General features: G+C 32.5%; 2 protein-coding genes and 1 long non-coding RNA gene across 4 annotated transcripts; all 3 read left to right on the top strand.

Annotated features, from left to right (window-relative positions):
• The first annotated feature begins 728 nt into the window (after nt 1-728).
• Nucleotides 729-18,673, top strand: LOC143055949 (uncharacterized). 2 transcript variants are annotated; one of them, XM_076229005.1, is made up of 6 exons: nt 729-952; nt 9,606-10,190; nt 10,800-10,904; nt 14,592-14,885; nt 15,375-15,602; nt 17,421-18,673. In XM_076229005.1, the coding sequence occupies exons 2-6, from the start codon at nt 9,620-9,622 to the stop codon at nt 18,248-18,250; spliced, it is 2,028 nt and encodes a 675-aa protein (XP_076085120.1). In that variant the 5' UTR covers nt 729-952; nt 9,606-9,619; the 3' UTR covers nt 18,251-18,673. The 2 variants fall into 2 exon arrangements, with proteins under 2 accessions (XP_076085120.1, XP_076085121.1); XM_076229006.1 differs by having other exon boundaries at nt 730-952; nt 10,800-10,898; nt 17,421-18,672.
• Nucleotides 18,674-40,222: 21,549 nt separating this feature from the next.
• LOC143056698 (uncharacterized) lies at nt 40,223-41,957 on the top strand. The gene is made up of 3 exons (XR_012972467.1): nt 40,223-41,012; nt 41,584-41,667; nt 41,901-41,957. It is a non-coding gene; the product is annotated as an uncharacterized LOC143056698 (long non-coding RNA).
• A 2,334-nt stretch (nt 41,958-44,291) lies between these two features.
• LOC143055925 (uncharacterized) lies at nt 44,292-52,422 on the top strand. Its single transcript, XM_076228973.1, has 3 exons — nt 44,292-44,763; nt 46,564-46,782; nt 51,804-52,422. The coding sequence occupies exons 1-3, from the start codon at nt 44,349-44,351 to the stop codon at nt 52,412-52,414; spliced, it is 1,245 nt and encodes a 414-aa protein (XP_076085088.1). The 5' UTR covers nt 44,292-44,348; the 3' UTR covers nt 52,415-52,422.
• The last annotated feature ends 8,526 nt before the right edge of the window (nt 52,423-60,948 follow it).

Genomic DNA, 60,948 nt, shown 5'->3' with positions numbered 1-60,948 from the left:
TAAATGAAAATGTACATTAAACATCTGCATTCCTGCATCACATTTTGCTAACTTGATGGAAAATCTGGACCTTTGATTCTCTGTTTTTTACAATCCAAGATGGAGGAAGACACCCATACCACCTTAACCCCATTCAAACGCTCATACAAACCAGGACATGATCTGTTTTCAACATGAGAGTTCATTACTCCTTTGTTGGGATTATGGATGCATAGTATTGTTCCTTATGCATTCATTCAAAATTACATTTAAACTTTAAAATCTTGACGAGTTTTAAATATAATTTTAATTTAGGATTGTCAATGCTGTAAACCAGACTTCAAACTTTAGTTCAAATGTCATTTGCATGGCCTAGAAGTTTTCTATTGAAAAATATAAAGTATCATGTTTAAAATTTTGATTTAAAATACAACACGTTGTTTTAAATATTGGCAATTTAAGATACATAATACAATTATAAATATAGAGGTTTGTCTGAAAGAATCACAAAATATCTTTTTAAAGATCAAATGCGGAATCCATTGTGTTAAAATTGGAGTTAAATTAAATAACAATTCACTAAATGATAAATATGTGATGATAAATGCTTTATTTCGAGTTGTTAAGATATATTTTTACAATTTAACTCCAAACTATAGTGTAAATACAATTTGCATGGTCTGTCAGTTTTCTATTGAAAAACAAATTAGGATCATGTTTAACATTGATTTAAAGAACAACCAAATATGGCACTGTAAGGCACAGAATACAATCATTAATATTGGGGCTTTTCTACATGAATAACAACATATCACTTTTCCGTTCAAAATGCAAAATCAGTGTTGTTAAAAGAGAAATTATATCAAATAACATTTCACTACAATGATTAATATCTGATGGAATTATAATGGACATCCTTAAGCATTCATTTCATAATCTCAGACTCATTTGATTCTGGATAAAGTAGTTTCAGGTAAGCATATAATGTTTTGTTAACATGTTTTATCAATTTGAAAAAAACATGTTTTATCAATCTTAAAATTTTTTTTCTTCAATATCTTGAGATCTCAGACCACGCGGCATTTTGAGAGAGTATTGAGACACCGACGCATCGTATCGGTCATTCAATTTGTGATTTGTGACGTAACATTTTATTTGGTGTTCCTAATAATTCTGGTGGGTCAGCTGTTGTAACCAACTTATATAAAATCTATAAAATAAAAAAAATGTACGATATTACATATAAACCGTAAATGAACGGTAGATGAATTGTGCATTTGAATTAATGCTTTTACAACAAATAGCTATATTAGTAATACAATGTTATAAACGCTTAAAACAATTATAGATTAAAAAAAAAATGCTATTATATCAAAAGATCTATGTCATTTTTTTCGAAGTTCATAATTTCGTCTTCAAACTTGTTTTTGTATTATCATATAATCATTTGTGTAAAATTCTGAATCATTTGTGTGATCCGTGATCATCTTCCTAAATTTGAATCGATAGGCTTTTGATAAGAATGACCAAGATGGAACACGATATGTTTTATAAGTGTATACAAGACATATGCATACTTCAACAAATACAATTCAATTCAAATCTTTATTGCCATAAAACTACATGTATAGTATGTGACAAAACACAACAAAATGAAAATAAGAAAGATCATCAATATACACAATAAAAGTAAATATTTTAAGAGTCCACTGTTCTCAGTTAAATAAACTGTTTTAAAAAGGATCCTACCTTCTTTACCTGAATGTGTGAAATAGAGTTAAGTATATATGTTATTTTACCTATGTCATTTAGATTTTTAAAGTGGATATTCTCATTTATCAAAAAATCAAAATAAACGCTCATATCAAAATATTTATAAAGCCAAACAAGTACAAAGTTGAATAGCATTGAGGATCCAAAATAACTTATAATGAACAAAATAAATCATCCATTTTTGTCGTATTTAATTCAGAATCAAGCAGTTTCATGCAAGTATATGTAGTTTGATAAACGTTGTCATTCTTAGTTTTATATATCTTAAAAACTTGGTTTTAATATCTTTCAAACGTAACGTTCAAGAAAAGACAATCACACGATTTTACTAAATGTGTGTACTCAATCAATTGATTTGATCGTACCTGTTCTTATGTCAGTCTAAAAACCTCCTGCTGCATCCATCTTTACTATTAAAGCTAAGGCAATAATTCTGGCCCTTCAGTGTGTTGCTTCTTCTGAAAAATCAAAGTTTATCATATGTCTTGATTCGCTATCATGTCTTCAAGCAATACAAAATATCAAAAAATAAAACCCCGTTAATTCTAACAATCCTTTAGTACGTAATGAGAAATTCATTTTTGTTATTTATAAAAGAAATTAGAATATATTACACAACTCCATTGAATTAACAAAACAAATGCAAGTTGTTTTTGAGTAATGATTTGATGTAACATTTTGAAAAGACTTTACTTTTTATCACTTGAACATTCTAAGTTGTTAAGACAGGGCTATGAATCAATCAAATTAAGTTCATCACTCAAGAAATTTTACGGTCGCCATCATGAGCTAATTGGCCTGTATGACAAAAGTATGTCATAAATCATATCTGATATTCTTTCTCAGTCATAATAACCTTCCATCTGTACCGAACTGAACAAAGAAATAACACGACGGGTGATGCATACCGTATACCGTGCAGGAAATGCTTACCTTTCCGTAGCACCTAATTTTACTCCCGGTTTTTAATGGATTTCGTGTTGTTTCTTTATTATTATTTGTAACTGTTGATGTAAATGTCTTTTGGTTTGATGAGTCTTTGTTTACTCCTTGGTTTTGCTTGTTAATGTCCTATATCATCCATTCAGCTTAATGTATAATAATTTCTTCTCCATTATATAGATGGGTAGATGTTTGTTAATTTCGATTTCAAAAGACAAGATATTATTCTATTGATCATTTATATTTATATTCGTGTTAGTCAATGTTTAAAAGGAGTCTTCAGTGTTCTTTTGTATCCTTATAACACACTTCACCCAAAACAAAATACAATTTAGGTTTACAATTAATAATTGATATGGGTATTTATTGAGTTGGTGACATCACTTGTATTCTTCTCTTTCTCGATCATGTGATCTTAATTTCCTCAGGTAGAGTATGTGGGCCTTAAAATTGAAAATGGCGAAAATAGAGAATAATGTAGTTTTATCTTTGACATGTTTGGGATATTATATTCCCTTATCAAATCGAGGTGTACCACACCAAAAGCGATAGATAATTTCAGACAGTAAGTTTTGTTTTAAATAAATGAAAAATATTACACAATTTTGTAAATGTGTTTCTGAGTAAACAAACGGTTTGTGTCTGTTTTGCATGTCAGCTGGAACTGGCATGGCAGTAACTGCTAGTAGTCCCTTGTAAATTTATGTTCATCATTGTCATGTTGCTCAGTTTTTCTGTTACCTATTCCAACATCGGACTCGGATCCTATTAAACTGAGTTTTTTCTGTAAGTTATTTTGTGTGTTAGTTTATGCTACATTGGCTGGTATGCTTTTTTTAAATTTTGGTTCGTATATAAGTTTTTACGTTTTCGTTGAACTAGTATATATTTTTGTTTAGGATCCAGCTGAAGCCCGCATTATCGCAGTGTTGATATGTTTTTTGTTTCTTTGGTCAGGTTGATGTCTTTTTTTACACATTCCTCGTTTCCATTCTCAATTTAATTTTAAATGGTGTCCGCTTCAAATATAAAAAGTAGAAAGAAAATGTAAGAAAGGACAATAAAATAAAACAATAAAATGAAAATGCAAGAAAAGGAATATAAAAAAAGAATAAAAATGTAAGTGAAGGAAGACTATAAAAAAACCAAATTGAAAATGTAAGAGAGCGAGAATCAAATAAATAGAATGAAAATATAAGAAAAGAAAAAAAAAGAGAATGAAAATGTAAGAAAAGTAAAAAAAAGGGATGAAAATGTAAGACAACTAGGATTAAAAAAATAGAATCACAGATGCATATTATATATGTATCATTATGCATATCATACATGCATCATTAGCCATTTCATATATGCATAATGTAAAAACATAACGCAATCTAGATATAACTATGCAACATAACGATGATATGCATTTGAAATGCGTTAACATTAAGATGATTTTGGGTTAAATATAAAGTAAAATAATAAAAAAAAACGGAACTTCGGGGAAAACGTAAAACGGAAAGTCCGTTCTTAAATGGCAAAATTAAAAACTCAAACAAATCAAACGAATGGATAAAGTATAAACAGTTTGAAAATAAGTAAAAGTAAGAACCGAAATTTAAAATGCCACTAATTATAACTCTTTAAATGTTTTCCGTGGAGTCAGTCTATACTTTTACCGTGGCGTCAGCCTATTCATTTACCGTGGTTTCTTTTCTTTAGAAACAACGCATCTGAAATCTGTGTGCATAACCTCATTTTTTGGCTAATTTACAGATTTCTATTCACAATTGGAATTAATTTTGAAACTTGTCCTTTTGTAATTTGTATATGTTTGGGAATCGAGCCCCATCTTGACATATGTTATGTGAGACTGACATCAACACATCAACATGATTAACGAAACCTCTCGGCTACCAATTGATTGCATTTCAGATTTCTATAGATATTTATAAACGAACATATGGTACACATCGGTACGACGGAAACACAGGGCTTGAAACTTTATTTATAAAAAAATATACCATCGTATAGTAGAAGTTGGATAATATTCAGATTTATAATAATTTAAAGACGGAAGTGTTATGTCTGGCGTACTAAATTATAATCCTGGTACCTTTGATAACTATTATGTTATATTTTGTATTTCTTGCAACAATGAACTGCGAAGTTTGTTTTAATAATGCACTATAACATGGTTATTTAAACATAATTACAATAACTTCTTGTTTAGAAAAGGCTTTAATTTTGATGGGTCAGAAACACCATAGTTAGTTTAAATAGAAACACACTGAATAAACTTTGATTCATGAAAAAATAAACCTTGCAACCTCCGTCACAAAAAAACCCACCAAATATAATTACTAGAAATAAACAAAAAACTGCTGAAAAAACCTGTTTTGAATACTCTGTTTACAACAACGTCCTTATACATGTCTGTTAACAATTGAGTTCTATCTTATTGTAACATGTGCAACTTCGCAAAAAAAAAACAACAATTGAAATCACTGAAAATATAAACTAGTTTTATAAAGCGCAAGCCACCCTGTCTAAGACGTTCGTACGCTTGTTTTGAAAGCTTTCAGAGTTATACAAAAACTTTTTTTAAAATAAGGTCTTTTTGTTTGAAAGGGAATAAAGGAAGAAAATTAACTGAAAGAAATGTAAGGAAATGTTATAGCAATTAAATGCAATTCAGGTGTTTATTACAGTCTTGAAACATAATTGAAATCTTGATTGTACTAGTCATTTTACATGTTTTATCTTGCTTAACTTGAAAAATTTGCGGAGTGTGAAAAAATTAAAAAAAACCAACAACGTTTGATTAGGTGAACAGTCCAAGAAACACAGATAAAAAAGATACAAATTTTAGTTTTCCAACACAATCTTCTGACCATTTTAAGGAGCTTTCTAAAACACTTGTATAGAGCTAAACACTATGTCATCAAGCTTCGTTTGATTAAATACCCTTGCCGTTTTAGGGATTACAATGTTACGTACAATCGACACCCTCCACTTTCCTCTAATATAAAATCGTAGATGGAAAGGTACATGCAGATCAAATTTGAACTATCATGCGATGTTACACACATTCAGATCATTGTCTGATAATAAACTAGCCATATCAAAATAAGTCTGATAGTTTCTGATATTCATCGACAAAACACTAAATGTATTTTGGTTCCAAACTAGTAATATCCAATGTTCCCATTATCAGAATTCACAGTATGATATAGCACTTTACAATTGAAGTAGGAAAATTGCACTTCGATTTTGATACATGAATGTGTTTGTGGCTGTTCTGGCCAGCCTATTTGTATAGTTTATTTCTGTATAAAAAATAATGGTAATATTACAAAAGGGTTTTTACATTCTCCAACCGTTTATTTTTATTCAAATACGCCTGTTCTTCAATTGGCAAAGTGTTGAACGCTCATAAACACATTTAACCCCGTCTCATTCGAATCTGGAAATTAAAGCAACAATAGTGTCAATATATTAAAATGCTTTATCTTTTAACTAATGCATTCACATGTTTTACTGTTAGCTTATTTCTATCGCATGCGATGAAAGCAGGACAGAGCGATTCTACTTCCCCTATCTTATATGGCCAACTGTAAGGTTAGTTAAAACATTGTTGTGACGTAATTCTATTGATTTATCCGTTCTTTATTTCAGTGATTGGACAATCATTTATGTGTGAGAAACCATTAGGTTACCATTAGCTTCCAAAATTTTAAGAATGGCCCTCCTCTTATCTAAAACTATTGGACAGCTCAAGGTAGCATAACTGGTTCTTACAGGTAAATGATAGTTTAATCCCTGAAATAACAACTCTTAATTACCCCAATTGTGTTCATAATGTTCACAAATGACAATTATAGAAAGCATTTTACTAAAGTCGCCTTCCAATACAATAATTTCGTCACTCATCAAAACGAGTAAAAAATCACTTTCAAATTGATTTAACACCACCAATACTTAAATCACAGCCATTTTTCTCATGTTTGTTTGGTTGTCCCTTTTAAAACTAATTCAATAGGTTGAGTATGCTCGTTGTAAGTCTTCTTTTTGTTGTTTTTTATGAATTTCATTTTTTTCAAATATGGATCCTCGTCCGTCATTATGTAACAACAATTGACCTCTGGTGTTGCTCCTATTCTTTCTACCATCATTTTAAACGACAATCGAAATAAAAGATCAATAAACTAATGCTTCTAAAATTTAAAAGATCATGCCGCTAAACAAGGGTCATGATCAACCTTATCCCTATCCTGTGTACAAATTGCGATTCTAAAACGTCCTTCATGAAGTAGGGGACTATACTATTTTTTTTTATAATTTTCAGGTTTCGGCGATGATTTACAAGTTGTTGTTTTTAAAGTCTCATATTATTTTTTATTTAAAACATGAATATAATGCAACACTTCGCTTATGAACGACGATGAATATGGGGAGCAGAATAACGGGATACGTGACCGCATTTTATCTGAACATTTTGAATTGTGTCTTTACTTGATAGTTCCGAGTTTTACAAATCATGACCAATATTCATGATATAACTTTAATCTTTATTTTCCTTTCCACATATGCTGTTGTTTAAGTTACACTTCTTACAACTAATATAATTGTTTGATATGTAAAATAATTGAAAATTTAGGTATCTAAATATTGTTACAAATGCAAATATGGCTATGAATTCTAACATGTCTAATGTATAAAATAATCTAAATGTGGGTATGTTGTTATAAAACATTTTAAATATGGGTTTAAAAAAAATACAAACTTTGATTTCAAAATCTTATTAACTAAATGATTAAAACCAATCATACTGTAGACACAATTCATTCTCTATTCATAATATTAAAAATATGATTGTATAAAAATGTGTTTTTTTATATATAGCAAATTATGATGATCTACAAATCATTCATTTAACATAGAAAAATTTGTGTAATGTCATTTGTTGGAATATATATTGAGTATTACACATGGACAGGATGTTCCCCATAAAATTAAAATATTCCACACCCTAGAATACACGCAACTGTTATAAAGAAATTACTAATTTACATGTGAGCAGCCATACAACTTATTAGTTGACCAACCAATTATTGCCACTACAATTTTAAAAATTTGTTAATAGATGAAAATTATGACACTCTTCATTTTTTCTTCATCAACATTATGAAGTTAATTATTTCAACATAACAACAAAAGAAAATAAATCTCAAACAGACATGCATAATATAGATCTAAACATTTTTTTTCTTTTCAAGAAAGGAGTAATCACAAAATATTTTAGATAAAAAAAGTTTAGATAGAAAAATTATAAAATTCAATACTCAAATTTGAATGAATAATGTTTTTGTGTTGTTCTAAAAAAAAAATACAAAGGTTTTTGAATCAAGATGATTTGTATTATTTCACCTACACAAAAGCCCCTCCCCCTCTTTTTAATGCCACACAAAACCAAAAGATGAATTGTTGGGTCCAAAAGAGACACATGATCACTATTTCTAACTGTCTACACGACACCTTTTTTAGTTAAGCAAATTTAACTGGCAGTTTTGCGAATGGCAAGAATATAAATGCTGTTTGTCAGTTACTTCGACTATCTTTCAAGTGAAAACAATAAATTGAACGTTTGATAAAAATAAATAAAAACCAAATAACATTATTCAGGGTATTCCAACTTAGGTGCACCAATAGGGCCAGATTTATCCTTGATTCTTCAAAGTTAAGTTTAGCCCTTATAAAAAGGAGTGTGTAACAGCAATATAATGTCATCAACAGTGCAGAAAAAAATGTCTGTACACATTTCATGCGAAATTTCTTCTGTTGAGATAGTGTCAAGACATATTTAAGAATGTCAAGAATATGTCAATATAGATCAAGACATATTTAAGACCTTCAAAAATTGGTCGAGACTAATTCAGACTCTTATCAGATGATACAGGAAGTGTTAAGACAATGTTCATACTGTCCAGACACTTGTCAAGAAAAATCAAGAGATTTATTAGACAATCTAATACTATGTCAAGAGTTTAAAAAAATTATTCAGACAAATTAAGAATGACGAGTAAAAAATCATGCAAATTCAGACAAAAACTGGTCTTTTTAGACTTTTTGACTTTTGTAGTGAATGCTTAACCATTTGATTAGTCTTATAAAAAATGTCATACTTCAATAATGTTATTAAAATGTGAATGATTCAAACATTTTAATACATGTATGCTTGAGCAATTTCCTCGCAAATGTGTGTAAATGTGGTTAACATAAGTAGCGTTTCGGACTTTAACTTTTTTTTCTTTTTGTTTAGAGATGTTATTGTAATGTTGTATTTGCGATGTGCTTATATTTTTTTAAGATACATTTGATTGAGAAAAGAATGCTTTCAGTGTTATCGTGGAAATGCATACGTTCGTTTGTATATTTGGTAAAAATCTAAGAAAGATCAAAAAGGGGTCATTACACGATTTTTACCATTTTACCAATTTATAGATCTTAACTTGCTCATAATTTGTTCCGTTTAGGCTACCTCCTATGTTTTATAATTTTCAATATGATGGACAATAAACGAAACAAAATTTTAATAACAATCGTCGTTTCTGAGAATCAACTCGTAGAATAAGTTCTTTGACGATTTCTGATTTCTGATATTTCACTTTTTTGTAGATTTTGTCTTGTTGGTCATTTTTGTTATATAACGATTCAACCTGTATGCCATGTATGCTATGTTTTTTAAGATAATGAGGAAAAAATATTAGTGGTTTACAATTGTTGATGTGTAACTCCTTTTCTTATAATGAGTCATCTGACCATTTCCATTTGTAGTTTTCGTCAATCAAACCATTTTGTTCTGACAGTTTTTGAAATATAACTGATTTAATGAATCATGGTTATTGTGTTTACATTTTATTTTACAGATACAACCATAAATATGTCACAACTAGACAAGAACAGATGTGCAAAGTGCAGTATGGTGGTCATGGAAGTATTTCCAATGATAATGCAAGAGTTAATGGCACAAACCGGAACGCAAGCAAAAATCCTCTACAACGCTATTATGATGAATGTTCCTTTCAGAAAAAAACTTAACAAATCTGAGCTTGATATGGTAGATACATTAATGACCGATGAATATACCAAAATTGATGTAAGTCTATCTTACAAAATTATTGTTAATTTTTTCCAACTGTCTATACCGCCACCGTCTAGACAATGGGGGACCAATCCGTTTATAACAGAAATTGGAATAGGTGAAGACATTGAACGCATAAGGCGGGTACGGAATAGCTTTGTTCATAGAGTGAATGCCAACATATCGGAACCTCTGTTTGACGATTTTTTCTTTACCTTTATCGAAGTTGGAAAACGAATAGATGCTTACCTAAATAGACCCCCAAACAATAGATATGCACATACTATCGAGCAATACAAGACGTGTGTACTTGATCCTAAAACTGAGAAGAAACTACTTGATGCTAGAGCAGATATTGAACAATTGAAAGGTATGTTTCTTTTACTCAGCCTTTAGAACAAGCGAATGAATTTGTGTGCTCCCAAAAGTGTATTGACCTAATCAACATATTTGTTTCAGAGCATGACAATATAAGTTATGCGAAAAAAGTAAAATAACAAAAATACAGGACTCCGACGAATATTCAAAACGAAAAGTCCCTAATCCAATGGCAATCAAAATCAAAAGCGCAAGTTCTTCAAAGAAGTTGATAACAACTGTCATATTTCTGACTTGGTACAGGCATTTTCTTAGCTTGTAAGCACTTAAAATAAAGTAATCATATACAATATTGTCAACCTTTAAAGCTTCGTTACTAGCATGATACAAACAAAAGGAAAGAATCAAAATATAAACAAGGGATTTAAATGACGACAAATATTATTTTCAAAATTATGTGACAATTTAAGGTTTAATTGGACTCTTAGATTTTGGTTTCTAAACCATTTTATTAAACTACTAAAAATTGTCTAATACAGAATAGTTTTAGAAGTCAATTCGAATAATGTCTAAGTGAATATATCATGATGGCGATACAATAAGGTTGTATTGATTTAATGAACATTTTAATTGTGTCTATAATCATAATTGCATTTTGTAGAACAGTACAGATTTCATATTGGAAATCCAGAAAAAGAAATACATATTTTTGCAGGAAAATCGACAAATGCAGCAATTGAAAAAATTAGAGCAGAAGAAGGTGAAAGTAAACATGATGTTCTATTGCTCTTAATCCAAATATATATTTAATTTATCTCATTCTTCATACAAGGCAAAAGATAGTTTTTAAATTCGCGTATACGCAAGTAATCATTCAATCATTGAGTTCGAAAACAAGAACTTTATTATCATTTATTCTCAGACCTTTATTTTATATTATTCTAAAAACCGTTTATCAAGAAATATTTCATATGCTTCGTCTTCCTTTTGTGCTTTGCAAAGTGGCATACTAATTACTGCTTTAGGTATGCTATTAAAAAAGAGGGACGAAAGATACCAAAGGGACACTCAAACTCATAAATCGAAAATAAACTGACAACGATACGGCTAAAAATAAATAAGACAAACAGACAAATACTAGTACACATGACGCAACATAGAAAACTAAAGAATAAGCAACACGAACACCACCAAAATATAGGGGTAATCTCAGGTGCTCCGGAAGGGTAAGCAGAACCTGCTCCACACGGGGCACCCGCCGTGTTGCTTAGGTAGCAATACACAGTTAGAAGTTTAGTTTCGCATTATGGCCCCTGTGAATTTTTTAAATATGAAAGTTTTTGTACAATAAAATTGATTTTTAGGTAATTGAAGAATAACATAGCCTTCTTAGTGGGTTTATATGAACATTTAGATTGATTTTAACATGTTTTATAGGCCATTTCAATGATTGACAGTCCGTATTTTCCTATCCGTACCGTTCATAGGTCCATAAATTATTGTAGTGTTTATCAACAAAGATTTTGCGCTCGATCTTTTCAATTCAATTTTATGGAAAAACGAGCAGGAAGACATATGATTTTTTTTGGACCACTTGATAGATATAAACCTATGGATTCAGGAAAGGTATCACTGTAATTCATTGAAATTTTCCTTTAGACCAAATTTTGGAGACTTTTGTGACATGTTCACCCCCCTTTTTTGCTATATTTTGTATCTAAGAAATGCAGATTGTTGCCATGGTTACACCCAAAAGGGATTATATTTCACCCTTATGACCATTAGAAATCAAATCTATGGAAGATTCTCTTTCTACAAGTATATACATGCATAACACACATATAAAGCCTTCTTTGTTAGACAAGAGGGGAAAGGGGGTGTTTAAAAATTATGAGTGTCAATTTTAAGTTTTTTTCCTAACTGTGTATTGCTACCTTATGGCATTTGACAAAGCAAATAATTGCCTTTTTTTCAGACAAACATACCACAAAACTATTGATATTTAGGTTATAGATACAATTCTAATGAAGAAACAACCTTTAGTATGACAATGTATGTTAGTTTTGTTGTTTATTGTCCATAGCAACCAATATAGACATTTTGACACATAGACTTGGTTCCGTTATTAATTGATACTTTATTGGCTACCCCTTGGAAAAGAAGATTGCGCGTTATGTAGAAACCTTAGAAGGGAACGCTTTATATTTTTTCATGCGACTAAATCAAATTTATTATTTTAGCAAGTATAAAGTCACAATTTAGCATGGACTAAGCCCAATTTTTTCCCCGCTGTTATAAATAAATTCAGTATTGACTAAATTTTAACCAAGGCCTTGGTATGGTAATACACAACAAAATTGACATTCTAGAGCTTTAAAATAGCTTTAACTTGTAAAAGTTGTCTACTGTTAAGGTTAATTTAGGTTTTTAAACAAGGAAAGACAGTCTTAGAAGGTATAGTTTTAGAAAATTGACTAAAAAAGGAGAAAATGCACTTTGACATGGCATGTTCCATAAAATCACTTTTTTGTTGCATTTCAGTGTCAACTGCTAACCTTCATAAAATATTTATTTCTGAACCGATTTTAAAAACTAGCAGGCGAAAATGCTCGTTTTAACTAGTAGAAAACAGAAATCCATTTAAAGTGGAATTGGGAAAAAAAATGTTAATCCTTAAGGTAGCAATACACAGTTAGAAGTTTAGTTTCGCATTATGGCCCCTGTGAATTTTTTAAATATGAAAGTTTTTGTACAATAAAATTGATTTTTAGGTAATTGAAGAATAACATAGCCTTCTTAGTGGGTTTATATGAACATTTAGATTGATTTTAACATGTTTTATAGGCCATTTCAATGATTGACAGTCCGTATTTTCCTATCCGTACCGTTCATAGGTCCATAAATTATTGTAGTGTTTATCAACAAAGATTTTGCGCTCGATCTTTTCAATTCAATTTTATGGAAAAACGAGCAGGAAGACATATGATTTTTTTTGGACCACTTGATAGATATAAACCTATGGATTCAGGAAAGGTATCACTGTAATTCATTGAAATTTTCCTTTAGACCAAATTTTGGAGACTTTTGTGACATGTTCACCCCCCTTTTTTGCTATATTTTGTATCTAAGAAATGCAGATTGTTGCCATGGTTACACCCAAAAGGGATTATATTTCACCCTTATGACCATTAGAAATCAAATCTATGGAAGATTCTCTTTCTACAAGTATATACATGCATAACACACATATAAAGCCTTCTTTGTTAGACAAGAGGGGAAAGGGGGTGTTTAAAAATTATGAGTGTCAATTTTAAGTTTTTTTCCTAACTGTGTATTGCTACCTTAAGTGGTAACAAATCCGGTAAATAGTCAAATTCGGTAGGTCAAATTCATGAAAGGGAATACAATTGTAGTTACGACGTAAGGAACATATCCGATATCATTTGTGAAACGATTATTACATAACGGTCATCCAACTCGTGATGGCGTCCGTAAAATTTACGAAGGGATGATTTCAGATTCACCATTTGGAACTCTTGGTTTAATGGCTTCCTTATGAGCAGCAACCCTCTATCAAGAAAGTCATGATAGAAAATGCAAGCACGGGAATATCGTATCAATTGGGATATATATACCCCGTATACAGGTGCTTCTGGAATGTTGCTACTTAAAAATGGAAAGTTCACAATTGGAATGCGGAAATCATCTCTTTTGTCGTAAAATTTTGTTTTCAACCGACCCTCATTGTCAATTTGAATTTTCTATTAAATTGCTAAATTTGGCTTTAACATAACTTAGTGTTGTGTTTCGATAGCATGCTGCAGGTCTAGAGTGACGAATACTAGTTGCATTTACTTAATAATATTTTTTTTCACTTCATTTGATGTTTTGTACGTGTGTAACTGTAGGAAACTTTGCCCTGTTCATGTTGTTTATATCAAACAAAATCGAATTAAGGAAGATTGAGGGTTTAAATGAAAATTGATATGTTTTAATTATTTTAGAAAAGGTTGTTTATATCATGCTTTTTTCAAAAACAGAGTAAAAGTATAGATCTACTGATTTTAATCAAGCTAAGAATTGTGCAAAAAAAGTAAGATTTGGTATAGGTTATACATGAAAAAACCCAACTTAAACTATATGATATAACTTAAAGACAAAATATGAGATGATGGCTCGTATTACTTCTGAAAAAAGAACTACAATTGAGGTCATATGACTCATTTACTTGCTTAAATGCAAAATAATTTCGAACACATTCTTTAATACATTTTACTTCATAAGTTATTTCTCCTTATATGGCAAAGTTTGAAAATAAAATAATTACAAAACATATTTTGTGTTTGTAAAATCAGTCGTAAGAATAAGATACAACACATTGTTTTCTTCATTTAGATGAAAAGAATTGCAAATGAATAAATACAACTCTCAAAATGTGCACATTTTATTAAAGATCTAGAGGAAAGCTACACAAAATTGAAAATAATCGTTCATGAAGTAGACGACAGTGAAGAGGTGGTCAAACTTATAAACTCACTAAAAGAAGACCTTAACAGTGAGAACATCAATTTCAAAGGAGCTGAGAAAGGCAGTATCATACTTTTCATTGATGTTAAAAACAAAGTAGTTCTAGATGACGGCCTATTCCAGAGTGAAGTGAGCACCTTCATCCAAAACCTTTTCAAATTTTGTAATGTGAAATGCTATTTCAATACACAAACATATGCAGTAATTGCAAGTGCAGCAGGTAAATAAGCGTTATTAAGGTGTGCTATTATATATAGACAATTAACTTGTTTACAATGGATAAATCTGTTTACGAATACATTCTGCTGATTTTCAACAACAAGGCAGATAGTCATACGACGTTCAGCGGAATTGTTTTGTTATACCAAGTTTATATTAATACCCGCATTTTGATTTTTCTGTGTTTAATTTGAGATATCGATTAAATTTTAAAAAAAATACTGTCACATCAATTGTTCTTTCGACCACACACCTTTTTTCACAATAAATATTCAATTAAGAAGTATTAAGCAAAGACAACTATTTTCATTTTGTTTAGTCGTGTGATTTAACTTAGCTTTATAGGAATTTCATTTTGAATGATAGATTCACGGTTTTTAAGTGGATTTCAGTATACTTTGGTTTCTGTCCTGTCGACCTATATAAAATTGGTTTCTACAAATAACTATAAAGTTTATGGCTTAATGAATAATGTTTTTCAATGTAACAGAAGAGTTTGAAGAGCCAATCATTTACATGCCGGAAAAAGCCACAGGAACATGCTTGATTGGTGACAAAGGACACGTGGTTGTTAATTTTGAAGTAAAAAATAAGATCTTCTACTCTAATGACAGCTTGAATAGAACCTTAAACGAGGTTTTCAATACCATACTTTTGAAAGGGAATGGAAAAAACTTGCTTGGGAAAACAGATGTATATGCAGAACTCGTTAAATCCGGTAAGTGAAATATTAATGAATATTAAATCATAGTTTAAATAGTCAAAACAACTATTCATTCCAGTCATTAAAAGAAGCAGTTTTGTCATTTTAGCAGAAATAAGAATATCTGGTTTTTTCTTGTGTTTTTGTTTTTCATTTTTTAACCCGGAGCCGTATTTATCATTCCGTATAAGATTTATTCCGTGTTTAAGCCTGTATGGTGATCAGTAGTTGCTCACATCCTTCTGCTGATAGTTATATCCTTGGCTTCCATACCACATCTCCATATTTTCAACTAAAGCGATGGGCAAACCAGGAGTTCGCTTCCGGAGTTAATTAATGTAGTTTGAGGCTGACGGGTAACACTGTGTGTGTCACTAGTGTCATCTGATAAAGTAAAACACGAACGACAATTATACGATTCTAACATTAATTCGTCATCTTTTTAATTATATTTGTCTCAGAACTTACAGATTGATAGTTTACTAAATATCAGTAAGCCTACATCATTATTTATACTCTGAGTGACCATAGAATACATGTCTTTCACTTCAGTATTTTAGAGTTTATTTAATAGTCCACCCTTAAAGTTCATCCACTAGTTTGAAAGGCTTTGAGTTATTTACAGCTACACAATTTGGGTATTGTACCTTTAGACAAAAATCTTTTTTAAAGCAATAGGCTAACTGAGGATCCTCAACACTACAGAATTTCGTATAAGAGTCGTATAATTCATTCACCTTATTTTAAGATGATGTTGGTGCGTACTTATAAATCCCACATATCCACGGGAGACCACTTGCAACAAAGCCACCAAGATCGAGATATTTATATCTGTACCAATGTCTTTCTCCTAGGTTAAGATGATCCCTTGAAAAGCTTGCTGCACGAGAGATCTGATCGTAACCGTAAGACTTTCTGTTCTAAAGTGCACCAAACTATATTTAAATTCTCCCAATACGTTTTGTCATGAAGAATATCAGGAAAAACTACGCGAAGCAATTCTAAATGGTAAGCTCATAAGTGAAGCATTCTTGCTTCCTTGATACATCGAGTGGCAAATGTGTCGTCCATTTTAAACACTGGAACATGTTAAGAATAAAATTAAACGGTCAGTTCTTAAAGTAAGGCACTATACATGCTATATAAGCCTCTTTAGAACATGGTACGTTGATTCTTGTACTATATAGTTGTAACTCATATATGACTGCAATGATGAAATAAAAACAAAAATTCCAATAGAAATCTAGTCTTTTATCCAATATATCGTGTGTGTTTCAATTTGTATTCATTGTCACCTAGTGTCAATAAAAATTTTGCATACTGTTTCACTGTGTGGGATGTACAGGTATTCAGCCAGAGAGTCGGAGACGTTAAATCCGATACCTCGTGTAGAAAGAGTGCCACGCTCTACGTAAGTAAGTGTGTTTAATGTCAATTCATTTCGTTCTTTACATGCAAGAAATATTTGTCACAGGACATTAAGTAACCAACAATCAATAAATCAATCTATCCAATATATCTTGTGTTTTTCTACTTTTATTCATTGTGACTTAGTTTTCCCATTATCTAGTGGTTTTATGTCAGTTTCTTACTTTCTTTCTTTTAATACGTTTGATGAGGTTTTTATTTTCAATTGTTGATCATCGATTTTTTAGTCACTTCAATCGTTTAAAATTGTTCATCAACTCCGTGTGTTTTTAATAAACTACTTACCGTGAATTGAAATCCCAATAATCATTTCATAGTGCAATTAACCAAGAGATATGTTACAACGTTCAATCCATTTTATCAGGTATTTGTTACTTTTTTCTTCTTTTTATATATATATTACAGAAAACACAACAACCACAGAAGACTCATTCACCCAAGCTCAAACACCTGTCAAATACAACCTTCCTATTTCTGTCACTTTGCGTCAACAGTTAAATATAAAAAAGTCAGAGAATGAAAGTCTGTACATTTATAACTGTCTCAAAACAGGCAATACATTAGTGTTTACCGACAATGAGAATGAGCGACTTATTATTTGTAATTCAGACGGTACTAATATACATCACATTCCTCTGTCCGATAAACCATATTATATGACAGTGGTTAGTAGTAACACTGTAGCAGTATCCTGTATACTTGGCAAAACCATACTGATAATAAATATATCTACACGTTCTGTCACCAGTACAATCAACACCAGGGGTGACTGCCGCGGAATATCATATAATGATAATAACCTGTACGTTGTTATTGATAGGAGTATAATACATGTAATGAACCTTCAAGGTAAAGTAAATCGTACTATACCTTTACCTTCGGACGATATCTACGACATTACAATAGACAAAGACAAGTTGGTCTGTATATACGAGAAATCAATATACTGCTGCTCGTTAGATGGAACATTAAATTGGAAGTTTAAAAAGGATGAATTTCAAGATTTAAATCGTGTTACGACAGATAATGAGGGGAATGTGTATGTGACTAATTCTAACACCACAACTGTAGCAGTTGTATCAGATGATGGGAAACAATATAGAGAACTTCTTACTGAATCAGATGGATTGAATGATCCCTGGGGAATTTATTTTGACAAGAAAGAAAATATTATGATTGTTTGTAATGGTGGTGACGGAAAGGTTTTTCTTTTCGACGTGAAAAAGAAATTTTAAAGCAAAATAAACATGAATAATTCTTTCAGATAATGAGTGTATGTGGACGCCGATCTGTTTGTGTATTTAGTCGTTCAAAATAACTTATTTTTATTTTAGTTTTTTTTACTGTCAGTCTAACTCAATTGATTGTCATGATCTGTACAGTTGTATTCCGTATTCAGACTAAAGACAATATTAACACATGTTTTATGTACATGGTTTGTATGATCAACGCTTTGATTTCATGTGTGACAACAAATCAATTTTATATTGAAATTCAGAGAAATGTTACAAAGACGTGGTGGTTTTTGATTCACGTTCACTTACAATTTGATAGTTGGAGAAAAAACAAAATTCAAGTTATATTTCATCATATATTTTTTAAAAACTACATATATTATTCTTTGTCTCAAAATAAATACATATACGGATGTGTAGTTTGTCAATAATATCGGAACACATTAAAAATTACATTGTGTCGTTGGGTATCTTTCTCATAGACTGATACCCTTTTTTCTATCCTTTGTCAATTCATATGCTTCTGTTATCCCAGTAGATTTACATGCACATTTAACAAACATTGTTTATTTGTTCTCATCCTGAATAAAAATGATTAAGTCAGTAGCACACTATCTAAATAATTTATCTAATCGACTATGTAAACATGTGGTATTAAGTCTAATTGCCTATCAAAACGATCAAGTCTTCAAAACTTAGTATTAAGACCTTTCTTTAATTGGTCTGTACTAAAACAAATGCCAACATTAACAACTTTCTTTCTTTTAATACGTTTGATGAGGTTTTTATTTTCAATTGTTGATCATCGATTTTTTAGTCACTTCAATCGTTTAAAATTGTTCATCAACTCCGTGTTTTTTTAATAAACTACTTACCGTGAATTGAAATAAGTCCCCGCCTACTGATCACATATCAAATAAACATGGTCTCAACGCGGTTGCGTTGAAACAATCATATTTTAGAAAGGTATAGGACTCAAGATACGATAACTAAAAAAAGAGTCCGAAAATCTGACAAAAAAATCCAAAATCTAACCTATGTCAATCCTTAAATCGGTTGGAATACACATCCTCTTAAGGAAATGAAACTATAAGTAGATGAGTGTGTGTCTTATGTTAATGCATATTTATCCTTCAAATATTCACATTTTATACAAAATTAGTTCTCAAAAGGTATTTATAACGACTGATTGCAATTGACGTTGAAATATTTCAAATATGGAAAAAAAACATTTGCATTTGAGGCAACGCGTACAAAAATTTAGAATATTTCCCCTAAAATTCAGGATATTCTATGATATACAACCAATCCTGATGTAGAAAAAGTACTGAAATCTTATTGCAGTTTATAATTTGTATTACACTAAAGTAATAATATAATCATTCCACTTCCATAAAAAATGTTTCAGTATTACAATTTTGATTATATTCTTAATCTAAAAAAAAGACTTATCTTTAGGTCTTTAGAATAACTAACATGACTAATTACAAATAAACAACATAATTTTTTTTATCAAAAGAAGAATAATTTTGGTAATTTGAAACAACGCAAATCTTTTCCCTAAAACTCAATTATGATGTACGACAAGTAGTTAAATCTTATAGCGGTTAATAATTTGTATTCAAATAAATTAATAACTGTATGCTTATTCCAAAAACAACACAAGTTTAAGTATTTTACTTCTGATTATATCTAAGTTTATCTTGAGGTCTTTGAATTAACTTATTACAAATGTTATAAAATAGCATCATACTTTTATCAAAAAGAGATTTTTTTTAATTTTAAACAATGTGAACAAAATTTTAGTTTGTTTTCTCTGATGTTATTTTAATTTTATGAAAAACAACCAATCCTTATCTTAATTCTAAAAATAGACTTATATCATGAGGCATACAAATGCAATTGTATTACTTTTTTTATCAGGAGAAGAAATTAATGTAATTCAAAACAATGGCTGAAACAACACAAACACAAACAAAGCTTTAAGCATCTTTACTATTATAATACTTTTACTTTTATCATCTAGTGACCATTGCACTTTAGCGTGACCATGACACTTTAAAGTCCTACATATATTAATATATATATACATATATAAACATTTGTGTACTGCTTAATTTAAAAAAGAGATGTGATATGATTGCCAATGAGACAAGATTTCGGAGTTATAAATAATTATATTTCCGCACCAACATGAATACTAGTACCTAGAATGTTACTACTATTCAGAACGAACTTGTGAAGTATGATCTATATGATTCAGAGACTATGTTTAAATAAGTATAAGTACTCTCAAGTATTTCTATTTGTCTACCATGGTCAATCTCCGTTACAAAGACTCCATTGTAAAAATAGATTAAAGATTAACTAATTTTAGAATTTATGCATGTATGAACAGCCGCCGCGAAAAAAGAACAAGACAGTTTCTAACTAAAAAATATATGTTTAGCTTTTAAATGTTCTCAGAACAACATGGGAAAAAGATGGAAATTACAACCCATTGAACAAATTTCGAGTTTGTATTTCCTTTCGTCCTAAATCTACATGTTTTAAAAATTTCCGTATATATTGATTTAGGCCATTTTAGGTTAATTTAATTTGTTGTCTTGAGCAAAAATAATTTCAATTTATTGACTTCAGACCATCGCAATATCAGATTTTAAGGAAAGTGCATTACATTGTTCATTAATAAACCCGAACGTTGATCATGTGGATACATTAAATCAATTGGAATACAGTTACTTGTAAGTAAATGAAAAACAAAGTATACGAAGAGTCTGCTTTGGTAAATCTTCGTTGTATATACTCCATTGTTAAAATAAATTAAGGAATAACAAATTTAAGAATAAAAACACAATGTACATGTATAAGAAGACTTTAACAAAACAAAATAAGGAAACGGTTTGAAATATCTCAAAATTGCAAACTAAGCTTTCAAATATTCGGAATTGAGTGCTCCTGACCAAGATTGGGGTTTTGGACACATGAAGTGTATAAGTCTTGTTTTGTCAATGACTTGGTACACTAGACATTTTTCAAACCAAAACTATTTTGGGCTGTTTTGTTTATCTTTTATCGAATGATGGTGGTTGGGACAATAAACGTACACTTGTTTTTTTGGTACTTTTAATACTTTATTAATATAAACAATATATGTCCAGTAACCGAAAACAATTAGAAATAAGTTAAGGTTTTCTCTTTTTATTACAAAATTTTATGTTAAACGTATTAATAAGGTATGGTGTGTGGCCTTAACACAATTAATTCGCCGAATCAACTTGATCTGATGTGAATGTGTCAGTTTGTTATTTGCGTTTCTTTCGGCTGATACACACATCATATACAGAGGTAATGACAGTAAGTACTCGTTGTTTCACCTCAATATATTTCTAATTCAATCTGGATTTTTTAGTATTTATAAGCTGTCGTTTTAATCAACAAATCAACATATAATAATCAAATGTGTTAACTGAAAAAACTATGTATACCAAGATTCAAGTTGAACCCAAACATTCCAAAAAGAATGAATTAAGAATTTACATGTACTTATGTATAAATAATAAAACAATTGGTAAATGACCTTTTATGAGCCATTGCAGTCTTATAAGAAGTTTCGAGTATGTTATTGGACAAACAAAAAATACTAAGTATCGTAGCAAAATATCACGGAGTCCGAAAATCTGATAAATAACCCCAAAACCTGACCTAAGTATATCCTTAAATCGATTTGAATACAGATATTTGTGTGGAAATTCAAATAGACAGATAGAAGAAAATGAGTTTGTGTCTTAAGTTAACGCATATTAATCCTTCAAATATTCTTATTCCACAAAAAATAAATTTATAACGACTGATTGTAATTGACTTTGCATTACTTTCTCTATCTCCTGGAATTCAATAGATTTTACAAAAAAAACCAACTAATTCTGATGTACAAATAGAAGTTAAATCTTATAGTGTTTTATAATTTGTATAAAATAAGTTAATAACTGTATTCTTATTCCAAACAACAAAAGTTTAAGTGTTTTACTTCTGAATATATCTAAATTATAAAAAGGGAGATATCTTGAGGCCTTTACATTAACTTATTACAAATGTTATAATTCCAATGGGAACAAACTGTGCCCCTCTACTTGCCGAATTGTTTCTTTATTATTATGAGGCTGACTTCATGCAGGAACTTCTTAGGAAGAAAGATAAGAAGTTAGCAATATCCGTTAACTCTACTTTCCGCTATATAGATGATGTTCTTTCACTAAATAATTCAAAATTTGGTGACTATGTGGAACGCATCTATCCAATCGAGCTAGAGATAAAGGATACTACAGATACAGTTAAGTCGGCCTCATATCTTGACTTACATTTAGAAATTGACAATGAGGGTCGGCTGAAAACAAAACTTTACGACAAAAGAGATGATTTCAGCTTTCCAATTGTGAACTTTCCATTTCTAAGTAGCAACATTCCAGCAGCACCTGCATACGGGGTATATATCTCCCAATAGAACAGATATTCCCGTGCTTGCATTTCCTATCATGATTTTCCTGATAGAGGGTTGCTGCTCACAAGGCAGCTATTAAACCAAGAGTTCCAAATGGTGAAGTTGAAGTCATCCCGTCGTAAATTTTACGGACGCCATCACGAGTTGGTTGACCGTTATGGAATAACCGTTTCACAAATGATATTGGATATGTTCCTTACGTCGTAACTACAATCCCCTTCCCTTTCATGAATGTGACCTACCGAATTAGACTATTTACCGGATTTGTAATCACATGAGCAACACGACGGGTGCCACATGTGGAGCAGGATCTGCTTACCCTTCCGGGGCACCTGAGATCACCCCTAGTTTTTTGGTGGGGTTCGTGTTGTTTATTCTTTAGTTTTCTATGTTGTATCATGTGTACTATTGTTTTTCTGTTTGTCTTTTTCATTTTTAGCCATGGCGTTGTCAGTTTGTTTTAGATTTATGAGTTTGACTGTCTCTTTGGTATCTTTCGTCCCTCTTTTATAAAATAACATCATATATTTATCAAAAGACGAATAGGTTTTGTAATCTTAATTCTAAAAATAGACATATCTTGAGGCATACACATGAAATTGTATTACTTTTTATAAAAAGAAGAAGTTAATGTAATTCAAAACTATAGCTTAAACAATACTCCTAATCAACACAAATAAATCTCTACGCATCTTTATTGTTATAATATATTTACTTTTATCATATAGTGACATGAAACTGCTAAAAAGAGGAGTACTTATTTTGAATAATAACATGTTATCTCTTTTAAAAGAGGGACGAAAGATACCAGAGAGACAGTCAAACTCATAAATCGAAAATATACTGACAATGTCATGGCTTAAGTGGTACATAAACATTCTCAGCATATTATTATTCTGTACTACTTTAATTTTTTAGAGTTCAATAAAAGAATATGAATTAATTTATATGATGCGCGAATAGCTAGTAATGTATATATGTTTAATTTGTGATTCCAACCAAGTGTATTACAAATTACCGAGTAAAGGTGTCTTGATAGAGGTCCGCGTTTATCGAATGTTAACAATGTAGAGCTAGGTTTGCATAATAATTTCAAACATCTACGTATCTCAATGAGCTTAAAATAATTACAGAATATTATAACTTAATGTGTTAACTACATACCATTGTATTGCAAGTTTTAAAAAAAAGCGCATTAGACTGTTAAAAAATAAATAGTGTCCAATTTCGCTTGAAATACTGATTATTATGAGCAAATAAACAAAAAAAAGTAAAAGAATAGTCTGTCTTGTTAATCTTCTGTGCATGTATACCATTGGAGATATAAACTAAGGAAATTATAAAACGTATACATGTACTTACGAGACCTTAGCAGAGCTGCTTCAAAACAGGACAAAACAGAATCAAACTCAAATTTACCAATTTTAAACATTTAGTGCTATGAGTTCACTGATTATACGGATCAGATATTTTTTTTACTGAGGGATGGTGGTTTGACATATACATATATTTCCAAACTTATCGCTGTATTACAAGGAGAAACAATATTCAAAAAAGAAATACCTGAACGTAGAAATTGTCAACCTTATCATAGAGTAAGCCATATTTTATATAAACCCTTCTACAACCAGATATATGCTACGATTGTCTAACGACATGTTAAGTCGTAAGAAAACTTCGACTAGCAGCCTCTAAGGGACCCCCAAAGGCTTCTCAAATATCGAAATGTATTTTCATTCTTAGCTTTGAAATATTTGGGGATAAACATTCATGAAAAAGGAATATCAAAAAGAAAAGGGACACACATATAAAATGTTGCTTATTTTGAGTAGATAGATTCTTAAGACGTTATGAAATTGTAAGACATAAGGAAATATTTGCTTTGATTTTCTTAATAAAGAAGTTAAAGTATAAGAACGACACCAGAGTAGAAAAATCAAGTTTTCTTTTGTTTTCATATCATAATTTGATGTTAGTCTTATCAATGAACTAAATATTGTGATGACTTTTAACACTTGAAACTGGCGAATTCTGGTATGAATTCTTTTCTTTTAAATATAGAAAGAGGCCGGCTAAATGAGGTACGCACATTTACAACGATACCTGAGAAATTTCAACAAAATATTTACTGAAAAGACATGATAATATATATTGTGTACAAGTTAAAGAAAATGATGATGTAAAAGACGTATATTATACATTATATTTCACATGGCCATAAAAGAGGGAGATTTGGCATGCCACAAAACCAGGTTCAACCCACCATTTTTTCCTTTAAAAAGTCCTGTACCAAGCCAGGAATATGGCCATTGTTATATTATAATTCGTTTTTGTGTGTGTTACATTTTAACGTTGTGTATCCGTTGTGTTGTTTGTTTTCTCTTATTTTTTAGTATGAATTCATATCAATATAAGACGTGTCACAGTTCTTTTCTATCCCAAATTCATGTATTTGGTTTTGATGTTATATTTGTTATCCTCATAGGATTTTGTCTAATGCTTAGTCCGTTTCTGTGTGTGTTACATTTTAATGTTGTGTCGTTGTTCTCCTTTTATATTTATGTTTTAGTATGTAACCCCGATTTTGTTTTTGTCCATGGATTTATGAGGTTTGAACAGCGGTATACTACTGTTGCCTTTATTTATATATTGTGTGCAAGTTGAAGAAAATGATAATATAAGAGACATTTGTAACCTATTGCAGTTTTCTTTGTTGCATTGTTGAGGTTTTCGTAACAAATCTCTCTTTAGTTTACTGTACACTATTGATGGCGCTCAATTTTGAAGACAGTACGGTGAACAATAATACCGCAAATGTTTGCGCTAAGTGTTTAATTGGCAGTCATACCAAATCTTCTTATCTTTATATTGACATTATTGGATGATTAAGCTTTAATGAAATAAACCTACCATGTAACCTGTCTCACGTAAAACGTTTAAGTGCGATTAATTTATCAGGTTTCAAAAGAAAAAAAAACCTTTAGATAGTAACACTTGATTACAAGGAAATTAATGTATACAAAAATGGTGCGAGGTTTCAAATGATGATTCAGTAACGTTGTGTTTCAATTTCCTTAATGTTTATTTATATATTTTATTAAGTGTTTTGACACGTTCGATACGTAGTTTTTGTTCTCTATGTGTTAAAACAAAACAAAAGGAGATATGATCTGGACAAGTACTTGTTACCAGGAATTGTTTCTCTCTCTTTTTTCAGCTTCCCCGTCAACTGCTTTCTACAATTAAATGTGTAGTCGGGTATTAACCAACGCATTTGAATGCAGAATGTTAAAAACAAAAAGGTCTGTAGATATATATATTGGCAGAAACAAGTCTTTAACTTTACAAAGCAGTGCTTATTTGCATTGAAATATGTTATCTGTATTCCATTGATCAGATTGCCTTGCAATTCCACAGTCTGTTTCAACATCCGTCATATTGTCAGCACTCAGGTTCATATCCACCAAATCTGCTGTTTTGTAATGTTCGGTCAACACTGACACGATGGACACGGAAACAATAGATAAAATATAATAGAAAATAACAGACGGTAAGATAAAAATAAATGCATTCGAAAATTCGAAAATTGTATAGTTGATTCAATATGTTCGTGTTATTAATTCGTCTTCGAATTAAACCTGATAGATTATGGTTTTAATTGCATAACAGACATCGGGTTTTTACTTGATCTGTCTAATTATTACGTGATTGGGTTGATATAGTATTGAATATATACTGAGTAGGGAATACAGTTACATAACATGTGTAATACGATCAACGGCAACTGTTTATCGGTAATTTGTACATTTTTCCTTTGATGTGTACTCGCTGATAATGTCAGTATCAATGGACTGGCCGAGATATAAAAAAATATTGGGTTAGTACGGAAATGACATGCGTGAATGCAACGCGTAAGGATACACTTTCCCCTTTCATTCACAAAATTGCGCGATTTTTTTTTCGTAGAAACGCACGAGATTTTTGGCGAATGAAACACTTGACATTGTTTGAATCTTTCACAAAGTCAGATTTAGCCTTTTTGAACGTTTGTTGTGAAAATGTGAACAGAAAATGCATGAAAAACCCGATAGACCTAAAAACAAAAAGAGCGTTATATGAAGTACAACTTACATATCATCCATGCTGAGTTTTTATTCATACAATAACAATGCATAGCTTGTTGCTGTTCCAAGAAGTTTTTTTTCTGTTTCTTGAGAAGTATTTGTTTTACCTGTTCAGTCACTTTAAAGTGTCACAATTCATTTTTGAATGCAACACATAAATAGTTACTAAAAAGGTACAGGTATTGCATGAGAGAAGATAGATAAAAATGAAATTTACTCATTTTCGACATTTTTCTTTGTGGACCATCATATACAATTTAAAAAGATGTAGATACAATGAACCGTGATATCCATATGCGGACCTATGATATATTTTAAAAAGGGGGGTAACCGGGTTAAAGTCTGCTTTGACAAGAATTGTAGCCTATAAGGAGTGACTGTTACCCGGGTCGCCTACCCCTCTGTTCGCTTCTGAAATTAAAGGTAATAGTGATAAGCCTTAACCCTGTAATAAAAAGCTAAATAGCCAGCTTTAACCGATCGTGTAGCATGTTTAGTTGTGAAAATGTCGAAACCAAGTAAACAATATGACAGGCGTGTTCCAGTCGTGTCCGCTGGTTGATATAGTCCAGGGTTAATATATGAAAATGAGAAGATGAGATATGATTGCCAATGCAACATATCTCCACATGAGACCAACATGATACAGAAATTAACAACTATAGGTTACTTTTCGGCCTTCAACAATGGGCAAAGTCCAAAATAAAGGCAATAGTAGTATACCGCTGTTCGAAATTCATAAATCGATTGAGAAAAAAACAAATTCGGTTTACAAACTTAAACTGAGGGAAACGCATCAAATATAAGAGGATAACTACGACACAACAGAAACACAAACTGCATAATAAGTTATAACAGGCCCAAATTCCAAATGAAAAACACGGATAACATAAAACATCATCATGTTAATACGAAACAGCGGTATGGGAATCTTATGTTTTAAACATGACATTTCCAGTTTCAAGACATGTCTAGTAATTGGAACAGAGGAACATTAGCTTGGAATTGTAAAATGTCACCTGGCATCTGTAAATATCAAGCTGGAAATGAGAAATGTCAAGTTGTAAATGAAAAATGTTAACTTGGAACTTAGAATTACAAATTTGAAGTGAGAAATGACAACTTGGGATTGAGAATTACCTATCAGAAGTGAGAAATGATAATTTGGAAATGAGAATTACCTATTAGAAGTGAGAAATGACAACTCAGAACTGAAAAATGTCATCTTGGAAATACAAAACGTCTGTCCGATTCTGTCTAAGATTTATAAGTCAAAATACAACAAAATGTTGAACCTTCAAATATATATTTGAATCTGTAGCGTATATCGTTAAGATAGTATGCTTCCTCAATTTTTCAATCTCTATCCACCAAGGTTGAAATGAAGTGGATGTAAGCAATTATATGTAACCGTACGGCCTTCAACATTAAACTATATTGAAAAAAGATACCATATTGAAAAACATATGCAGTTTAGTCGGCTATAAAAGTCACCGACATGATAAACAATGATAAATATGAAACTATTCAATTAAGAAAACTAACGGCCTAAAAATTTACAAAACAATTTACGCAAACATAAAATGACAGATATGAACTAACGACAAAAGCTGAAACATGGACATACAGAATGTTGCAGGGTGAAACATGTTTGTATGAGCGCTCAAACTTCCATCACCACTACCACTACCTAGCCCGGGACAGTGGTGTAACAACATACCAGAAGAAAAATTAAATATCGACTGTTACAGGCTTCACTCAAGAGAACAACAAAAAGCAGAAAAAAACATCAAACAGTCGGGATGAGACAGGGTATTTATCCGACCATCATCAAGAGCAACAGAAAAGACACTAAGTACATTCTGAGTATACTTGCAGTTACTGGCTGGAAGTTAAAAGCCAATACCAATTAATTACAAAATCATGTATCTAAGATTAAATTACACAGATTAATTGACATACCAGGATAGAATATGCTTGACTATTTTTGTGCGACAGTTTAATTTCCATTTTGAATTTTATGAGAATTAAAACCTCATTGGAATTTAGAAAACCGTTTTTACATGTACAATTTAATTGCAATTGATGATTCATATGTCAAATGTAAATAGGACCACAGGTACCTTTCCAATGAGCTTTAACAATAACAGCGAGGAAGATATGATGAAAATCATGAATATTAGAGTACAATATTTCAGACCAACAAACGACGAAGCAATTAGATAACACAATAGCAAATAAATGAAAATCATAAATATTAAAGTACATTATTCTAGACCATCAAACGAAAAAGCAATTATATAACCAATACTGTTTTGTGCCCAAAAGATCAAAACCAGTAAAGCATCCGAAGTACCTGCCATTGGCAATGCTCATTTAATTAATATGCAATATTCAAATAATTTTTAGCTTGTGGTATCCTATATATAACATTAATTTTTTAATTTTTTTCTCAGGATCGGAATTCTTATTTTCAAGCACGAAGTATCAGAGTTACAACAGACAATTGAATAGAAATTAGGACACCGGAGAATCAATCAAGGACATGCATCAAGACTGAAAATTATTGGAAGAAATACAACCTGTACGAAGGTAGGATATTGACGTTCCTTTTGTAGGTCGTATAGGTTATATCTTTGGTTAGCTTGCTTTTTAGCTGAACGGTGAAGTCATAATTAGGAGTAGGTAAATCCTTTAAGAACAGAACAGTCCGACAGATAAACAATCAATCTTTATGTAGGACTAGACTACTCCGATAGGAGGTTAGTATGTCTAGCCTTATAATGACGTCACGGTTAAGCAAACAAGCAAACCAATCAAGGATTCTACCTTTATTGATACATTTATTTTCGGGTATCAACTTTTGTGGATTGATGAAAATTTGTATTTTCGTGGATATTTGAAAAAAGTAAAATCACAAAAATACTGAACTCAGAGGAAAATCAATTCGGAAAGTCCATAATCACATGGCAAAATCAAATAAGAAAACGCATAAAAAACGAATGGACAAGAACTGTCATATTCCTGACTTGGTACATTCATTTTCAAATGTAGAAAATGGGGGATTGAACCTGGTTTTATAGCTAGCTAAACCTCTCACTTGTATGACAGTCGCATCAAATTCCATTATAGTGGTTTTGACAATCCCTGCATACAAAGCCTTTAGAAGTTTGTTATTTGCTGAACATTTGAATTCGTGGTTCATCTATACTTACGAAACTCACGAACATTGGTATTCAAAGAATAATGATGAATCCACAGTAAAAAAAAATTGAAATTGTAGAGAGTCACTTCTGAGCTGATGATTCTAAGTGGTACTGTTGAAACAAATTTTTCTCGAGAGTTTTTAAAAACACTATTACGATTTGATTGACAGTTATTGAAAATCTGTTTCACAATTTACCATTGGCATATTCCATGGATGAAAAGGTGTTAGTGTTAATGTGTTTTCATTTTTTTTGCGTCATGGTGTTGTGTGTCTGAAATTGACTTATAGTTTAAAAGATGATTTTTTTATCAGCCTATCATTGTAATAAATGTAATATAGTGTAATCATTTGTGTAACTTAATGCCTGATTAAAAAATAACGGCACAATCCCTAAAACCTCGGAAAATTAAATTTGATTATTGCAGTATTATCTTGTGTTTTCAAAACTTAAAATAATTTTGACCTAATTTTTGTTTTGTTTCGTTTATTCATTTATTCTGTTGCCGAATGATATGAGTAGTTGAACTACTGTATCACAAGCTTATCAAAACTCTGGTTGTGAATGGGAGTTCGGCATATGAGATGGACTCTGAATAGAACAGATTTGTGAGTTTTCATACCGAGGGTAGGGGGTTCTCTCCGGCTTACGCCATCAAGGAAATGGACCAATTATTCATTCAACTTTCAAAATCCTAAAACTGAAATTTGATTCGGACAACAGTAGTAACGATACCACAGTTGAATAATCATCAATCGATTTAGCGAAAACAACTCCGGATTATAAACTAAATCCGAGAGAAACATTTTAACTATGAGAAGAAACAATAGAACAACACAAACACTGAAGTGCAACAACAAAAAATAAAAACGGCAACACACACATGCTACAGAGTGTAAAAAATGCAAAATTAAAAGGCGTCAATCTACTCTATAAAAAAACAGAATAGTTCGACAGACTAAACTACTACGATAGGAGGGTAGTATACCTAGCATTAGAATGACTTCACGGTTCAGCTAACAAGCAAACAAACCAAAGATTCTACCTTCATTGACACAGAAATCCATCAATTGGAAGTACAACTTTAAAATTTTGATGGACTCAGTCGAGGAATATGCCAGGCAATGGGCTAAACGTGAAAAGGAAGATGTAGACACTCTATCCGAATGGATTAAGGCAGTGAGGTCGTTAATACAAATCAGAATCAAGAAACTGAATGGGTCCATCAATGCCCATGCTACGTCAATCTTTAAAGACCCAAATGTTGCTAAACACTTATCCGACCTCTATGATAAATATGTTGTTGTCCCCGCAGACAAAGCCACAAATAACATCGTTTTTGTCTGTAAAAGTCACTACATTAATTGCTTGATAAACGAATTAGGTATAGACAATTCACTTGGAAACTCAACATATACCCTCACGACACTTACCAAAGAGGAAATCCTGGATAATCATAGGTCTGTTCTTTGTTCCTTTGGTATTTCAACCAAAGATGAAGAACTGGATCTTCCATCACTGTATTGGATACCTAAACTACATAAGTGTCCTTACAAACAACGGTATATTGCTGTGTCTTCCAAGTGCTCCACGAAACCTCTTTCTAAATTATTAACATCTATTTTATCAGCAATCAAAGACGGGCTTCAAAGTTATTGTGAAACTGCCTATTCTAGAGGTGGCGTGAATCAGAGGTGGATACTTAAAAATTCCAAAGATCTTTTAGAGTACATACAATCTAACTCTCTTTCATCTTGTAACAGTATTAAAACATTTGACTTTTCTACTCTGTACACAAGTTATCCACATTCCAAACTAAAAGACAAATTGAAAGAGTTGGTATTACTTTGCTTCATAAAAAAGAATGGCCAACGTAGATACAAGTATCTTGTCTTAGGGAGGGATAAATCATACTTTGTAAAGAATCACTCTGATTCAAACAAAAAATTCTCTGAAACCGATATTATCAAGATGCTTGATTTCTTGATTGACAACATATTTGTAACGTTCGGAGGACGTGTTTTTCAACAGACTGTCGGCATCCCAATGGGAACAAACTGTGCCCCTCTACTTGCCGACTTGTTTCTTTATTATTATGAGGCTGACTTCATGCAGGAACTTCTTAGGAAGAAAGATAAGAAGTTAGCAATATCCTTTAACTCTACTTTCCGCTATATAGATGACGTTCTTTCACTAAACAATTCAAAATTTGGTGACTATGTGGGACGCATCTATCCCATCGAATTGGAGATAAAGGATACTACAGATACAGTTAAGTCAGCTTCATATCTTGACTTACATCTAGAAATTGACAATGAGGGTCGGTTGAAAACAAAACTTTACGACAAAAGAGATGATTTCAGCTTTCCAATTGTGAACTTTCAATTTCTAAGTAGCAACATTCCAGCAGCACCTGCATACGGGGTATATATCTCCCATGCTTGCATTTCCTATCATCATTTTCTTGATAGAGGGTTACTGCTCACAAGGAAGCTATTAAACCAAGAGTTCCAAATGGTGAAGTTGAAATCATCCCTTCGTAAATGTTACGGACGCCATCATGAGTTGGTTGACCGTTATGGAATAACCGTTTCACTAATGATATCGGATATGTTCCTTACGTCGTAACTACAATCCCCTTCCCTTTCATGAATGTGACCTACCGAATTAGACTATTTACCGGATTTGTAATCACATAAGCAACACGCCGGGTGCCACATGTGGAGCAGGATCTGCTTACCCTTCCGGAGCACCTGAGATCACCCCTAGTTTTTGGTGGGGTTCGTGTTGTTTATTCTTTAGTTTTCTATGTTGTGTCATGTGTACTATTGTTTTTCTGTTTGTCTTTTTCATTTTTAGCCATGGCGTTGTCAGTTTGTTTTAGATTTATGAGTTTGACTGTCCCTTTGGTATCTTTCGTCCCTCTTTTGTTGTCCATTCATTTTTGATGTGTTTTGTCATTTAATTTTGCCATGTGATTAGGGACTTTCCGATTTGGTTTTCCTCTGAGTTCAGTATTTTTGTGATTTTACTTTTTTCATAGTTTAATCTTTTTAATGATTATAGTGTTTAAGCCTGTCTATGCTACGATATAATTTTTACTTTCATATGTCTATCATTGTAGGATCTTCATGCGTCCCTGTTACCACCAGTTGTCTGAGGTACATTACTTATAAAACGCATAAAAATAATAATCTGAAAAGTTATATTATATTCCGCGAAATAAATTATCATTGCTGATTAATACTGAAACTCATCTAGCACAAAAACGGCGATGCAAAACTGATACCAACACCTTCTTTAAATTTTAATTGACGATATCGTGAACGTATGCAACTCTTAGGAAAACTGTGAAATAATTAAATTGAGAATTTGCTATCGTGTTCATTAAATGTGAAGCAAAACAGTGCCTTCGGTAAGCAGGATTTGCTATGGGAATACACCTTTGTGTTTCTAAAATGCAAAAAGCAATTAAATCGAATATATTTGTGATGTCAACTTTATTCCATTTCCATTGATAATATGTTCATACATATAGGTTTATAATTAAGGCATCAATCATCATTAAAAAAATAAAAAGGAAGATGGAAAAACATGCAGAATGTTTATTGTGTGTTCGCACTTTTAAGATTTAGCTGAATAAAGATGACTTACTTTAAAAAAAGATTAAAAAAATAATTAATTCTAGGCCACAGTTTACCTAAGAAATGTGAACGGCTTAAATCTAAAAATGGAGTCAACAATTTTGAAAGTCTTAAATTTATCATTAACATTTTATGAACACATTTTGTAGAATGATAAATACAACTAGTTCTCAGCTATTAGACATCTTGATAGAAATTAAAGAGGATGAAACAGGTAAAAGAGTTCCGGTTGCAGTGTTTGTCGCGATATTATCTTTAGTTGGTATCATTGGAAACATACACATACTTGTTATATTTTCCCGGAACTCGAAACAGCAAAGTACTTATCACGTTTTCGTGTCCGCCTTAGCTGTGTCCGATCTTGTAGTGTGTTCTACCTATCTTCCGGTTGAAATAGTGATGGTCATGAATCCTTTATCTTTTGATTATGACTTTATCTGCCGTCTATCCCTAGTAAACTGCTACACATGGGGATGCTGGACGGTTTTGTTAATTCTATCGATTGCAATAGAACGATACAGACATATTTGCTTCCCTATGAAATATCAAATTTCGTGCCATGATGCTAGGAAACTGTGTATTTTATTTTTTGTACTTGCCGCCATTAATGCTGCTCCAATGGGGTACATATCTGGAACCAATTCATTTCATTTATCTAATGCAACCGAAGGTTTTGAATGCTTCATAAATGATAGTCTGGAGAATTCAATGCTTCCAGGTGTATACTTTGTGACCAGTTCTCACTAATTTGTTGTAATTTAATTATCGAATAAAATTTGGAATATCAAAGAGTTATTTTTATCAACACGAAACTTCCTAAACATTCACCTTTTTGAATTATAAATTCAACCCTTAAGTTCCAGGACTCACTAATAAAGCATGAACATTTAATAGTGTGAGTTGGATACATATTCTTGTTTTATATTCTAATATATTGCAAATGAGCCAGTCAAAAATTCTTTAAAATGCAGGAAAATTCCAACTCCTGAGGAAAATACGAATTATAATTATTCTCAATGTTGTGAGTACATGTAAGTGGTGACACAATTTGTTATTTTAGACTTTTTGAGTTAAGCGGGTTATACCTAGTATTAAATACAAATACGTGTGCTATTTTGAATAGCAGGAGTCTACAAAATATGTGGTATAAACAGGAAAGCGTGAACGTTCAACAGTTGACTTAGTATGGAATAGTACGGAGACATATCGAAGGAAGCGAAAACAGATGTTGGACAAGGTAAAATCTAATTCCATAAATCGTCCATTCACTAGAAAGTATCATCGTCAAAAATGATTATTTAACAACCGGAAATTCCAAATTGTCCTGTTTTGGACATGCTGAATTTATGACATAGTAAGATACACGTCTTGGATAGATTTCTTAGTTGTTTATTCGAGGAATTCGCCTTGTCAGGTAAGTTCGATTCAAAAGTTTCACAATCCAAATTCCAAAAATGTTTGAAAGTAACAAAACTAACATATCTTAAACAGAACAATCTATATTATCTTCGGTCAACATTGTATCAAATAGTTACAATCTTAATAAAAGTACAGTTACATGACGAGCTAAGACATGTTAGATTTTTGTAACATGAATGAATTACCATCGGGTAAAAATAGTCTGCCAGCAACGACATGCATGGACCACTTTAGAGAAGTTGTTACTAAGTCGATCAACTTGTATATGGTCCATTTTTTTCTTTTTCAACGATACAATATTTTTAAACTAGCGGTATCGTCCCACTATGAATTTATGTTAAGTAATGCAGTTTTGTGCTGTTTTCATCTTTTGATTAAAGAGAAGCCTTTATCAAAATAAACCGAGAACAAAAGGATAGAAAATGAAAGGGAATCTGAAAACAATAGATACTTGGACAGTTAGCAGATCAACATGCAAATAAACTAAAATTGAGGAAGATTGAAAGTAAGATTTTTGTACGATCCAACCTGATTTTTTACAAGATAAAGTGTTGTTGTTGTTGACCTTTAGTGACGCTTATGTTTTGTTTTGTTAGTTTTTTTTTTGGTTTTTTTTTGGGGGGGGACAAAAATTAAATCATTATGGGCCTGGCTTGATAGTTATCGATTTACCTGACTGTACAGGGGCGGATGCAGGAATTTTCGAAAGGGGGGGTGCTAACCCAGGGCAACCAGGGCAAAAAGGGGGGGGGGGTGCAAAACATATGTCCCGATACAAATGCATTGATCGGCAAAAATAAAGGGGGGTGTGCACCCCCGGAACCCCCCCCCCCCTGGATCCGCCACTGCTGTATTACTACTTTGGAAGTAACAAAACACAATTTGATATCCCCTTCCAATACTCAATACAAAGCACTGCTTTAAATTTTTCCGATCTCACTACAAAACAAATGCCATCTGTGCCTTTCAGTGCTCACAAGTACTTTGATTTATTTATTGAACTATACGAGAACAGTGTCATGTCTACTCGACGTAAAATTGTAACCCCCACTTTTACTTTCATTTCAGTCGCAGTATCTTCAATATTTTTACTATACCAATTAACCTAATGATTAATTCGTTTGTGTGTGACAGACGGATATTCAAATACCTATATATGCAATGAGCCACTATCTTTCTAACGGATAACTATATCCATATATATAGTTTGGGGGGAGTGGTTTAGGGTGTTACGACACTGTTCAGTCGGAGCTGTAACGATCTCACAATATCATCAGCTCGAATCCGGAAGAGGGAAGGACACAAGTTTGATAACCCCAAATGTGCTGATATATGTACATGTGTAATTATAGGATTTCATTTTGGCTAAAGTTAAGACGAAATATATGCTATTTGACCTTCCCCTCCCTAATCCGCCACTGAGATGGACATGATTCTTTAATCGAGGTTTGGCAATTAGTGGGTGTGTAAGGTTAGGGAGGATTGGGAGTCGAGAGCCGAGGGAACCTGGTGACAAGGGTAGTGACATAAGAAAAAATGTATGCTTCACAAAAAAGTAAGGGCGACGGAAGTGGTAACTACCCCATGTTCACCCCTCAATTACAGTGATGAAAACCATACGAAGAGGATCTCTTATGTATTGTAAATAAACCTATTATAGTGGTGTTCACAACCAAGAAGAAAAGGGGGTTCCAACCCTCGGACCCTCACCCCCCCCCCCCCCCCCGCAATCCGACCCTGAGGTGGACATGATTCTTGAATCGAGGCTTTGGAATGAGTGGAAGTTAGGTTACAGGGAATTGGGAGTCTGGCAGAAACCAGGTGACGAGGGTAGTAAATTATTAAAATTGTTTGTTTCACAAAAAAACAAAGGGGGTGGAAGTTGGAACTACTCCATGTTCACCCATCATTTAGAGGGACGGGAAGCATATGAAGAAGTAAGGAAACAAGGGACAATCTATGCCTCACTGACAAAAAATATGTAAGGGAGAGAGAAGTGGGAATCATCCCATGTTAGTTTAGTTTAAACATATTTATTTATAGTGGACTGGGAAACAAGTTTTGCAACTTATATTAATCCCTTTTACTTTGCGGGTGCGAGTGTTGCCATGTAGCGGCATTAACCCACTCTTTTTCGAAATCTGCAAGGGTGTCTTTTACGTGCAAGAGATATGGCTCTCTCTCTCTCTCTCTCAACACGGTCAGCCATTTATCGTCCCCTTCCGACGGACTATCATCGTTTCCTCAAGACCATATTCGCAAATTGTGTCAAGGGAGAGCTGAAAATTCAGTCCCTGAAATTTCCATCCCGAACGGGTATCGAACCAGAAACATTTGTGTTAGTAGTCAGATGCACTTTTTTTTTATTTTTTTATCTTTAATCATCATACTTCATATATATACATACGACAATTATTATATACACACATATCAAATCCATATACACACATTTATATACAATATTTAATATCACAGTTTGAAAATATCCATTCATTATTACAGTTATATACTTTATATATTTACGTTCAAAATATCCATTCATTATCAAAGTTGTATATTTTAAATATTTACTTTCAGAATATCCATTCATTATTACAGTTATACACTTTATGTATTGTAATTTACTTTCAAAATATCTCTTTTTTCTTTAATTTGAACAAACAAAAAAATACTGTAAATTGAATGTTCACCTCTCAATTGTAGGAGCGAGAACCAAATGGAGAGGGTAAGGATAATTTATGCTTCACTGAAAAAAAGTGGTAGGGGGAGGGAACTGGAAATCATTCCATGTTCACCCTAAAATTTAGGAGGTACAAACACTTCATGATTTATATGTCATATAATACAAACATTTCCAATTTTGTATAGTTTCAGAAGAGATGCGGCTCAATGAAATTTGTCTCTTTCTTCAGTAGTATAGATCTCATGTCATATAAACACAAAATTGGGATCGACAGAAGAAAGTTCTCTTTCGATTTGAAAAAAAAATGTGTTATCTGTGTGAAAAAGATTGATTCAAAGAAAAATTTAGAAAAGAACAAAAATCCGCTGGTGGATTATCAGTCCCGAGGGTATCATCAACTCAGTAGTCAGTACTTCGGTTACTGACATGATTTATAACAAACCTTCCATTTATGAATTTTGAAATTATAACTAAGGATTCAACTCCCTCAGGCAAAGTTGACCTTAGATGAATTTGGCTTTTTGTTTTGGTATTTTTGTAATATAGCTCTTCAACGGTTTCGGTACTTATACCCCTTCTAAATATCAAATGTCTGGCTTTTAGCGTTCCTGATGAAGGTAAGTCTCGCTTATTTGAACGCTTAGTCGTGTCAACTGTTCATATTAGAAAATTAATCACAGACTGTCATATGATATTTAAATATAAATCCAATGGATTAAATACAGAAACCGTTCTTTTGTTTTGTTGTAAAAATGAAACAGTACCTCTTCTCGTTTGAATTGTTTTACATTGTCTTGTCGGGGCCTATTATAGCTGACTATGCGGTAGGGGCTTTGCTCATTGTTGAAGGCCGTACGGTGACCTATAGTTGTTAATGTCTGTGTCATTTTGGTCTTTTGTGGATAGTTGTCTCATTGGCAATCATACCACATCTTCTTTTTTATATTCTCTTTAAACCCTGTCACACTGTGTGAAGCTATACTAATAATTATGATTTCTTTATTTAGAGAGAGAGTGAATTTTCAATAAGGCTCTCTTAATACAATAATAATTACATTAGAAATAAACAATACATATTCAATAATAATGATAAATAAAGATTAAATACAATTTAAAAATACAATAAACAATGATGATAAATGGCATTACAGTAAAACTATCATGGTAATGTTAAAAATACATAGATTTGTAGTTATGTTTAGATTCTGATACTATATTTGATTTTTTAAAACTGAATTAGGAAGAACATTCCATACTTTTGGTCCAGTGTACGAGAAACTAAACTTGCACAACTCTGTATTTGGTTTTGGAATTTTAAAATTATCTAAGGATGAAAATCTCAAATTGTATTTTTTATTTGCAGAAGTTTACAATATAAGACTGAAAATATATTCTGGAGCTTAGCCATGTTTTGCCTTATACAGCTGATTCTAACCCATCCAAAACATCTGTTTTCAAGTGGAAGTTTGGTATGAACGGGCCCAAAAGATCCAGTTCTGTCATGTCAAAATCGTCGTCTGACGTAGCCATTGTTATTGTTTTGCGAAGTATTTATGTCACAAGATACATACGCAAGGAATTTTGTGAAACGGCTCCGACGGGTACATTGTAATTGTACGCTTAACAAGAGTCAATGAGAAAGCGTGTTACATAAAGATTGCATTATAATAAAGTATTATTTGTGTGATCGGCACATTAATGTTATATTCGTGAAATAATTCGCTTGAAGGTTTGGTGTAATCAGGTTCGTCTAAAATTATTCTTGCTGCCCTCTTTTAGCTGTTTAAGTAAACTATCTAATAGAAAGTTATTACTGTTTACCCATATTGAACAACAATAATTCAAGTTAAGAGGTAAAACGTAAGCGTTTTAGTACATTTGGTATAGCTTTGTGATTTAAATATTTTTTTTAATCTTTTTGATAAAGCTTAAGAAGAGTTAACTTTTTTTTTTATTATATAATCGATATGAGAAGACAAAGATCTCTGAGATCCATCAATAAAAATACCTAGAACCTTTTCACATGTTCTTTCTTTAATATTCAAGCATTTTACTTTGCAGTGAGTACAAAGGTGATAAATTTTAATATAAACAGCTTCCTCCATCAATAACTGATGTTTCCTTTAAATCTTCAATAAGAAATAAGATAAAACAAATATTTGCCTTATATCGCAAATGTTTGCGTTATCGCAAACCTTTTGCGTTATGTATTTCGCAAACCAAACATTTGAGAGAGCTTGTACTAAAAATCTTGCGAAAAACGTTATTGAAATTGTTTTGAAATCGTTTTCAGTCAGATGTTTGCCGAATGTTATAACTTTGCAGTTTTGCATTGGCTTTAACCCCATCACTCAATTTGAGTGGTGTATACATATATAATGCACTTTGAACGAAGGCGGCAGTCCAATAACTTTTTACAACATTGAAAGTGAAATTTATTTGGCAGCAACATATCGAAGATACAATACAATACGGATGCAAAGTGTTGCGCTTAGACTTATAATGACCGAACGTCATAAAACGAATGATGACGTTGCAAGATTGTTGTTGCTAAGGCTATATTTATAGTCTGCAAACATTTGTTGTACGACGGTGTTCATTTTGCAGCAATTATGAGTTTTCAAATCGCATATTGTGGAAGTGAATGTTTCGAAATCGAGGAGGAGAAAGAATACGGTGAAAATAAGGACAACACTATCCATACTGGATTACAAAACAAGACAGAGGACGCAAAAATAAGTGAAGGCGCCAAAAGCTTTGCAACTGAGGTAACACCAAAATGGCTAAGCTTTTCATTCAAGCTTCATGATTTCGTGAATACTAACTACAACCGTTATATAGAGGATTTTACCCATGATGACGTTGAAAATAAAATTAAGAGTAGAAGTAATTGCGCTTTTGTTGTAAAACAAGTTGCGAATGAACATAAATCTTCCATATCACCGATCAATTGTGGTAACACACAAACGGACCCGAAGAAGACAGAAATGGACACGGTCGCCTTGAATGAAGGACAAGCAGAAACCAAGGATGCATTTGTCAAACCTCCTGTGAAAATGTCTGGATTCCTGTCGTCTGTAGTGAAGCCGTTGACAGCAGACGACAATATTGCCAATGACGAAAATGTTACCATAGTAGAGCAGGTTCAACCAGAAGGGTGCTTTTGTTGGCCTCTTGTTCATCTGGTAAGTATGTGTTAAAAATGAGGGGTTCAAAAATGGCCTGACAATCCAAATTTTTTACTGTTAATGACATTTTAAAATTTTAAAAAGGTAAAACAGAAAAAAATATTGACTATTGTGAACAGTTTCAAAGGAAATAGTTTGAAATTTATAACAGAAAAAAAAAAAAAAAAAACGGATTGCAAAAATTAAATTATTATAACAGATACAGAAGATACCACTTTTTAAGCCTGTTATTTGTTTATATAGCTGTTATGTCAGTTTTCTGTATATTTTGTTTTGTTTTATATATTTGTAAATATAATTACTATTACCGCAACAGATACCTGTATGAGGACTTTAGATTCTGGTATCGTCCACTTAAACGTTGAAGTTTTTAGACCCTTTTTTATTTCTCAATTTTTCTTTCCTCGCTAAATGGATCTTGTTAGTATATCGTAAAACTGAAGAATTGTGTTTGTTTGAGAACAAACTATATGTATGAGCTGTTTAAATCTCTCAAAAACCCTTCATATTTGCAAAGCTGATAATCTGTTTTTTTGCGACTTTATATTGAAGTCTTGTGTATTTATAGATTTACAGAATACGATACCGATTGTTTGACAAGAAAAAGGACAAGGAACTTAAAAAAAAAAATCTAAGGATTGAAAATACTACGGTATGTTTTTCCAAAATTAATTATGTATACTACTTGCCACTGGACATTTACCATACAAAACCAGCCAACTTGATAAACTAATTAATTTTATTTTCAATTGTGTTTAAACCAAATATATTTAAGACCTCTATTTGGCCAAAAAAAAAAGATATAGAAGGTAGAATAAACGATACTTCTTAAAAAATATTAGCCTTTTTAATATATAATTCATTACAATTATTTCTTTTTTTCAGATGTTAAAAGCAGAAGACAGAAGAATCGACTTGCCTGAAATTTTTTATCAATAAAAGAGACAAAAAAAATTCTAGTTCACCTTATTAAGAAATCATAGCTTCAGACGAACACGACCTGAAAGATCATGCAATATTTGACATAAGCGCTGTTTCGGTGAAATTCAGTTTGTCTAACAAGCAAGTTAACCATCCGTTTTATCCTTGCTTTTTCCAAATGATTTTCTAAAAGGTGGTACCACTGTCTTTGGTTAGGGGAGGGTTGGGATCCCGCAAACATGTTTAACCCCGCCACATTCTGTATGTATGTTTCTGACCCAAGTCAGGATGCTGTAATTCAGTGGTTGTCGTTTGATGATGTGTAAAATATTGTTTTTCGTTCATTTTTTGTACATAAACAAGGCCGTTAGTTTTCTCTTTTGAATTGTTGTACATTTTTCATTTGGGGCCTTTTATAGCTGGCTATGCGGTATGAGTTTTGCTCGTTGTTGAAGGCCTTGCTTATAAGGCTTTGTGTAATATCTAAATACATGTATCTATAAAGAAAAAAGTTTACTAGATACTGAAATTTCAAGATAGCACTAGGTCAACCAATCAAGCGATGCAACAAATAAAAGAAACTTTATTATTGAGCAACCTATATATCAGGCAACAACATAGCTTTTGTCGAGCCTGCGACTATTGTCGCAGAAAGCTCGCCATATGGATAGTGATCCGGCGGCGGCGGCGACGGCGGCGTTTATTAACTTCTTCAAAACTTTTAATTTTAGATGGTTGAAGATCTGGATGCCTCATACTTTGTGTATAGATAGTTTTCATCTGTCATATGTCGATTGTCCTTGGCCTTATTTTTATGGTTCAGTATAAACTACTTGAAAAAAAGTCTGGAATGTTTGTAATTTTAATTTCTCTTAAACTTAAAAAAGTTAAAACTTTACAGACACATATGATAAGACGCGGCTAGAGGAATAGATGTGCACAAGGGGTGATACAGCAATAGACCACTTTCGAGTTCATCCGTCACCGGCAAAAACTCGTCAATTATACACGCCTTTATGACGTCATTTACCAGATAGAGGGGCTCGCCTGTATCCCTGCACTATTTACGTTCATCAAGCGTCTTAGTGATCGTCTTTGTGCAGGATAAACTAGAAATAATGGTTGCTCTGTAGGTACTTACTGACATTTCCCTAATGACAGCAGTGTTGATAGTCAATTTTGAGAATTCAATTTGCCGAATAATTCGTACAATATAGAATTATAGTTTTCCAACCACTCGCTCAACATTGGAAGGAAGTGACGACGCCCCCAAACGCACAAATGACGATGATAAAGGCGCGTATAATTGACGAGTTTTTTCCGGTGACGGATGAACTCGAAAGTGGTCTATTGCAAAACGGGTCGATACGATCTGTAATTAAATAATTAAACTAATCAAAAGTTTATTTAGAGTAACCATATGCCGGATGAACAGAAAGTGTGCCATTTATTGAAAACATATGGTTTGGTATAACAAGAAAACTTCTCTAGTGTTAAAAATATTTCTCTCCCCCTCCCCACCCCCGCTCCAAGCTCTGGATCCGCCCTTGAGTATTATATTATGCTATTATGTGCACGTGGTCTAAAGAAGATATTTGGATCCGGCAGAATAGTGTTTATATTTTTTTATTCTTTATTTTGAGGATATACATATGATTGGTTTCGTAAATGATATTACAGATAACATTAACGATACCAATTTTATGTAACCTGTACTAGTTATTGTTTGACTAGTCAACTAGCCGGCTCGTGTGCATCCGAGAAAAAAAGAAACAGCTCACAAAAGAGGTGCGAAAGATACCATGGATACCAGAGGGATCGACAGCCAAACTCAAAGATAGACAATAAACTTACAAAACCATGGCTAAAAAAGAAAGAGACACACAGAAAAATAATAATACACAAGACATAACATATATGAAAACTAAAGACATTTATTGTATTATTCATTTTTGTTTAATTTTGCGTTCGGAATGTGGGGACATCTTAGTCCACTTGTTTTTATCTATACGGTTTATCCATGTTATCATGACATTAATCTTTTAAAAAAAAGTTGTCAAAGCGGCGGCAGTGAATCCCACAGTCCTCATCCGGCATTCAGTCTGGGTCCGGCTTCCAGTCAGGGCTGGGGAGTATTTGGACCGTTCGCCCTAATAACATGTGCCCTAGGTCCGTTCTCTCTGAGTTCGTTCGCCCATAGAGTCCTGGGGATTAAATCATTTTTTTAACTATAAAAAGTGTTATAAGTCCTCCTTTATGTCATTACCGATAATGGTGCTCCATTCAAAAGAGGAAGATACATTTTAAAAGCATACGAACTAACATCAATCTACAAATTTCTTTCCCCGTTCACAACAGTGCACCTTACGTCAGGATGAAAATAATGAATTCTTTTCATGTTTTCAATGTAGAATGGCAAAACATTTGATAACGAAGAGTTTACTCAGACGAATTGATTACATCACCGTTAACTGTTTGATAAAAGTGCATATATCATATAAAACGAAAAACACTCAAAACGACATTTCTGATGCATTGAATACATACACAGATCTAAAGTTGACACCATTGAAAATAAGAACATGTGAATTTGGCAAGAGCTTTAGTCATGCTCACATACGGTGTGAAAAATTTAATTGCACAGTCGAGGAATCAGGCGAACAGGGAAAGATAAATCCTGCAGTTTCTATCAAAGGAATATACAATGATGGATTTGACTTTTTGAACAATTACATTAACAGAAAGTTAGAAGTAGATCTTTCAGATCCAGTGGATGTGAATCGAACATCAGCATTTTTACAACTTTACAAATTTTTCAGCAAAATAGGTACGAATTTACTAGTGTATCAATGCTCTTTCAGTTCAACCTAGTCCGAGATTACTCTGACGTCCAACGGCTGTTTTGCCAGACAAGCTGGGGCCATGGGACGTCAGAGCTTGTCCCATATCAAAAAGTGGATATTTGCCCACCCAAAATAGATGCGCTGCTTCGTCGCTTCTGGTGCCGACTGACGGCCTTGGAATTATATAAATCGGGCATCAATCTGTTCATTTTTCATATATCTCTTCATTTATGTAAGTTTCACTTACCTGCCAACCTTTATTTTCTCATTATTAGACAGTTTTCACAGTGACCCATCGATTTCGGCATTTTGCCTTTCATTTTCAAAGATTATCACATGACCACGAGAAAACAGTGATGATTTATGCAAATGACCATAATGTAACACCTCGTTCATTTACCATGCAAGTTATCTAAATGTCCGAGAGCTTCCGATTGTAACGTGGTCGGAACTAAATGCTTAATACCGTTCTCCTGTAAAGGAGGTGAAAAATCGTGGTTGGCTACTAAATGTTAAACATCGATCTCCTACAAAATTTGCATATTTGAGTCTCGAGGCCACGAACTCTCTCGTAACTTGACGTCCATTTGAAAGTGAAAGTCTAAATGCAGAAATCGATGGGTCTCTGTGAAAAATGTTAAAATATGGAAAAATAAAGGTTGGCAGGTAGGTGAAACTTACATAAATGAAAAGATAAATGAAAAATGAACAGATTGATGCCCTATTTATATAATTCCAAGGCCGTCAGTCGGCACCAGAAGCGACGAAGCAGCGCATCTATTTTGGGTGGGCAAATATCCACTTTTTGATATGGGACGAGCTCTGACGTCCCACGGCCCCAGCTTGTCTGGCAAAACAGCCGTTGGACGTCAGAGTAATCGCGGACTAAGTTCAACCATTCACCTTCGAATTCCTGTTTCAGGTCCCTTTAAATGAACATGCAAGGGGTCTCATTGGGGGATTCTGATCCCAGATCCTGCTTATTGTTTTGTAAGATTCTGGTATTCTGATTACACTATGTACAATTATATTCTTTTGTAATATCCTGTGTCCCACTAGACTTCATTTCCTCTTTTCGCAGCACAATAATTTGACATTCATGTGTCCATGGTGTCACGCTTACAAAAAATTGACAATCCCTCGTCACACTTAGAGCCTAATGAGACCCACCATGTACTTCCAAATCTTCCTGAAGCGAGGCAAGGGTTCGACAAGTGGAAGAAATGCCAACTCTCTCAAGTGAGCACTAGCCCAGACTTTCTAAATAATACATCATTTTTGGAATCATGTCTTTCACTGGAATAGATCGTCAATTTCGCATGCCTTCATGACATCATTTACCAGATAGGAGGTGCTCCTATATCACTGCTGTTTTAAAAATTTCAAACACTTTCATTATCATCATTCTTTAGGGTAGTATAGAAATAATTAATGTGTCGTAAGTACATGTACATGTATGTAATATTAATTCCTGTACAACTGAGGGACTGTAACCATGATGGCATCTTATTACAAAGTGATTTACGAGATAATATTTTCAATTAAATATTATATTTAGGAAACCCTACAAACATACAAACATGACAAACCTTCAGTATCATAGGAACCTATCTTTTTTAACAAGTCAAGGAGTTGTTTCTCATGCTTATTTTAACTTTTCATTTATGTCATTAACATGACTAAACATGCTAAATAAAATAAACATGATTAAGTTAACACTTAGCTATTACCCTTTTACAATTTCATTTTCTATATATAGTTCTACAAAACACTTGTATTTTCAGAGTACCATGAAAGATGTTTAAAAAGAAAAGGCAGAGATATTTTTGACGATAAACCCAAAAGCTACGTGACTGCTCTTCTTACAAACCACCTTCTAAGTAAATTAGTGCTTGGAACAGAACACATCACTAGTAGAAATTTGCCAGACAAGCCTTTGTTTTGTCCATGCTTTAATGCTGTCAATTGTCAGAAACCAATAGAATATGGACATACTGGATTAGGTTGGTATATTTGTAAGATATTTTTATTTATTATATGATAAGTACCTAATAAAAGTAAATTGTATGGGTATTAAAGTCAATATCGTCCCAATACAGCCTTAAACATTGAGCAAAACAGCTACCGCAACTTTTTTTTTTGCTGGATTTTTAAAAATGAATGAAGTATAGAAATGAATTTGTGTTCGGCTGTGAAAAAATGTATTATTTATCTGTTTATAACATGTGTATTGTCTACTTGGGCACAGGATGTTAGCACTTTTTTACCTGTAAAACGGTAGGACATTTGCGCTTCAAATACTATGGACATTTGCGCTTTAAATTTTGAATCACCTGTATTAAATTCACTGGACATTTGCGCTTTTTACCTATAATTGTCCACCTGTAATTGTAATGAGAAGTAATATTACGTAGATGAATTTAACTTATATTTTTCATTATTACGACACATGGTGCAGAATCCTTCAATGTCCACTTTAATGAACAGTTCTACTTACTCATTCTGCTAAAAAAATCTTTTTGAAGAGTATCATTTCACAACAGTCAGCGAATTACATTTCGATTTGTTATATTGATGAACAGGCACCCCAGAATTGAGAAACATGATTATTTATTTGAAATATGGTCGAAATATCAGTCAGAACAGATAACAGACATTTTTTTCAGTCCTTGGGCTTCAGGTATCTAGCGAAAAATGACCTGTGATGACTGTACGTGTTTTCATGTCTAGGAATGTTTAGTTTTGCTAGTTTTAGCTGTATACAAACTTTTTTTAGCTCACCTGTCCCGAAGGGACAAGTGAGCTTATGCCATCACTTGGCGTCCGTCGTCGTCCGTCGTCTGTCGTCGTAAACTATTTCAAGAATCTTCTCCTCTGAAACTACTGGGCCAAATACTTTCAAACTTTAACTGAATGTTCCTTAGGGTATCTAATTTATAAATTGTATCCGAAGTTTTGATCTATCAACAAACATGGTCACCATTGCTAAAAATAGAACATAGGGGTCAAATGCAGTTTTTGGCTTATAACTCAAAAACCAAAGCATTTAGAGCAAATCTGACATGGGGTAATATTGTTTATCAGGTCAAGATCTATCTGCCCTGAAATTTTCAGATGAATCAGACAACCCGTTGTTGGGTTGCTGCCCCTGAATTGGTAATTTTAAGGAAATTTTGCTGTTTTTGGTTATTATCTTGAATATTATTATAGATACAGATAAACTGTAAACAGGAATAATGTTCAGCAAAGTAAGATTTACAAATAAGTCAACATGACGGAAATGGTCAGTTGACCCCTTTAGGAGTTATTGCCCTTTATAGTCAATTTTTAACCATTTTTCGTAAATCTTAGTAATCTTTTACAAAAATCTTCTCCTCTGAAACTACTGGGCCAAATACTTCCAAACTTTAACTGAATGTTCCTTAGGGTATCTAGTTTGTAAATTGTATCCGAAGTTATGATCTATCAACAAACATGGTCGCCATTGCTAAAAATAGAACATAGGGGTCAAATACAGTTTTTAGCTTATAACTCAAAAACCAAAGCATTTAGAGCAAATCTGACATGGGGTAATATTGTTTATCAGGTCAAGAACCATCTGCCCTGAAATTTTCAGATGAATCAGACAACCTGTTGTTGGGTTGCTGCCCCTGAATTGGTAATTTTAAGGAAATTTTGCTGTTTTTGTTTATTATCTTGAATATTATTATAGATAGAGATAAACTGTAAACAGGAATAATGTTCAGCAAAGTAAGATTTACAAATAAGTCAACATGACGGAAATGGTCAGTTGACCCCTTTAGGAGTTATTGCCCTTTATAGTAAATTTTTAACCATTTTTCGTAAATCTTAGTAATCTTTTACAAAAATCTTCTCCTCTGAAACTACTGGGCCAAATACTTCCAAACTTTAACTGAATGTTCCTTAGGGTATCTAGTTTGTAAATTGTATCCGAAGTTGTGATCTATCAACAAACATGGTCGCCATTGCTAAAAATAGAACATAGGGGTCAAATGCAGTTTTTGGCTTATAACTCAAAAACCAAAGCATATAGAGCAAATCTGACATGGGGTAATATTGTTTATCAGGTCAAGATCTATCTGCCCTGAAATTTTCAGATGAATCAGACAACCTGTTGTTGGGTTGCTGCCCCTGAATTGGTAATTTTAAGGAAATTTTGCTGTTTTTGTTTATTATCTTGAATATTCTTATAGATAGAGATAAACTGTAAACAGGAATATTGTTCAGCAAAGTAAGATTTACAAATAAGTCAACATTACGGAAATGGTCAGTTGACCCCTTTAGGAGTTATTGCCCTTTATAGTCAATTTTTAACCATTTTTCGTAAATCTTAGTAATCTTTTACCAAAATCTTCTCCTCTGAAACTACTGGGCCAAATACTTCCAAACTTTAACTGAATGTTCCTTAGGGTATCTAGTTTGTAAATTGTATCCGAAGTTGTGATCTATCAACAAACATGGTCGCCATTGCTAAAAATAGAACATAGGGGTCAAATGCAGTTTTTGGCTTATAACTCAAAAACCAAAGCATTTAGAGCAAATCTGACATGGATAATATTGTTTATCAGGTCAAGATCTATCTGCCCTGAAATTTTCAGATGAATCAGACAACCTGTTGTTGGGTTACTGCCCCTGAATTGGTAATTTTAAAGAAATTTTGCTGTTTTTGGTTATTATCTTGAATATTATTATAGATAGAGATAAACTGTAAACAGGAATAATGTTCAGCAAAGTAAGATTTACAAATAAGTCAACATGACGGAAATGGTCAGTTGACCCCTTTAGGAGTTATTGCCCTTTATAGTCAATTTTTTAACAATTTTTCGTAAATCTTAGTAATCTTTTACAAAAATCTTCTCCTCTGAAACTACTGGGCCAAATACTTCCAAACTTTAACTGAATGTTCCTTAGGGTATCTAGTTTGTAAATTGTATCCGAAGTTGTGATCTATCAACAAACATGGTCGCCATTGCTAAAAATAGAACATAGGGGTCAAATGCAGTTTTTGGCTTATAACTCAAAAACCAAAGCATTTAGAGCAAATCTGACATGGGGTAATATTGTTTATCAGGTCAAGATCTATCTGCCCTGAAATTTTCAGATGAATCAGACAACCTGTTGTTGGGTTGCTGCCCCTGAATTGGTAATTTTAAGGAAATTTTGCTGTTTTTGTTTATTATCTTGAATATTCTTATAGATAGAGATAAACTGTAAACAGGAATATTGTTCAGCAAAGTAAGATTTACAAATAAGTCAACATTACAGAAATGGTCAGTTGACCCCTTTAGGAGTTATTGCCCTTTATAGTCAATTTTTAACCATTTTTCGTAAATCTTAGTAATCTTTTACAAAAATCTTCTCCTCTGAAACTACTGGGCCAAATACTTCCAAACTTTAACTGAATGTTCCTTAGGGTATCTAGTTTGTAAATTGTATCCGAAGTTGTGATCTATCAACAAACATGGTCGCCATTGCTAAAAATAGAACATAGGGGTCAAATGCAGTTTTTGGCTTATAACTCAAAAACCAAAGCATTTAGAGCAAATCTGACATGGATAATATTGTTTATCAGGTCAAGATCTATCTGCCCTGAAATTTTCAGATGAATCAGACAACCTGTTGTTGGGTTACTGCCCCTGAATTGGTAATTTTAAAGAAATTTTGCTGTTTTTGGTTATTATCTTGAATATTATTATAGATAGAGATAAACTGTAAACAGGAATAATGTTCAGCAAAGTAAGATTTACAAATAAGTCAACATGACGGAAATGGTCAGTTGACCCCTTTAGGAGTTATTGCCCTTTATAGTCAATTTTTTAACAATTTTTCGTAAATCTTAGTAATCTTTTACAAAAATCTTCTCCTCTGAAACTACTGGGCCAAATACTTCCAAACTTTAACTGAATGTTCCTTAGGGCATCTAGTTTGTAAATTGTATCCGAAGTTATGATCTATCAACAAACATGGTCGCCAGTGCTAAAAATAGAACATACATGTAGGGGTCAAATGCAGTTTTTGGCTTATAACTCAAAAACCAAAGCATTTAGAGCAAATCTTTCGTGGGTAATATTGTTTATCAGGTCTTTTATGTTTAAACAGCAATAATGTTCAGCAAAGTAAGATCTTCAATTAAGTCAAATTGACCAAAATTGTCAATTGACCACTTAAGAAGTTATTGCCCTTTAAAGACTTTTTTCACAATTTGTTCATCATGTTGACTTACTTTAAAAAATCTTCTCCTTTGAAACTGCTGTATCAATTTCAGCCAAACTTAGGCTAAATGAGTTTCAGAGTATCTAGTATAAATTTTATATTTTATTTCCTTGTATGTCAAGAAACATAGCTCCTATGGCTAAAATAGAACATAGGAGAAAATGATTATTTTTTTTGGCTTTTGAAGAAAATAGGACGATCCAAAAAACATTTAAATAAATTGAAAAGCCAAAATAATCATTGATGAGAGATTCAACCAAAAGAATTAAGGTGAGCGATTCAGGCTCTTGAGAGCCTCTTGTTAATATAAATCAATGTGCTAATAAATTTGCTTTGCAATGATTTTTAACTTTTATCTCTGCCAAGTCAAACCTGGCGGACCCAAGCCCGGATAAAAAGGAGGATAGTCATAAAAACCAAATATTGCAAAAGTGCTATGATTTGAAGCGCAAGTGTCCAAAAATAAAACGGCAAATGTCCTATGAAAAAGCGCAAACGTCCCGCGCCGGTCTACTTAATGTGATTAAAATAACTAGTCTTATAAAAACAAGGAATTATTTGAATATTGAAAAAATTATACTGGAAAATTGTTAAGATATATATATATATGATGAAAAATAATCAAACTTAAAAGCATGACTAAAGTTAATTTTACTTTCACTATGAACATGATGAACTTATTACCTGCATAAAGATATTTTTGGCTAATCCAAAGAACAAAAAATCAGTTTCATAACATGACCTTTTATATAATAGTATTAAATTTTCATAATTTTTCTTTTTTTCAAAGGATGTGAAAAAGTTTGGTGCGGAAGACCTGATGTTGTTTTATCAGCTGATAATGAATTACAGCAAAACTGTGTGATGGTAAGCGAAGATAGAAAAACAAATAATGAAAGCAGAGATTTTGAAAAAGAACTATGCTCGGAAATCGATGAAAAGACAAAAGATGAGGAAGTTGCAATGACAAGTCAGGCTCTTGCTCAGTGTATTACATTTGCATATTCCCGTTCAAATATGAAGAAACGTTGTCAAAATATAGCATTGAATGGTACATTGATACCTACTTTAGTGTTATCACCAAATAACTATTTTGTTTACATGTATGACTATGAACACGATGTTCTTTTGAAAAGTGGCCCATCTGACTTATGGGATAAGAGTAGACAGAAATTTAACACATCTGCAATTTTACAGATTTGGATGCTTTTGAACCATATGAACTTTGACACTTGCCTGAGTCAGAATCAAGTGAATTATTTGGGCAAGAGTGCAAATTTTCATAATATTTCTGGTGAAAAGTTTACATTGTCCGAACTTACTGAGAATGTATCATTTAAATCATGTTTGGTGAAGTGTAAAAAAGCACATGATATGAATGTTTATCCAGAATTAGAATAAACTAACGTTAAATATATGGTGCATATAAAATGGCCAACATGAATTACTATAAATATAAAAGTAAGAAGATGTGGTATGATTTCTAATGAGACAACTTTCCACTATGAAAAATTACCTAGAAGTCAGTAGCTATAGGTCATTGTTCAGCCTACAACAATGAGCAAAATGCAAACAGCCCAGCAAGTTGTTCAAGGAGATGAAAGACAAATGTAAAACAATTTAAACAAGATGTAAAAAAATTGTTAGATGCAATATTTAATTTCTGCAAATATTTAAAGGAGTTTGGTGTTTATAGCTCTTAATTATTTGGCATAAGATATGGTGCAAATATAGAAGTCAATAAAGAGAATCTCAAACCAGTTAAACCTAGTTTAAGTTAGGTTGTTTTGAGGGCCAAGTGAGCTTTTCTCATCACTAGGCATCCAGCGTCAGGCGTCCATAGTTGTCCATCGTCGTTTACTTTTACAAAAATCTTCTCTGAAACTGCAGGGCCAAATTTAACCATACTTGGCCACAATCATCATTGGGGTATCTAATTTGGAAAAATGTGTACGATGACCTGGCCAACCCACCAAGATGGCCGCCTAGGCTAAAAATAGAACAAAGGAGTAAAATGTATATTTTGGCTTATATCTCTGAAACCAAAGCATTTAGCATGTTTAGAGCAAATTATACAGGGAGTAACATTGTTTATCAGGTCAAGATCTATCTGCCCTGAAATTTTCAGATGAATCGGAGAACCAGTTGTTAGGTTGCTGCCCTTTAATTGGTAATTTTAAGGAAATTTTGCCGTTTTTGGTTATTATCTTCAATATTATTAGCCGACCTCGCTTTTCAGATGAATAGGAGAACCCTTTGAAGTTTGTTGGAGTTGCTGACCCTAAATTGATAATTTTAAAGAAAACTTGGCGTTTTTGGTTATTATCCTGAGTATTATTATAGATAGACAGAAACTGTAAACAGCAATAATGTTCAGCAAAGTTAGATCTACAAATAAGTCAACATGACCAAAACGGTCAGTAGACCCCTTAAGGAGTTATTGCCCTTTATATTAAATTTTTTACAATATTTTGTAAATTTTTGTAATCTTTTACAAAAATCTTCTCTTCTGAAACTACTGAAACAAATTTAACCAAACTTGTCCACAATCATCACTCGGGTATCTAGTTTTAAAAAATGTGTCCGATGACCCCGCCCGCAAACCAAGATGGCTGACATGGCTAAAAATAGTACATAGGGTTAAATGCAGTTTTTGGCTAATATCTCTGAAACCAAATCATTCAGAGCAAATCTGCTCTGAATACAATTGTTCATTAGGTCAAGATCTATATGCCCTAAAATTTTCAGACCAATCGGGCAACTTGTTGCTGGGTTGCTACCCCTGAATTGGTAATTTTAAGAACATTTTGCATCTTTTGGTGGGTTATTATCTTGAATATTATTATATACAGTCCGCCAAAAGTTAAGCACCACCAAAATATAACTGGCAATATTTTTATGACTATTGCGAAAAAATATTAATGTTTGGTGTTATGAATTACCTTCAACATACCCTAAGAAAATCCGTTACGACCAAAAAGATTGAACTCCGATAAAGCAGTCAAGCAACCTCTTATCAAAGCTCATCTGCGCGTTTACAAATACACTGTTTCTCCAGGGGGTCGTGTTAGTGTTCGTACATTGGTCAGTCGACTTCTCAGAGGCAACCGAAGAGCAAGTCTTGGTGTATAGAGACCTGTACTTACAGGTAGGCACTCTACCGTCAGGTTTTAATGGGATAATGACTATCTATGCTTGAACATAAGAAGCTCAGAAAATACTCATTGTTCAGTTTCTTTAACTGCCAGTAGACGCCATAATACGAATTTCGCGGGGAAACAAAACGGCCTATGACCAAAAACAATGTTTGCACAAGGACTGCATTCAGTGTTGGTGGTGTTCCAGTACGGGGTTGCTTCTTATACCCTTATAAGCTGGGTACGCATATTCTGCAGGGTAACATAAACGGACAGACATACAGAGATTTGGTGCCTTAAAACATTGTAGTCCCTCATTTTAATAATCCCTCACTTGCGTCTACATTGCCAAGACCCTTGTACATGGACGACAACGCAAGAACACACAGGGCAAGGATTTTAACCCGAGTCCAAAGAGTAACAAGCCATTTACACTATTTTTTAGCCTTCCATGTCCCCGTACATAATCCCTATCAAACATGTCTGAGATGCATTTGGCGGAAATCTCAATCACAGAGATCCACCTTCACAATATTTTGTCGATTTAAAAGTGGTATTTGTTGTTATTGCAACAGATTTTCCTAAACTAAAGCTTGAAGGCTTGCACCTAGAATGATACGTCGTGTTATGAAACTGTACCGGAAGTGAGGTTGTTACGCATGCTATTGACTCAAATATTGACATTAAATTTGCCGAACATACCAAAGCTTATGTGTAGAAAATTTTAATAATATTGGGTGATCAATCGTTGTAAAAAAATAAAATCACAGTGAAACTTAAATTCTGTTTCTGAATTGTGTAATTTACACTATTTCTATGAACGGAAAACCTTCATGCATAGAACCTTCCTAAGTGACTAAAATTACATTTCTGGTTTGTTTATGGGATACATTAGCAAAATTGCTATATGATTGTTTTCTTTTTTTCGTGGAATAATTGATTTTTTAAATTTGAAAAAAAATATATGCAATAAAAATAGGTGGTGCTTAACTTTTGGCGGACTGTATAGATAGAGATAAACTGTAAATAGCAATAATATACAAAGTAAGACCTACAAATAAGTCAACTTGACCAAAGTGGTCAATTGACCCCTTAAGGAGTTATTGTCCTTTATAGTAAATTTTAAACTACTTTCATAAATTTTCACAAAATATTCACAATTGTCACTCCTGGGCCAAGTTCATCATAGATAGAGATAATTGTAAGCAGCAAGAATTTTCAGAAAAGTAAGATCTACAAACACATCACCATCACCAAATTGTTTTGTTATGAATCCATCTGTGTCGTTTGTGCTTGATATGCACATAGACCAAGGTGAGCGACACTGGCTCTTTAGAGCCTCTAGTTGTAGTTTCCAGACAATAATGTATGGATCTCTGAAGGTTCCATATCACAGAGTGAAGGTTGTAGTTGAGTTTTGGGGGTGATTATTCCAAAAAAAAGGGGGGTTAAAAAGATAGGGGGGATTGTTTTCCCAATTTCTTTCAGGGGGTTCATATCTTTTTTCTTAAAAAAGTTTGAAATTGTCATTTTTTTCTAAAGTTTCAAGAAGAAATCTTCTGTTGCACATTATTGTGCAAAAAAGTAAAATCACAAAATTACTGAACTCCGAGGAAAATTCAGTTGGAAAATCCCTAATCACATGGCTATATCAAATGAAAAACACATCAAACGAATGGACAACAACTGTCATATTCTTGACTTGGTACAGGATTTTTAACTACATTAATTTTGTGTCAGAAACCTGTACTATGTCAAAAATTTGACCACAATCCAAAACAAATCCGACAGTATCAAGCTTGAATATTGTGTCCAAACTTTCCCAAACTTTTTAGGGTTTGATCTCTGCTGTCATATCAGGCTGCGCTCAGCGAAACATTTTATTCTTTTTATTCCCCAGCTGTAGCAGAAGGAGTATTATGTTTTACCTTTTTTTGTCTGTCTGTCCGTACGTCCAAAAATTGGTTTCCGTTCTCTAACTTGAGTTTGCCTCAACCAAATGTTATGAAAATTATACACAATGTTAATTACCACAATTGAATTTTGGGGGCGTCACTTTAATCATTATCGAGTTATGTCCCTTTATAAATCGAAAATTTGCAAAATCTTTAGTTTCCGTTCTGTAACTTAAGTTTGCCCCAAGCAAACATTATGAAACCTATACACACTACTTATTACCACAAAACTCAGATCAATTATAAATTTGTGTAGCGTCATATTCATTATTCTTGAGTTATGTCCCTTTACAATGTTGTATGCAAGCGGGGGCATCATCTGTGTCCATGGGGAAACATTCTCCATTTATTTAGCCATGGCGTTGTCAGTTTATTTTCAACTTCTGAGTTTAAATGACTCTGGTATCTTTACACTACTTTTGAAAGGTCATCTTCAGAAGTACTTAGGTTTGGTCTCACCTTACCTCAACCTCATATCATGAAGCAGTGATCGGAAGATTTATGGTTGGTGGTCCGGGCTGTAACTCAGATACTATAAGCAGTAAGTCAACTATGTTTGGTATATAGAATTATCAGCGTCCACAAATATTCACTCTCGTTAAAGTTTTTGAAATTTTATTAACTTTCTTGAACTATCCTGGATTTCTACCAAAATTGAACAGAAGCTTGTTTATAATCATAACAAAGTATCTAAAAATAAATTAAAAAAAAATAAATCCTATTTTACTCATGAATGGACTTAGTTTTTCTGCCAGTATGTAGCTACATTTTAAAAATTTTAACAACAATTTTCTTAAACTATCCTGGATTTCTACCGAACATGTGCTGAAGTTTATTTATGATCATAAGATAGTCTCCATCCATAAATTATAAGAATGAAAATCCTGTTTATTCGTATTTTACTTATGAACGGACTTAGTTTTCCTGCCAATTAACATTACATTTAGTCTATAGTTACATTTTTAGGATTTTAACAATTTTCTTAAACTATCCTGTATTTCTACCAAACTTGGACAGAATCTTGTTTAGGATCGTGAGCTAGTGTCCAGGTAATTTTTTATTTCCATTTTACATATAAATGGACTTCGTTTTTCTGCCAGTTAACCTAACATTTACTCTGTGGTTAGATTAAAAAAAAAATTGATAACCGTATTAAACTATCCTGATCTATCATGGATGTCTACCAAACTTGGACAGAACCTTGCTTATGATAAAAAGCTAGTATCTAGATGGCAATTTTGTAAAAAAATATTTCCAGTTTTTCCGTTTGTTACTCATATATGGACTTAGTTTTTCTTCCAGCTAACATTACATGCTGTCTGCAATTTTTCTTCCAGTTAACATAACATACAGTCTGTAGTTAGCAGTTTAGATACATAAAGTAGGCGAGACACTGGGTTCCACGGAACCCTTACGATATTTTGTGTTTTGGTACGTTTTTGCAACAACCATAACCAAAAGGTAAACTAGATTTGGATTATGGAATAATTGCTACGTGTACATGTCTGTCTAACATGATTTATCTGACCTTGACTTCATAATCATAGATCTTTAGACTATGATAAGTATATGTACTACTTGTAGAAAACAACCTTCATCTTTAAGTATTTAAACATATCATCAATGACCAGTAAAGCAGGCGATACATTTCAGCCTGAACTCTTGTTGTATATACTACGTATCTAAGCTTTCTAATGTCACACTTGTAGAAATTATTCAGGATCTTTAAGAAAAACAAAATACCAATTGATAGAAGATATATACAGGTCTATTCAGTAAATAACTTGTTAGAGAAAAAAAACCTCATCAAAGATACCAGGCTGGTAATTGTGTTCGCCAGAATACAAGAGATTTATCAGTTAATCATACTGCTTCAGAAGAATTTGCGCATTTTCATCAGCGCAAATCTTCATACAGCTGCTCGATGCACAGAGGAAATTGTGAAGACTATTTCACAGCTACTTTTGCATAGGTACTATTTCTGTTCTAAAAAAATGCAGTACTGGAAATTTACTTTTATATTTAGTACTATTTCTTCACCTTAAAACTATTGTAATATTTAGGTATTTGTATTTTACAGTACTTGATTTGTACTAAATATTTTGGTACAGAAATAATAAATAACTTTAAGAGATTTGAAATAGAAAAACTTTCAAAATGCTGAAAATGTAACAGTAGTTACAAAAATGTGTTGTACTTAAATTTCAAGTACAAATAAAGTACTGTAAAATACAGGTACCTAAATATTACAATAATTTTAGAGTAACAAAATAGTGCTGAATATTAAAAGTAGATTTCCAGTACTACAAATGTTTAGTACAGAAATAGTACCTACGCAAAAGTAGCTGTGTAGTTAAACTCTATTTGTCTCTTGATTATATTTGAAGACCAATAGAAAATAGAGGAATATAAAAAAAAATACATGCAAAAATGAAACATTTAACTTGTTTATACATCGAAGGCAAATTGATTCGCAGTGAATTTAACCGTTATTTTTATTTTTTTTGAGTAGAAATGCAACTACCAATTCAGGTATCCATAACTGTTCACTTATAGTTAGATATTTTGTATAAATTTATCTAATGAGAACTTGTATCTTTCTAAACGACCAAGACGATTTGTAAGTAAAACTTGTTTATTGTGCAACATACTATAAAGTGAAAAATCAACATGTATTATTCAATATTCACATAACACCATTAACTAATAAGGCAACTAAATAATAACACGACACTTTACTCCTTTTTTTTTTAAAACTGTCTATATTAACATTACATGAAAAACCTATTGCAAACAAGTATGTATTGAACACTTAATATATTGAGAGTAAACGTCATGTGATAAAAGCATAATGTTAGGAAACTAAGAAAATAAATATAAAAATTATAAAAAGTAAAAGATTCAAAGAGATAAACAAATAGGGATACAAGAAATTACATTTGTGATAAACGATAAAACATCACGATACAACACATAGGAAAAACAATTAATAAAACAACACTTTATCAATTTCAGGAGTATCAAGGATTTGTATAGTTAGATTATACAAATCATTGGGAGTACAAAGCCCTTTCTGGATTTAACATCATACCAAGGAACGCTCAACTCAGAATATTTAAAAGACAATGATACATAAGCACTGCAACAGCAAACGATCTACATGAGGGAAACGGAAACAAAATAATTATTCGGGAGAACAAAAATATAATAAGCTAAAATGAATAACAGAACACAACTGTGATCGATGGCAGCAAGGATTTGTATACTATGACAGCAAAAAATACAAAGCACACTTCATAATAATTAAATTTTGAATGTAACGTGTATTATGATTGGCTGACACTGTTTTGTCTATCAGCTCATATACATGATTTTCTCATGTGACCATCAATTGTTTTTTTGACATGATTTACTCCAGCTCAAAATAGAAGTTAGAATTAAATTATAAGGAATGACTTATATTTTTTCTGTTTATGAAGAAATAACATCAATAAATTCATAAAATAATCATCAAATAGAAAGTTCATCCGATTCGTCTTCATCTGAGTTGTCATCACTACTATCAGCCTTCGGTGGAACCAAACTCTCATCCATGTCAATAAAATCGCTTCCTTTATATAAATCGTCATCATCGTCGTCAATGTTTTTGTAATGATCCGAGTCACCTTTAGCATTACTCGGATAACTGGGAACTCTTTTCGGTGGAACGTAGATGTTTTTCAAGACTTTTTCTGCTGGCCAGTTCACCATCTCAAATGCTCTGAGAATCCGTTTGTTATGATCTTTATTGAGTTTGTGAGTTCGTTTGAATTTGCATGGCTCTTCACATTTTCCGAATTTATATGAACCACATAAATGCAAATTGACACATTTCTTCGTACCAACTTTGCATTTTTCGTTAAAATTATAGTCCCAACAGATGGATGGGAATTGATTATTAAGAATTCTTTTAATTTGGTTTTCGCTAAAATCATCTAATCCAAATTGTGCTATGAGTCGGCTACTGTCCGGATTTGTAAAATCGTGAACGAGCCTGCAACCTTTGAAATTGCAGTATATGTGTCTTACGAACCGACGACAAACGTGTAAGAAGCGGCAGTTGTCACGATTACATTTACCAGGAAAATGTGGATTGTTATATTGAGAACAAATGCCAGCGGTTTTAACATATGGTAAGATGTAGTCTATCTTTTCGTTGTTTTTAAAAATATGAAATTGCATTGCATGACTTTCAAACCATCGTGGAATATCTACAGAAGAAGGGAAAAGGTCACATTGTAATGAGAAATCGTCGAATGTGCAGCCATTTTCAAAGGTTGTGATAACAAATTTCAAAATGTCGTTTGCACTAACACCTTCGATGTTGTAGGTATCCGATCCACTTGGTTTTCTTCCTATGGCGTTCAACACATTTTTTCTCTTTTTTCTACGTGTTTTTTTACGTTTGCTATTTTTCCCGTCAACTGTAGTTTGAATTGCTGCAAGTAAAAAGCAAAACATACACTGTACCTTGATTTATAACTTTGATTTTTTTTTAAAATTATGACAGTAGGATATTTGAATAGGAATTAAAATAATAATGCAATATCTGTCTTACGAGTTACTGTTCATAAAAGAATTTGAACATTCAAAGCGTTTATGATTCTGTTTTACTGCTATTAAAGAAATGTTTGTTTGAATATCATACCTTTATATACTTTTACCGCGGAGTGAACGGGGAGGACATTTACTCTCATAATATTTACTGGGACATTTATAATTTAAAGTAATGGTGAACAAAATAGCAATCAGGTGTATAATCTCAACCTCTGTTTAATTTACAAGCATGGGTTTTGCGCTCACT

This window comes from Mytilus galloprovincialis, chromosome 13 (genome assembly GCF_965363235.1).
Source record: "Mytilus galloprovincialis chromosome 13, xbMytGall1.hap1.1, whole genome shotgun sequence".
In the NCBI taxonomy this organism is placed as follows: domain Eukaryota; kingdom Metazoa; phylum Mollusca; class Bivalvia; order Mytilida; family Mytilidae; genus Mytilus; species Mytilus galloprovincialis.
Note: the sequence above shows the minus strand (reverse complement) of the source record. Positions and strands in the feature narration are given on the sequence as shown.

Bases quoted from the DNA above. Each gene is read 5' to 3' on its own strand.
- LOC143055949 (XM_076229005.1), top strand. From the start codon at position 9,620: ATGTCACAACTAGACAAGAACAGATGTGCAAAGTGCAGTATGGTGGTC. The intron at 10,191-10,799 runs GTATGTTTCTTT...TGCATTTTGTAG, and splicing joins AGATATTGAACAATTGAAAG to AACAGTACAGATTTCATATT. The intron at 10,905-14,591 runs GTAAACATGATG...ATTTTATTAAAG, and splicing joins TAGAGCAGAAGAAGGTGAAA to ATCTAGAGGAAAGCTACACA.
- LOC143055925 (XM_076228973.1), top strand. From the start codon at position 44,349: ATGGCAAAACATTTGATAACGAAGAGTTTACTCAGACGAATTGATTAC. The intron at 44,764-46,563 runs GTACGAATTTAC...TTGTATTTTCAG, and splicing joins CAAATTTTTCAGCAAAATAG to AGTACCATGAAAGATGTTTA. The intron at 46,783-51,803 runs GTTGGTATATTT...TTTTTTTCAAAG, and splicing joins ATATGGACATACTGGATTAG to GATGTGAAAAAGTTTGGTGC.